This window comes from Rhinatrema bivittatum, chromosome 3 (genome assembly GCF_901001135.1).
Source record: "Rhinatrema bivittatum chromosome 3, aRhiBiv1.1, whole genome shotgun sequence".
NCBI classification, from domain to species: domain Eukaryota; kingdom Metazoa; phylum Chordata; class Amphibia; order Gymnophiona; family Rhinatrematidae; genus Rhinatrema; species Rhinatrema bivittatum.
In genome coordinates, this window is record NC_042617.1 from 303,099,742 (window position 1) to 303,153,359 (window position 53,618).

General features: G+C 44.0%; 1 protein-coding gene across 2 annotated transcripts; it reads left to right on the plus strand.

Moving 5' to 3' along the window:
• Positions 1 to 17,200: 17,200 nt before the first annotated feature.
• Positions 17,201 to 31,702, plus strand: LOC115087651 (leucine-rich repeat-containing protein 3-like). Of its 2 annotated transcripts, none has more exons than XM_029595081.1 (2): positions 17,201 to 17,422; positions 25,793 to 31,702. In XM_029595081.1, the coding sequence occupies exon 2, from the start codon at positions 25,872 to 25,874 to the stop codon at positions 26,646 to 26,648; it is 777 nt and encodes a 258-aa protein (XP_029450941.1). In that variant the 5' UTR covers positions 17,201 to 17,422; positions 25,793 to 25,871; the 3' UTR covers positions 26,649 to 31,702. The 2 variants fall into 2 exon arrangements, with proteins under 2 accessions (XP_029450941.1, XP_029450942.1); XM_029595082.1 differs by lacking the exon at positions 17,201 to 17,422 and adding an exon at positions 18,277 to 18,380.
• The last annotated feature ends 21,916 nt before the right edge of the window (positions 31,703 to 53,618 follow it).

Here is a 53,618-nt window from a genome sequence, read left to right on the forward strand (position 1 = left end):
GACAAAGCCCCAACAGCTAGTATATAGATATAGTATCTCTCTATATATATTTATAAAATCAGAAGTTGGTATCACCAGCCCAGCTTTTAAAGGCATAAGCAGTGTGGAATTTTGGGGGGCTTCTTCAATATCTTTGTTGAATGAATGAGGTGTATGGATCCAGGGATGGCTCAAACAATCTGCTGCCTGAGGCAAGGGATGACATGGCACCCCCCTCCCCTTCCAAAGACAGCACAGATCTAATTACTCTGGGATCTGGGGGTCCCCCTTGGAGTCTGGTCCTTTCAGTGATTTGAAATGCTGGGGAAGGAGGGGAAACGGGTGGTGCCATGGATTTGGAAAAGAGCAGTGATAGTCCTGCTTCACAAGAGTGGGAGCAGAGAGAAGGCTGGAAATTACAGGCTGGTTAGCCTCACCTTGGTGGTGGGAAAATTAATGGAGACTATGGAAGAAAAGGATAGTGAACCATCCACAATCCAGTGGGTTGCTGGACCAAAGGGAAAGGTCCTGTCAGACAAATCTGATTGATTTTGTCAAGGTCACGGGTGTGAGCCCTTAGACCATGGCGTGGTTGATGCAATCTAGTAGGAAAACCCACTAGGCCTACACAAACAGCTGGCGGATACACCTGTACCAGCTCTGTTCCCCGCAGGTTGAGCCTTTGGGTTCCAGAGGCCAGTAGGATTTAGGCGACAGTCTCTCAAAGAGTGGTCAGAAAGAGTCCAGGTATAAACTGTGGTCAGGGAAGGCAGCAAGCAGAGAATATCTGGGTTCTGTCCAAGAGTTGAGGCAGGCAACAAGTAGAGGATATGCGGGTCCAGTCCAAGGGTTAGAGAATAGCCTCTGCTACTCCTGGTATCAGTAGCATGGGATCTACTTAGTGTTTGGCTACTTGCCAGGTACTTGTAGTCTGGATTGGCCACTGTAGGAAACAAGATGCTGGGCTTGATGGACCCTTGGTCTGACCCAGTATGGCAATTTCTTATGTTCTTATGTTGAGGCAGGCAGCAAACCAAAGAAGAGCCAGAATCCAAGCAGGGGTCAGAACTGGGGAGTCAGGCCAAGATAGACAAGACAGATAGGGATAAGGCACAGAGGGACAAGACAAGGCAATGAGAACTGGGACAAGGAGGAAGGAAGGGAGCACTGCAAGGGAGGTGGACCTGTTGCTGAAGCATCAGTATGCCGTCCAGTGGGGATTCAAGTAGCCAGGAGTGAGGTCATCCATCGGCGCTGCAGAGAGGTTTCCCGCTGAGGGACTAATATCAGTGTGCTTCAGGCATGCATGAGCAACTATAGGAGGCCAGGAGGGTCAGCTGTGGTGGAGGCGGCATTGTGCCAAGGAGGAAAAGAGACGCTGACTGTGGAATGGCAGCCACTTCAGTGGCATGTTACAGATTTTTTTGATTGGACGACTAAAGAATTGGATCGTGGAAGAGCACTTGATGTGATCTACTTGGATTTCAGCAAAGCTTTTGATAGTCCTGCATAGGAGGCTTGTGAATAAAATGAAAAGCTTGGGAGTGAGCGCCAAGGTGGTGGCGTTGATAATAAACTGGTTGCTTGATAGCAGACAGCGTGTAGTGGTAAATGGAACCTACTCTTAAGTGGAGTGCCACAGGGATTGGTTTTGGGACCAGTTCTGTTCAATATCTTTGTGAGCGACCTGGCAGAAGGGATAGAAGGTAAAGTTTGTCTCTTTGTGGATGATACTAAGATCTGTAACAGAGTGGACACACCTGAAAAAACAGAGAGAATGAAAAGTGATTTAAGAAAGCTTGAAAAGTGGTTAAAGATTTGGTAGCTGGGATTCAGTGCCAAGAAGTGCAGAGTCATGCATCTGGGGTGCAGTAATCCAAAAGAGCTGTATGTGATGGGCAGTGAAAGACTAATGTGCAGGGACCAAAAGAGGAACCTTGGGGTAATAGTGTCATACTATCTGAAGACAGTGAAGCAATGTGACAAGACGATAGCTAAAGCCAGAAGAATGCTGGACTGCATAGAGAGAAGAATAATCAGTAAGAAAAAGGAGGAGATAATGCCCTTATACAGGTTCTTAGTGAGGTCTCACATACAAACATAAGATATGCTATACTGGGTCAGATCATGGGTCCATCAAGCCCAGTATCCTGTCTCCAACAGTGGCCAATCCAAGCCACAAGCTTTTGGCAAGTACCCAGAGTACTGTGTTCAACTCTGGAGACCATACATATCTCAAAAAGGATAGAGACAGGACAGAGTCAGTCCAGAGAAGGGCTGTATCGGAAGACCTATGAGGAGAGGCTGAAGGATCTGAATATGTGTACCCTGGAAGAAAAGAGGTGTAGCGGGGAGATATAATACAGACCTTCAGATATCTGAAAGGTTTTAATGATGCATGAAAAGAAAGAGTAGAACTAGAAGTCACGAAAAGAAACTCCGGGGGGGGGACAACTCAGAACCAATGTCAGGAAATATTTCTTCACAGAAAGGGTGGTGGATGCCTGGCATGTCCTTCCAGAGGTGTTGGTAAATACAAAAGCAGTCAAAGAATTCAAAGGAGCATGGGGTAAACACTGTGGATCCCTAAAGACAAGAGGGCAGAAATGAAGACAAGGGTGCAAGGGAGTAACCTGCTCAGTGTGGGACTTACTACCCTTAACAGAAGGCATGGAGATGACTACCCTTAACCAATAAACCTTGATGCTGTTGACACAATTGCAACATTGCTCTCCTCTTCAATGACAGGGGGGAAAAAGGGGAATTGGATTCAGACAACAACCGAGGGCCCCCAACTATTACAGTCTGGGGTACTGATAAGCTTAGGGGTAACCTGCACAGAGCGGCAGATGCTACCCTATGGCGATTAGTACCCTTAATCAATAAGCCTTGATGCTTTTCATGCAACTGCAACATCACTCTCCGCTGCGGGGAGGGGATGGGGGGGGAAGTATATTAGGATTCAGATGACAACCAACACGGGCCTTGACTTTTACGGTCTGGGGTACTGATGCGCAGACATAAGGGAAAAAACACAGGACTGTTTCTACGGCCAAGTCCATAAGCAAAGCACGTCCAGCAGCACTGCCTGAATTTTCCAAAAAAAAAAAAAAAAAAAGACTCCTCACCCAGTAAAAATGCTGCTAGCAGTAATTTTGTTACGGCTTTGACAGTTGCTTGGTTCTGCTTGTAAAGATTATTCCCCTTATCATAAAGCTCTGTTTTTTTCAGGTGTGTCCTCTCTGTTGCAGATCTTAGTATCATCCACAAAGAGACAAACTTTACCTTCCATCCCTTCTGCCAGGTCGCTCACAAAGATATTGAACAGAACCTTAGGCTAGAGTCTTGCACTGCAAAATTCAGATCCCTATTAAAGACCTGGCTCTTCAAACAAGCCTTCCCCCCCAAATACTTAATAGCCCCTGCCTAATCACCCCTCCTGTTACACCAGGTATTTTCTATCCTGTACATAGTTATATTATTATTACTATTTTTATCAGTATTATTATTTCTATTGCATTTGTACTTGCTCTGAGACCTTGCATGAACCTAGTTGCCCGTTGCGATTGTTCTCGCTCTTTCTTTGCTGTCCTTGGTTTAATGCACCCCCTCCCCACTCCCTGTTTATTGTAATTTCCATTCTGTTGTTCCGCTGTAAACCGATATGATGGTTTACAGCGGAATAGAAGACTCTTTAAACAAATAAACAGCACATAGTGGCAGTTACTACCCTTAAGAGAAACAGGGGCAACCTGCAGCTTAAGAAGCTTGCTGGAGAGACTACTAGATGGACTGTTTGGTCCTTTTCTGCTGTTATAACTATGTTACTGTATGGCTCCTAGAGCAGTGGCAGATAGAACGTCAGTGTTTATTATTTATATATACCAACATTTGATCTCAATTGAGAAATCACACCGGTTTACATTCAGGTACTGTAGGTATTTCCCTATCCCCAGAGGGCTTACAATCTAAGTTTTGTACCTGAGGCAATGGAGGGTAAAGTGACTTGCCCAAGGTCACAAGGAGCAACAGCAGGACTTGAACGCTGGTCTCTTGGTTCATAGAACACTGCTCTAACCACTGGGCTATTCCTCCTCCCCTATTAGTGTTAATATTTCTAGAGGCCTGGCAGCCCTGCCACTCTCTCAGAAACCCTAGCATCTTCCTCCCGCCCTTCCACTGCATCTGCCCCTGGGGATGTGGGAGCAGGTGAATGGTGAAGGTCTCTGTGTGGCTGACACTCAGGGCAAGTGCAAGGGTATTATTAGGCATCTTAGGCAAACCTTACAGCCTTGCCGTTCCCCCATAACACACACAATTACAAAATTTGTATTTATTTACATTTTTTTTTATTAACCGCTTCCCCAACTCAAAAAGGGAGATTTTACATGAAAAAAAAAAGGCATTCAAAGTACAGTCTTCTGAAGTAAAAACCTGGAGGTCCATATTCAAAAGCATTTGGCTGGTTAACTGAGAAATTAGCCAGCTAAATGAATATTTGGGCACATATCTAGCTAAACTCTAGCCAGCTAATAAATTAGCTGGCTAGAGTTTAGCTGGATAAGTTAGGGGCGTTCTGTGGGTTAACTGGGAGGAGCTGAATTAGCCAGTTAAGTTAACCTCCTAACTCCGATATTCAGAGTTAGCCGGATGACTTAGCCAGCTAAGACTGGTCAGGCCAAAGAACTGTCCTATAGTTAGCTGGCTAACTTTAAGATAGTCGGCTATTATTCAATAGTGCGGCTGCACTTTTGAATATACCTCCAAAGTTAGCCGGATAAATTTAACCAGCTAACTTTGAATATGGACTTCATTATTTACAATATGTATAATATGCCCTGCTATGGTGCCAACCAGAAAAACCTGCAAAAAAGACACATGAAACTCATATGGTATTAGACCTGTTGTAAAGCATGTTGGGTGTAGGCATGGTGCTCAGAAAGCCACAAGTAAACAGAATTGCAATATAATAAAACTTCAATACCAAAACAACACCAACTGCCAGCACTCAAACAGTAACAACCCTACCTATGAAAAGGTAACACAGCAAATATTACACCAGGCCTCAAAACCCCTTTTATTAGGAAAACAGGACAAACCAGGCTGCTATAGATGCCTACACAAGAAACCACATGCAAGCAGAATACTTTGCCTCCTTTACACCCTCACCAAATACAGCATAAAGAGATCATAAAATATAGATAGAAATGTGCAGACAAAAACTAAACTGGAGATCCCTACAAGCTAGACTGTATGCAATGCAACAATGTAAAAGCAGAAACATCACCATTACTCATAAAACAAAATCAAGAAATATAAAACTTCAATCATAATGGTAAACCATATTAATAAAAAGAATAAGTATTTCAAAACAGCAGATGAGAATAATATCAATAATTAAAACAAAAACAACTAAATTAAAATTTTAAAAGTTCCTAAAAACCAATAAAATATTTCAAAAACAGTAGATACATCAAATAACATCCAATATAAAGATAAAAAATGTCCCACACTTCATACTTGGGAACTTTTGATTTCCAGTCACCCTGAGATTGTTGTGAATTAGTGAAAGGCAGGGGAGGGTGCACAAACTTTCTTCCTCTCTCATATCATGCATGTCATTCACATCTGCTTACTCTTTCATGCATGCGCTCATACATATATGCCCCTCTACCCCCTTTTAATCTTTTCCTCCACCTCACCATCCCCACTGCTTCCAGTCCTCACCCCACTTTCACACTAACCTCCTTTTCTCTCCTCACCCTTCCTTTCCTCCCACTCTTTCCTCTCACTCATACCCTTCCCTCTCTCATCACTCCCACTCCCGTTATTGTCCCCTTATATACCCCTTCCTTCTGCACTCAACACCTCTTCCTCACTATCTTTCCCCTCCCCACCTCACTCTCCTTCCTTTTCCTTTCACAATTAAATCATCCCGTTTCTCACTCACCTCCCTTTCCCATCCATTCTCACTCAAACCCCCTTTCCCTCTCACATTACTCCCTTCCTTCATCATTCCCTCTCCCTCCCTTCCTTCTCACCGCCCGTTCCTCTCCTCCTCACTATCTCCTTCACTCTCCTCTCATTCACATCCTCTTTCTAGCACTTCCCAATCCTCTTCCCTTCCCTGTAAATCATTGAACTCCCTTCCCTTACCTCCCATTTGACCCATCCACCACTGCGTCATCTTTTTCTTGTTGGCCTGTGCGGGAACCGTGCTGTTGGGTCACCACTGCATGCTCTTCTTTGGCAACTCATCTTCAAGCGCCACCTAGCAGGTTCTCTTCTTGCTGGTGGGGAGCGGGAGCCCCGCAGACTTTTCATCTAATTCCTGCCACTGGTGTTTGAATGCAGGAACAATGGACAATGAGACAGCCACCATGGGGGGGTGTTTGGAGAGGTACTTGATGCCGCCCCAAAAGTTTGCTGCCTCACCCTGCCTTATTAAAGAACTGCCCCTGCCTGGTGCAGTCTCCAGTTGCCACATCTTGATGGTTTTTAATCACCCTGAATGTCATTTCTGCCATGGTTTCTGCTCATTGAAATGAAACTTGAGTTAAAAATGGGAGGAGAAGGGAAGAATTCAGCACTTTCGGGACAGAAAGGAGGCAAAATTAACAAGTATGTTGTGCCTTAATGGGAAGTATGAGGCTTGGAAAGCAAGATCTGAGGGCTTGAGCAAGATACCTAAGAAAAAAAAGGAAGAGACCAAAGAAAATAAGGGAAATACTGAGAAACCAAGGGCAACAGAGAGATAATATGAAAGAATAAGGCTGAAAAAGGATGACATGAAGATGGGAGACAGATGGATAAAAGTTTCTTGGGGGTTACAAATTGATGCGTTAGTTTGGGTTTGTGTTTGTGTTTTTTTTTTTTAGAATAAAAATTGCTCTACTACAATTACATAAAAAATTGATGATGATGGTGAAGAACACCACAATTACTGCCTAAAGGATTTTAGGGATAGGCGTCTATGGTCGATGGTTCTGGAGTTGAGTTGCAACTAAAGGGGCTCCACACGCTGCCCTCTTCCCAATTTAAAACCCAGTAGTGCCTCCTGGAGGTTGGGAGGGGAAGCAGGGAATAAGAAAAGATTTTATGTAAGAAGGCATCGGTTGAAAATAACGAAATCTTTATTTTTGTAACAAATATAAAAAAAATGTAACCAGCTGGCAATGATGTTAAAACCAGGTTCAACAGTTAGTGTTTACCAAGAGTAAATACAATCAATTGAGATATTAGAACGGTTATTAGAATAACCTTTACAGACTTAAGCCATAATTTTAAGAGGCTCACGCACATAAAAATTGGGGGTTATGCGAGTGGCTGGGCCCTGCGCGCACCGAGCGCATTTTGGAAAGGGCCCGGCCACACATTTAACCCCCCCCCGATATGCACAGAAGTGCTGGGCCTATAAAGAAAGGGGTAGGCCAGGGGGTGGGGCGGGCTGGGGCAGCGCCATTAGACGCTGTCCCGGGGAAGCGTGTGCCCGGCAGCCAGCCTGCATGCGGGATTTACTTCTGCTCCCAAGGAGCAGAAAGGATAAAAATAAAAAAATTGGGGCTAGGTAGCGTTAGTTTAGGGTTGGGGAGGAAGGATAGGGTTAGAGGTTGGGAAGTTCCCTCCCAGTCCGCTCCTTAATTGGAGCGGACTGGGAGGAAACGGGGGAAGGCCCAAATGTGTCATCGCGCAGAATTTGCATAAATTCTCCCCCCTCCCCTTGCGAGTGCCGCTCGCACATAACGCGCGTGGATTATAAAATCCGACGCGCACATGTGCGCGGCCCACGGATTTTATAACATGCACACGCCAGCGCATGCATGTTGTACTTTTGAGCTGGCTTTCTCAGAATGATTTACATTACTGGAGATCTGTGCTGAGATCACTTCCTTTCTCCCTTCCCTGCAAGACCCGGCTGATTAAAAAGGGACATTAACAGCCCAGATACAGCTAGGGTTGCCAACTTTTAACCGTCAAGTTTCCAAACATTTGGAAATGCTGTTTAATATCTTCACTAGGGCCGGTTTTTGGGGTGGGTGAGCCAGGCGATTGCCCAGGGTGCCTTCAGCTGAAGGGGTGCTCTGAACACCATGGGGACAGAGGAGGAGAGGCCCAGCGTGGTCACAGTAGATCCTATTCCACCGCGGTCAAAGAGAGGAATTGCAATGCCACGGTGGATCCCATCCCGCTGCGGCCGAACACACACCCAGCCTGGCTGTGGCGTATTCCACCCTGCTGCAGCTGAAGACAGGCCCGACCTGGCCGTGACTGAAGACTGAAATCACGTAGCTGCGTCAGATCCCATCCCACCACAGCTGAGGAGAAGACTGGAGGGGGGGGCGCCATCAGTTGAGGGGAGTGCTTTTCACTCATAATGCCATTTGCCTTAAATCCAGCTCTGATCTTCACTGATGGGTTTTAAGCACATGCGACTTTTATTACCACTCTTCACCATTACAAAAAAAACAAACCAGAAACCTATAGTTTGATAGCAGATAAGGTTAATCTAGTTTGCCCAGTTATTTCCTGCTACAGTGTCTTAGACCTCAGTCGACCTCACTTTTTTTTTTACAATTAATGATCCCGTGCTTTCTTTAATTGTTATTGGTTTTGCCTCTATCACCTCCACTGGGAGGTTTTTCCATGCATCTAACATCCTTTCTGTGAAAACATATTTTCCTATGTTATTCCTGACTCTACCCCTTCAGAGCCTCCTATCATGAGCACTAATTCTCAAACTTCTTTATTCGGAAAAAGGTTTCCTTTACCAGCCCAGGGACCAAATTACTGTTTTGTAACATTCTTTAGGCCTCTGATTAAATCATGGACTGAAGTCTATGAAAGTGACACAAAATAAATATATCCTGCACATTGAATATACAGAGGCTTCCAAAGCACACATTATATTTATTGAACTTCGTTTTCAGTTTTTATTGTATTTTTTTGTGGAAATTTATCAGTGTTTATTACAACCAACAAAAATGGGAGAAAATCAGTGGGAAAAAAAATTAGCCTGTTTTTTACACCGATTTTCTCAATTTTTGTTGGTTGTAATAAACACTGATAAATTCCCAGGAAAAATAAAATAAAAATTGAAAATGAAGGTCCCTAACTATATTTTATAATTGAAGGGGAGGATCAGACACATGAGGGCTAAAAATCAGGCCATTTCCGAACATCTCAGCCCACCTCCTTTTTTCAGGACAGTACCCCAAAATCTGTACAACCCAGAAAAATTCTGCACAGTTGGCAACCCTAGATACAGGTTCAAACTTTTTGCAGTGTTCTCTCTCCCTCTTTTTTTTCTTGAGTCTTGTTTCCTCTTTAATTAAAAGAGCTGTATTCCCTCTGCCCCGGATTCTGACAGAGGGCCACAGCCTGCTCTTGCTGTCCTTCAGAACCACAGGAGGGAATCAGGCAGAGGTGAGATAGGAACACAGGCTGCCTCTCTCAGCCTGTCTTTTTACCACGGCAGTGTTTCTGGGATTTCTTTCAGGCATACAGATGTAAGTATTTTTCACCTATTTACACGGGTTTGAATCTGAATCTCACTGATGATTTTTTCATCATAAGTTTATTTTGTTGTTTGGCTAACATTTAACTAAAGCAACATGTGAAGAAAAACTACTAAATCTAACAGGAGCAGATCTAGTCATTGAATACAAGTGTATATTTCAATACAACGTTATGGTAACTATACTTTGTTTTTTTAAATTTTATTAATTTATTATACAAGCACAAATACATGTGTGAACAAGTTTTAGTTTTGTTTATGTGATTCTCTATTTTATAGACACACTCTTGTTTGGCTTTGTGATTAAGTCGGGCAGTTTTTTCTCCCTGAGGAAGCCTTTCATGACGAAACAGAGGTCTGGGTTGGGGAGAGAAATCTGACAATTGTAAAATGGAGGAGGAGATTAATTGAATTTTGCAAGAAGTGGCATTATTGATCTGCAGAGCAAGTTTCACAAACTACGGGGGTCAATTTCTGTCCCTTTTTGTGTGCGATAGCTAGATAGGGGCGGAGTCGGGATGGCGGCGGGACCGGAAAAGGAGGAGTCGGGGCGGATGCCGCGGAAACTTCGATGGCGGAGAAAAGGTAAGACCTCCTTATCGCTGCCAGTAGCGCGCCCAATAGCACCATCTTTCACGGCGGCGCTATTGGGTGCGAAAGCCGGCAGCGATAACACCGCGGTGGTGCGATCGCTGCCGGCTTTCGCAGGCCCGCCCCCCCCGTTACCGTGCGATTCACAAACCGGTGCGCTCTTAGAAAATCCAGCCCTATATTTCCAGAACTTTTATTGAAACGATCTGAGTGTAAGCATTTCAGTGTCCAGCTCCTTGGTATACATTCTCTGTGTTTAAACTTCATTTCTTGAAGATGTTGGCGTAAATTGCATTATTTATGCATTTTCAAGCAAATTTTCAAACGGCCACTCGCATAAATAACGGAGGTTATGTGTGTGGCCGGGACTTGCGCGAGCTGCGCGCATTTTCGGAAGGGCCCGGCCATGCGTGTAACCCCCGTTACACGCAAAAGTGCCTGGCCATAAAAAAAGGGCAGGCTGGGGGGGGGGGGGGTGTGGTCTGGGTGGGGAGTGGCGGGGCAGGACAGAGGCTGGCCAGGACAGTGGCCATTAGCTGCTGTCCCGGGGAAGCTCACGCAGGCAGCCGGCCAGCGCACGGAAACTACTTGTGCTCCGGATGAGCAGTAAGTAGTAAAATAAAAAAATTGGTGATAGATTAGGTTTAGGGGCGGGGAGCAGGGGGGAAGAGGGAGGAAGGTTAAGTAGGGGGGGTTAGGAAAGTTCCCACCCAGTCCGCTACTTAATTGGAGCGGACAGGGAGGGAACTGGGGGATGCCCAATTGCGTCGCACGTGCACATGCGCTGCGGATTTTAAAATCCGGTGTGCATGTGCAAGCGGCCATTGGATTTTATAACATGCTCATACCAGTGCACACATGTTAAAAATCGACGTGTCCATGTGCGCGTGCCGGGAACTGCGTGCACATTGACAGCCGTGTGCTGCTTTTAAAATCGAAACCTTTATGTACTTTTTGTTGAAAATTTTGTTATCTTTTAAAATGTGCTAATTTTGAAATAAAAATTTTTACAATATTAATACTGGCATTAGTTCTTCATGTGGGATTTGTTTAGAATTTATATATACACACATAGTATATATACGGTATGTAACAGGTGTGTGTGTGTGTGTGTGTTTGGGTGGGTGCTGTTTTTCCACTCTGCTCGGATCTAAAGTGTGTAATAATGAGATACAGAAACCGCTCTGTCCTCTTGCTGCTGCCTCACATAGAATTTTCTGCTCTACTAAATAATTCCCTTGCCATGCTGCCCTTGGTCACTTGCTCCATGGTTTAATGAAAGCAGGCATCCCACATACACCGCCTGAATGAAAACCTAGTTGTGGAATGCAAAGAAAAGCCCGAGGGGCCAGGAATGAAATAAACTGCAGATTTTTCATAATGCATGAAGAAAAAAGCTCTGCAATGCACTGCAGCCTCAGCACAGCAAGTAGTAGGATGTTTGCCTGCACAAGACTGTTTGCATCTCTTGTCTACTGCACAGTGCAGGGATGGGATGTGGTGTTCTCCTTGGAACATTTTCCAACCTCAAATGTCATGTTAGATGAAATTCAATTAAAAGTTGCCCTCTTATCAGTTTAATCCCACCTACCTTAAATGTTCTCAGTCATGGCCTCTTTGTCTTACCTAAGGCTTCTTATTTTTCATTGTGTGTCCTCCCTGTCTGTCTGTCTGTCTTGACTCCATTATAATCTCCAAGATTTAAGGTTGTCCTGCTTTACAAAGCTATTGGAAAGCAACGCAAGGGTAGATTTGGGAGGTAACGGGAGTAACACTAGCTATGGAAGCAAGGGTTCTCTTATTTTGAAGATATGAAAGATTATTCTTTTCCATCTGGCTATGCCCAGTTATGGCACACGAAAGTATTGCTACTAGCTAGGAGATTTAGTCTTCAGAAGTGGGTAATGGAAGAGGCACCCAATCTAGGGCAACTTCAGAGCATGATTTTTCAGACACGACAATTAGAGAAATATGTTAAACAAATGGCAACAACTAAGAGACACCGGACCCTTTGGAAAAACCTGGGACTTGCACTTGCAGCTTTTGCCGCCCCTTGCCAGAAGCTTGATTGCTAGCTTCAGCTGGGTATACTGACACACGATACACTCTCCACAAGGAAAACTTGGACTTTGATGATAGTAGGGATGGGATGGGGGGGCTGAGGAGGTGAGAGGGCCGAGGGCACAGGCTAATTGCTTGTGATTAATAAATGTTGTGTTTCGCATGGGCTGGGAAGTGGACGCCAGCCCATGGCGTTTGATGTGTTAATAAAAAAAAAAAAACCCAAACAGATTTACACAAGGTCTCTAAGGAGTAGGGACTGTCCATTGCATGTGTCTGTACAGCGCTGTGGACACCTAATATACACCGTGACTATACAGATCATGATGATGATACTATGGGCTTCCATGGGTTCCAGAAAAGGGACTGGCATAAGTAGACCATAAACTGATAGGGCTGGCCCTGACTTCCACATTGTGCGCTGTGGCCTTTTGAATTAAAATCCCCCATGCCTTGGAGCTAGTCAGGACATGGTGGTGGTGGTATGCAGAAATCTGAGAGGAACAGAAGTGAAGGAAAATAAATCAATTGGGGGGTGGGGGTCTCTGGCACTGCAGATTGTAAATTGGGTGGAGGAGAGTAGCCTTAAATTCTTTATCTACCATCAGATCCCATCATCTTCTGTGTTTCTACATCTGCTGCTGCCTTGTTGGGCAATGAATGATACAAAGGATGTAGCTTGGAGGAGACGGCCTTAGGTCCAGTAAAAGTCCCCTGAGCTGCTCAGGCCAGGCACGCCATCTGGGAAATGGGAGATTTTGACGGCTACCTGCAGTTTTGGTTTCCTTTTTTGCATTGCGATCATATTAGTGAATTAAGCAACAAATTGCAGGATTAGAAGAAAATCGGATGAGTGTTTTTTGATTCTTTCTAAGTCATCTAGGTAAATCACTAGAAGAATAGCGGCATTGTGGTTCTGATAACTATTGCAATATAAGAACATATTCCTTAAAATCTATGCAGCATTTAAGAAAAAAAAAAAGGAAGATAAAAAAGGGAATAATAAAGAAAGAGAATATTTGCTAAAAATAAAAAATAAAAATGGAGGTTGGAGGTTTTTTGACCTATAATTGAAGTAATAATGCTTTTCTTGAACTGTCATAGCCGTAGCATGGGTATTTCCAGGTTTATTTCCCTCCATGCAAAACTTATATATGAATTTATTGGATGAAGGTTTATCTTTCATGGTTTACTGTTTCACTCCACCTGTCTGCTTTTCTGTTTGATTTGCCAATGTAATAAAACCCACACTTAAATTGGAGTTACATTTTAGCACAGGTTTTTCTTTACATCAGTGGTAAAAACCCAGCCACCCTATGGAATGCACAAAGTACATTAAAGGTAAAAAAAATGTGCTTTTTAAAAAAAATTTTTACTCACGGGCCATTTGTATGCCACTGAACTGCACAAATCCTTGGTCAAAAAAATGGCTAAGTACAAACAAGAAAGAAAAAATGCAGCAAAATAAAAGAATCCTACACCATATAAATCCTGATCAGATCACAAATTCCCAACCCCCCCCCCCCTGTTCCTCAAGTTAAAGTTCCTGTGATAAAGTGGCCTGAACTGGCGAACTCCCTCCCTCCCACGCTCCCAGTCAAATAAAAAAAAAAAAGGACACAAATTTCCAAGCTTCCCCTTCCCCAAGTTAAGCTTCCTGGTGGAGAGTGCGCTGATTGGTGGGCACCCTCCCTGCCACCCCTTCAAGTTTAAAAAAAATAAATACATGTTTTGTTCCTGGGATGTGCACCTCAGTTGTTGTTGTTGTTAAACTTGCTCATGCGTGTACATTTGTTTGAATAGGTACTTAATAAAATGCAAATTACAAAAATAAAATAAAGTAGTGGCCAGGGCAGCTAGGCTGCCAACCCCAGCTGGAGGAGACCTTCCCTCCTCCCATGGGGCTGCCAGGACTGCTCTCGGCTGTACCGGCATTAATATTAATTTATTCACTTCACTGGCCGGCCACTGACTGGTCCCCTTCGCTGACAGCTGGCGGTGAAGAGACACAAGTTAATATTAATGCGCTGTCCTGGCAATCCCACGGGAGCAGGTAAGGTCTCCTCCAGCTGGGGGTAGGGAACTTAGGTGCCCAGGCCATTACTTTTACTTACCCTTTTTTTTTTTTAACTTAGGTGGGGGAGGAGTTTTGCCTCTCAGTCCAATCTCTGGCTGGAAATTTCTTGGGGGAGGGGAGGTTTGCTCATTGATGCCCTCAGTCACTTTTTTTTTTTTTTTTTTTAACAGGTAGGAGAGGGTTTCACCCATTCAGCCCCACTCTACCATCCTGCTCGGACCCAGGAGTTATATTTCCCCGCAGTAAAACAATCCACCCAAAGGTGCCTGTGCTCTAGCACGCCTCCCTGCATGGCAGGATAATGGCTAACAAGCTCATTACCCGGCAGTTTGCATAGAGATGGGACTCCTGTTTTACCTTGTGTTTTTTTCCACTGTTAAAGCCCCTATTACATACCAGGGTTGTGTTAGTCATGAAAAAAACCAAATGCAAAAAATAACAAAAAACAGAAGTTACCAGCTGTGCTCTGGTCATACAGATGCTTTGCAGAGGCATTGGTCAAATGGGGGTAATACCTTAGAAATCCATCCCAGGTAAATGAAGTGTTTTCTGCAGGAGGTCGCTCCTCAGAAGGTGATTTCATTACATGTATAAAGCTAGCCAGGAATGTCAAATGAGACTGCAACCTCCACTCACTAGTATTGTGGCATAATAGAGGGCCTCTGGAGCTGTGTGAGGTCGCGCAAAGGCAGATTGCGGTCTGCAGCAGTGGATCTGTATTCATGGTTAAGCGCTTTCATTGGACATATAGATGTCCCTTCTTCTATACTAGATTTTCTCCCATTTCTTCTAAGCTGTGGTGGGGGTGGGTTATATGCACATATGGTGGACCTGCATAGGAGTAGCAGACTTCTGGAAGGGTGTGAGGCAGGTGGTTCGTTGTATAGTGGAGGAGAGAACTGAAGTTACATCCGATCTGCTCCTGCTTGGATGGGGTGGTGGGGGTGGAGGGAACTGGCCTTGGGTGTGACTAAGAGGCAGTTAGTTAACCAATTGATGCATGCCACATGAGTTTATCATTATGACGATGTGGACATCATCTCCTATGATGAAGCACTAGTATAGGCAAGTTCACGGGATAGGTTAGTTTTCCAATCAGGACTATTTGTTGAAAAATAATGAAGCTGCCTATGAATGGCTTTGGCTGTGTTAAAGAAGGATCACCTCATGATAAGCTTTGTTAAGAGGGCTGTAGTTATGACTGTTGTACCTGTATGTATGTATGATGCTCTGTACCTGGGGTGGCCAACTCCGGTCCTTGAGAGCCAAAAAAAAACAGGCCAGGTTTTCAGGATATCCACAATGAATATGCATGAAATCTTATTTGCATACAATGCATGCAAATCTATTTCATGCATATTCATTGTGGATATCCTAAAAACCTGGCCTGTTTGTGGCTCTCAAGGACCAGAGTTGGCCACCCCTGCTGTATACAAAATTTGTTCATGGAAACAGAGGTGACATATATTGACTTGGGAGAAGATATCTGCATACAAATGTTTCTGTATTGCTGTTCTGTTTTAAAGAAATAAAAAGTTAAAAAAAAAACAAAAACAAGAGTAGGGTGGTAGATGCTGGAAGTTAGAAGAAGAGTGAACAAAATGGCCTTGCATGCGCAATTGGTGCTGTACATCCAAGTCTGGGCACGATCTCACATGCAAGGCCATTTAGTCAAGGTAAGCCAAGTGAAATCAAAGGGTAAGCTCTCTCAGGAATGCCCAACTTGGGCACGAAAGAATGTGAACTGTTTGTTCAGCTGTAGGTGCCCACCCCAGAGAGCTTACCTTTACATTTCGCTTTCCTAAATGGCCTTGCATGCAAGACTGTGGCCATGCTGGGATACACAGTGCCAATGTGTACTGTACAGCTATAGGTGCCCACGCTAGAGAAATTACACTTTCATTTTATTTGCCACGCCTTGCCAAAATGGCCTTGGCTGCAAGAATAGGTCTCAAATGCAGAACCTCGTGGTGCCAGTCTTGCAGGTAAAACCATTTGGACTGGGAATGATAAGTAAAAACAAAAAAGTGAAAACTCTGGGGCAGGCATCTACAACTGAACAAAACAACACATTCAGGATGCTCAGCGCCAGTGTGTAATGTTCAGCTGTCTCAGAGTGTTTATTCTGGAAATGTTATTCCTGGGGCCGAGATGGAGTAAGCTCACATTTCCAGTGACCAAGCAGCTAGAAACTACCACAGGGGCACAGCAAAAGACTTAAAATGGCCCTGAGAAATGTGAGTAAAGGTTTACTCTACCTCTGACCCAGGAGAGAACATTTTAGCATGAATTAGCGCAAGAGCGCGCTCCACTGCATTGCAGGGGGCCATACCGAACTTCTTTATGAATATCGAACTGGCATGTTGCTGTGCTAATCCGAGCAGGGGGGTTTAACGCATTTTTTTAACGTGTGTGTTTTTTTTTTTTCCATGCTAAAATCCCATTACCCACTGAGGTTTTGTTAGCACAGAGAAACCTGGGCTAAAAAACATGCATTGAAACCCAGCATAATGTCAGCGCTGTTTATTTCATCAGTCCCAAAGGGTGTTCCCCTAGCAAATAATACATTTAAGAGCTTAAAAACACCCACCATATATTTTCGGAGGGTTTGGTCTTTTTCAGCGTTTGACACCATTTAGCATAACTCCCACGAGCTCCGCTAACCAAGGGCACATTTCACTATCCCCCCTTGGGCAGGGCTAGGAAGGGACTCAGCCACGATGTACTACGCTTCACCGTGGTTTTCGGGCATCTGGATCGTGTTCGAGATGAGCTGGGAGGCCAATACGTCACTTTTGCTCCAGCCTCACGGTCCCACTGCCAGGCGCGCTTTGGCCCAATGTCTCGCTTGCTATTCCCCTTCTGCCCCCCTGGGCGGACTGCGGCCGCTTTAAGCCGGGCTGCTGGGCGGGGAGAGGGAGGGATTCGGCACTTTAAAGCCGGGAGAGCCCAGGGGTGGGGAGGGGAGAGGGGGGGGGTCGAGATCGTCAGTCTGCGGGAGTCGGGCAGCTACTGGGGATCAGGAGCGGCTGCAGCTGCGGGCTCGGTGCCTGGCTCCTTTTCCCTCTACCTCCTCGCCATCCTCCTCGGGATCGGCTGCCTGAACCTGTTGCTTTCAGGAACTGCCGCAGCCCCGGAGACTGGAACCGGCTGCAGGACCAGCGAAGGAGATGCTGCTGCTGCTGCTGCTGCTAGAAACAGTAAGTGGGAAATACCAGCCTCTCCCTCCCTCCCCCAACAACCTACTTCCCCATCCCCCATGCATACCTACCCTGTCCCCAAATATAGCAGCCCTACCTCTCCGTCTCATCCATCCTTCAAATATAAACAAGCCGTTTCCCCAAAATAGCAACCTATCCCACCTCATTTCACAAATATACCAGTCTACCTCTTGCCACTCCAAAATGCTAGGTATTACCTCCTTTCCCATTCCCCAAATATACTCCCAAATTACTTGCCTATGCCAGACGCCAAATATTCAACTTCCTCACAGCCCCCCCCCCAAAAAAAAATCGACATCTACTTTATGCCTTAAAGATTTCAGCCTACTCCTAACTGAGCCTCTCCATCCTGCCCATTAAATATAACACCCCCTCTAAGTCTCATAATACCATCCCCATCCTATCGCCCCTCTTCCCTGAAATATCAGAACTCCACAAGCCTACCTCATTGTGCAAAATATCTGCCCTCAGTACCATTCCCTAAAATACTAGTCACAGTTTAGCCCATTCTATGCCACCCCCACTCCTCAACGCACAAACAACAGTCAACTCCAGTCTTTGCTCCGGATTTCTTGCTCCTCGCCCAAGCTCCCCCTTTTTCTGACTATTATGTCTGTGTTGTTGCAAACTGGAGTTTGGTTTATCTCCTATGATGATGCACGGAGATCTGCTGTCATATGCAAGCCGCCCCTGACGTGAGGTGTTAGGTGCCACGGGTGCCCCCCAGTGGCTGGGAGATGTCTTACAGGAGTACTCTTGGCAGAGTGATAGAGGAAGGCAGGTTTAAGAGCACTCCTTAAGATGCACCATAGGATGTGATTCAGGGGCTGTCTGATGCTTATTGTGAGTTATTCTGGCTGGGGGAGAATTTTTCTCCTGGAAATGGAAGAAACAGCAGCTCAGAACTGGAGTCTGACTGGAAACTTCTCACATGGGGGTAGGGAAGGTTTTGTAACTTACAGCTTGGAAAGCTTTTCTCACACAAGCTCTTCTCACTTAATTTCTCACTTTCTTTATCTGCATTTCACCATCTCTTCTCTCTACCCAAGCACCTGACTCTCTCTCTTTCCTGCACCTTTTCATTCTCTTTCATTCCCCTTTGGTTTTAGTCTGGGTTATTTTTCTGCAGCAATAAGCTGGTGGCTCTATTTTTCCAGTGACAGGTTAAAGCCTCCCAAGAGACTCTTCTTCCATCCCAAGCTGTCTGATGGAAACAGCATTTGACTGCACAGCAGGTTTTGGCATGCTGAGAGCTGAGAATATTTTTCTGCCTGCAGGAACCCCTGTACTTGGTAGGGTGCAGGGTGGACAATAACCACTGTCACTGCTGCTCCTCTCGCTCATGCCCTCTCCCCAAGCCTTTATTCCAGGCCTCAGTAACACTAACTCCTGATCTTCCTGTACCCAAAACCGGACCCTTGGAATATTTTAGATTAGTTTAGAACTTAGCACTGGAGGTGGCTGAGGCTCCTCACATTTTATCCCTTGTGACACACCTCAAATAGGAACATCTGAATCTTCTGGTTTTAAAACTAGATTCTCTGCCTTTCTTTAACTGAATTGGTATAAGAATTATCCAAAGGTGCTGGACACAGGCTTTCCAGCCCACAGAGGCTCACAGATTGCTGTACAGCCTTAGGAAGCAAAATCAAAGCTGATTTTCCATGACATTTGGTAGCATCTTGCAGTAGCCCAGCCCTGGGTACCTGTGCAGCTCCAAGAACACTGGTCCCTAATGAGTCTCTGAAATGTGAAAGCCAATCATTTTTTTATAGGATTTTTAACCTCTTAAGCATATATAATGCAACAAATAGTGAACCATGGGGAGGGGAAGGATGGGGTAGCATTTTTTTTAAATGTGCACGTTGTTTGTTTGGGTTTTTTTAGCCAGCTCTGGTGAAGGTACATGTGGATGTTTTATCAACCTGTTTTATCGACCTGTTGGAAGTGCACCTAGGGCGACAGAACCCACATCTTCCTGCTGTAAGAACAAGTCTGGTAGACGGGGGCAATGTTACAGGGCCCAATGACAGTCATATGCTGCTGCATGGGAGGCTCTTTTGCTAGCCCCAGTTCAGCTTTTGAGGGTGTGCTGCTAAGGCAGGGCTCAGAGGTGGCAGCAGATCTAGAACACCAGCTTGTGGCTGAAGATTCTACAAGCTTGGGTTCTATTATATGTCCCATTCACGCTTGCTTTAGCCAAGAACGAATTTATTTTTTGCTTCCTGGGCTGGCTGAGGATGGTATGACTGGTCACTAGTGAATAGTATGTTAGGAAGAGGTGTGCCTGAGGAGGCTGGATGGCCAGATGAAGGTTGAGTCAGGTCTAGCTTGGGAGGCATCTCTGCATGCATGGAAGACTGAGCATCCAAATGGCAGATTAAATTTAATGTGGACAAATACAAAGTGATGCACCTAGGGAAAAGTAACCCACATTACAGTTACACAATATTAAGTTTCATATTAGGAATTACTGCTCAGGAAAAGATCTGGGCATCATAGTGGACCATACTTTGAAATCCTCAGCTCAGTGCATGGCGGCTGTCAAAAAAAGCAAGCAGAATGTTAGGAATTATTAGGAAAGGAATGTAGAATAAAACAGAGAATATCTTAATGCCTCTGTATTGCTCCATGATGAGGCTGCACCTTGAGTACTGTATGAATTCTGGTCAACACATTTCAAAACAGATACAGATAAACTGGAAAAGGTACAGAGAAGGGCGACCAAAATGATAAAGGGGATGAAACGGCTCCCCTACGAGAAAAGGCTAAAGAGGTTAGGGCTGTTCAGCTTGGAGACAAGACGGCTGAGGGGAGATATGATAGATGTCTATAAAATCATGAGTGGAATAGAATGGGTAAATATAAATCAGTTATTTACTCATTTGAAAAATACATAGAAGAGGGGACACTCCTAAAGTTATTAAGTAGCATATTCAAAACAAATCAGAGAAAACTCTTTCACTCAATGCATAATTAAGCTCTGGAATTCATTGCCAGAGGATGTGGTTAAAGCAGTTAGCATAGCTGGGGTTAAAAAAGATTTGGACAACTTCCTGGAGGAGAAATCCATAAACTGTTATTAACCACATAGACTTGGGGAATAGCCACTACTTATCACTGTGCAATAGCAGAATGGGATCTTTTTACTGTTTGGCATTTTGCCAAATACTTGTGACCAGGATTGGCCACTGTTGGAAACATGAGACTGAGCTTGATGGACCATCATTCTGATGCAGTATGACAATTCTTATGTTCAACTATAACACTGGAGCAGGATCAGGAACCCAGGAGAGAGGTATGGACGTGGCACACTTGAGCAGAACTGCAGGGCTGAATGACGTACAGGAACAAAGTTAGATGAGCAGAGATTCCAGAAGACATATCTCAGAAGTCTGTTGTACCAGCAAAGATGTGCCTTTATTGCTTTCCTTATACTATCACCAATCAGATCATGCCCTCTACTGAACCAATGGGACCTTCTGAGAACATATTTAACTACCTGGCAACTGGAGGCTTAATGTTCCCTGGCCTTTCCCTGTCTTTCATGGCTCCTTTTCAGCTTCCTGGCTTCTGCGCTCTTGGGTCACTGATTAAAGCCCAGTTGACCTCAGGGCCTGGCTTCTCTGGATGTTTCTGGTAAAAGCATTTGAATAAGTTATCCATATGTACTGTATGTTCTGAACCAGCTTCTAATAGTGGTATTCTGGATTATCCCTTCCAATAATGCAGTTGTCCTTGAATGTGCCTTGAGTTCAGAATCTGCTTGACCTGGAATTTTTGTAATCTCTGGAGCTGGCCTCATCCTTCCTCCCTGAGGGGAAGTTTCTGAAGGGTCAGGAACTTGAGCTAGGTTGACTTGGATGGAGGCTCTGGCATTAATGAAGTTGGACTCTGACGTGGCAGTGCCTTTGCCATCAAGAATCCTTGTGGGCTCTTCCATGAATGCTGGTTCTTATGCATACTTCACATAGTGCTATTAACCTAATTCCAGACAAAGAGTAGATTCTTCCAAATGGAACCTCTGCACTGGTTGCAAGTCTATAGTGTAATCATGAACTCCGAGTGGCTAGTATGTCTGCAGCCACTCTCAAAATTCTCAGTGTTCTTTAGGTACTTGTCCTACCGCTGCATTGGTTGCCATATAGCACCTGAATACCTGCATGCACTGTTTTGGTTGCTTGTCCTTCTGTTCTAAATTGGAAAGACCATTCTTTTGGCAGAAGGTGTAAGCAAAAGTCAATTGGTGCATCTTTCACTGAAAAATGCAAATTATGATGTTCCAACTATGGTAATCCCAGGATGATTACAAAGTGTGGAGCATTAATAAGATCAAAACAAATTGGCTCCTGGTGGTCATGACTTGTCGTTGTTTTCAGTAGCTCAGTCTCTTGAGTCTGGACATAAGTGGAAACCATCAATAGTTTCTACTGCCATACTCCTCCCCTTGTCTTGTAATAAAGCCTTGTGCTGTCGGGCAAAAATGAAGTCCATGAAATACACAACTACTGAATTGATCATAGCAAGAGCTTGTAGTTCCTTCCCCTTCCAAAACAATGGATTTGGAATTGTGTGGGAGGTTAGAGTATCCAGTAATGTTTGATTCCCAAGAAGGTTTATTGATGCTTGTTCTACACTCCTCCCCTCTACAGGAGTTGATACTATCCATTCCCCCCCCACCCAGCCTCTGTCGGGTGCTCTGACGAGTTTCTGGCCTATTGAAACAGCTGACTCATTGATGCCCCATGAGCCTGCATAGATGTAGAGAACTTCTTAATGGCTTTTCTTTCCTTTTCTTCTGCTAACAGCTGAGGCCTCATGCCCTCAATCATAGGTTCGTCCAAAGGATGTTGCCTATAGGAAGGCAATGCACTTTTTTTTGTGGCCAGGTTCTTGCTTCTCCTGGTTCTATTCTGTCATCATCTGTCAATTTGGACACAAACAGTGATCAGAGACTCTAGACTTCCCTGAGGGCCTAGCTGTGTTAACTCATCCTTTATGTGGCTTGCAAGAACTTATCTAAAATGAGCCTGAAGTGCTGGTTTGTTCCAGTCCAGATCAGTGGCCCAGTGATAAATCTTTGTAGTTTACTCTACCACTATCCGACAACCTTGGAGGAGATGCATAAGACTATTCTTTGGTAGCTGAAGCAGTCTAGTTTCCAGAGACCTGAAAAATGGCAGCTGTGAATTGGTCCACATGGTCAAGAATCAGACTCTCTTGCTATAACAGTGGAGTGGCCCAGGCAAGGCTTCCATTTGAAAGTAGGCTGATAATGAAGGTCACTTTGAGATGCCATATTCTAAGTATGTAGATGTAGTCGGAATTAGAATGTACACTGATTGAGGAATAAATAGAAATCCTTACTTGTTCCATCAAATTTTTCTGGGAGTGACATTCAAAGCTCCACATTCAGGTGGACAGTTAGGGGTGACCATTCAGTTGGAATCAGGTTAGACCCCTGCAGGGTATTAATCTGCTGGAGGCAGTGGAGTTGGTTCTGCATTAGACATCCCAGCTTAATGTTCCAACTCCTACCTAGCCTCAGGTTTTGGGATGGGCCTACCTGAAGAGGCTGAGTGGCTGAATGAGACAAGACCAGTAAAACCAGGCCTAGCTTGAGATGATCTTGGCATGCAGTTGTAATGCTAGAGCAGGCTGAGGATTGTGAACCTATGACGGGAGCGTGCTGCAGGAACACCAAACCAGGACTGCGGGGCTTGATGTGGAGCAAACTATAGAAGTTGGATGCAGAGTAGGAAAATGGTCAGATGAGCAGAGGTTTCCTGAGGACACATCTCAGAGGTCTGTTGTTCCAGCAAAGGTGTGTCTCTTGATTTCCGTATAACTGTCACCCATCGGGGCACACCCAGTGCTGAACCAATGGAACCTTCCAAGGGCGTTTCTTATTGCCTGGCAACTGGAAGGTGAATATCCCTGGCCTTTCCTGGACTCTGTATCTGGGGGGAAAATGGCAGGGGAGGGGAGGGGGTGCTATAAAACAGGGAAACATCCCTGAGTAGTTGCTAATGAAGGATCATGGAACCAGGATCCCAACCTTGGCTCTGATTTGTTAAAAAAAAAAAAAGATCTATCTTGGATATGTAAATCCCATTATAGAAGATCAAATGTTGGAGAGGATTAGCCATGACACAGACAGATGCAGTGAGACTTGGCTGAGAGGAGAAGGTAGAAACCTCCTACCACGCCCAGTTGGATGAGAATGGAGAAAGGAAAAATGTACTGACCAGGTCTCTTGAACTTCCTTGAACTTTTAAAATGTTTTTTTTTGCCCCTGAATTCTCTCTCTCCCCAACACGCGCTTTCTCACATCTCATTGCACCTGGCATATTAATTCAAGGTCCTGCTGTTTGTTGGTCTTTTAAAGGTTTACATGGCTAGATGACCCCTCGTATCACCTTGGCTTTAATATTTTATTTCCCTTCCTGCCAGCTCCGTTCAAAGGGACGGAAGTTACTAGATTTCCCTTCCTTCTGACATTTGAGACTCAGACTCGAGCGAGAGCATTTTTTGCTGTTGTTACTCCAGCCGTCTGGAACTCTGTGCCTGAATGGTTAAAGGGCTTTCAGGCCCTTTAAACCTTGTTTGAGCAGGCAGTCAGAGAGCACTGACCCTTACTTGGATTGGGTCAGTCTATTTATGTACAGAATGCTAATTAGTGATTTATATTTTATCTCTGTTTCGCAAGTGCCATTCATCTTGATGTATGAGTTTAATTTGCCTATTGCTGTTTGATGTGATTATGTATTGTTTCCCTTATAACCCCCCTAGGATTATAGCTAGGCGGGATAGAAATAAAATAAACTCCCTGCTGCCTTCCTCTGACTTATTTAGCATTAGAAATTTCCACTTTGCGCACACTTGTCTAAGGAAGTTGAAGATTTGTGCCGGGCTTTAGAGCTGAATATTAAGATGTGAATGTCCTTAGTCCTGTCTAACAGACGAGGTACCATGTGATTGAAAATAAGATTTTGCCTCATATTGCAGTTGATTTGATGATACTGTGTTAAGGATGTCCCTGCTGGGGGACATCAGTTTGCTTAGCAAGGCTGTACATGCAGATAACCTAAACTGAACCTGTGGGTAGATTCAGTATCGCACAAAGGCGGGTGATAAAGAATTACGACTTATGTCCTAGAGGCAGTGAGACATGAGGTTAGGGGCCAAGTATCTGCAGTCCCCAGGAAGTGAGCACAAATATTTTGATTTCCACCCTGGAATATATTGTAAGTAGTTATGTTGCAAAAAATGTTGGGTTTTTTTGTTTACTTTTATTTAACAGGAGTTTTCATCCTCTTGCTTTGGCAATGATTGTTGCATCCTAGTGTCCACAGTGGGGTTGGTGGTTGGGTATTAACTCCTCTTCATTTCACTCTCCCACACTCTGCACTCTTTTGGTTTCAGCCAAAATGGAACTGTCCTCAGCTCACAGATCAGACCCTATGCTTGGATCCTAGCCAAAAAGGGACTGAAGCAAGCAGATATTCTGACTGTCCATTGCTTCACTCTATAAAAGTGCTTATCCAATCTCTCTGCTCCTTTCTGAGAACTTTAATAGCCTTCTTCGCAAAGCATTACTATTCCAAAATGCATGCTATTAGTGAATAGGACCCATTGAAAATAAGGGGGTCTGCAGTAAATAATGCACATTTTGGCATGTTAACGCTTATTTATTTACTTATTTTTTATTTTAAAATCTTTTCTATACCGTCATTAAGCTAGGTACCTTCACAACGGTTTACAACAAGACACAAATATTAATGTTGGTATATGTCTTGATTTATATCCACTAAACAGGTGCCATCAAGTTACGGTAACACAGTTTCATCATAAATACTAATTGGTGGGTGTGATACATCATGACCATTCTTATCTGTGACAGCTTTAAAATAGATTAATCATAATATCTTATCATTTGGTGTTGAACGAAAAAATATAAAAAAATTACAATACACACACGTATAGATTAGGGTAATGTGTGTGGGTGTTCTAGAGACCGCATCCTATACTCCTCGGGTTCTACACCTTCGAGACTAGGGGCATAAATAAGAGAAATGCATAAAAAAAAAGGGAAGGTGGATGGATTGTGTGATTTCTTTTTTCTATCATAATGCTGTCTTCAGAGAACTTCAGTTACCGGCATGCGTTCACTCTTTCTGCAAAGGCCAATATTACCAATCACAATGATGGGACGTTTGAGATCCCACATGATCCATGGATCGGAGGAACGAAGTGGTAGCTGTCTTCTCCCTTGATCATAATCTTCAGGAGTTCATTCCATTCTTGCTGTTCTTAGGTCTCTTCTGTTTTTTTTCCCCCTCTCTGTAGGATCCGACTAGGCCTTGCAAGGATTTATCCTCCCACAAGTCTCCTGCTGCTGCCATAATCAGGAGAGGACTATGCTGAGATGCCAGTGGTGGTGGTGCTCCTTGCACGGTTGGCTCTGTTGATGCCCTCACTGCATTTCCTTGTCCTGACACTCTGTCTGCAGAGCTCCCTCATGTGCCCAGAAGGCTGCAACTGTTCAGCTGAAAGCGGGGTGGTGAGGTGCTCCAATCGTGAGCTAAAGGAGATCCCCATGGACATTCCTGAAGATACCTCTGTGCTGTACCTGGACTCCAACCACATCACCACCATACCTGATGGGGCCTTTCGGGAGCTCTACAAACTGCAGGAGCTCTACCTATCCAACAACCTCATTGATAGCATCTCACCGGGGGCTTTCCGTGAACTGGGAGCGGGCTTGAAACTACTGGACCTGTCCAACAACCAGATCCGGCAGGTTGGTAGGGAGGCATTTGGAAAACTGCGGGCCAAGACACGTCTCTACAACAACCCATGGCATTGTGAGTGCTCATTACAGGAGCTGATCGAGACACTGAACCTGGACCCCGAGACGGCAAACAACATCATGTGTGATAGCTCGCTGGAGCAGCAGTATGCTGGCCAGCCCTTCATCCACCTGCTCAATTCTGGCATCAACTTCTGCAGCTTCCATCAGAAGACAACGGACGTGGCCATGCTAGTCACCATGTTCTGTTGGTTCACAATGGTGATCGCTTACGTAGTGTACTATGTACGGCAGAATCAAGAGGACACCCGCCGGCACCTGGAGTACCTCAAATCTCTACCCAGCAAGCAAAAGAAGCCTGGGGAGGGAGACACAGCCAGCACTGTTCTATGATGCTTCTCCCCCCCTCCCCCCTTCCTTTTCAGAGCTTGCCATCAGAGACAAGACATTGGGCTTTATTAAATAAAGATTCATTTACACAGGCATTGAATGGAGGGCAAAGTCGTCTCTGAATACGGCCTATTGGGGTTTAAAATAAACAAACAAGACTGTAGGGTTGTGCATGGCTGGCTCTGGTGTGATTCCTGTCCTGTAATTGCTAGGTTGACAACTTAAAATCACTTCCATATGATTGCATGGAGAAAATAAGGTAAGATTTAGGAGTATTCTTGCCTGGAGTGGTAGTAGCCATCATACTTTTATTTTTACTTCCTACAATGATTGTCCCAATTATATCATTGCTTCAGTTTTTCTATACCATACCCAAACTCAAAGCTCTTTGCAACGACTTACAGGTAGGTACAATGAAGGGCCTGGCCCCCAGCACTTACACTTTGAGGTATCTGAAGCTGTAGGAGACACTGATTTGCCAAAAAGAGCATCGGAGGCAGAAGCAGGCTTTGAAGCGCAGCCCATTACCCTGCCGATTAATAACTACTAGATCATCTGCTCCCATCCTGTTTTCTCAATCTGCTGAAGGAAGCAGTCATCTGGTCCTTGAGAAGCTGCAGTAGGTCTGGCTTTCAAAGTAACTAAGATGCAATGGAAGCTGGGATGGAGATGCAATATACAGTACATAGACGTCTCGTGGGTATTCTAGAACTCTGCCCAGGGTGGGAGCTGAATACTATTCTTTAGTCCCTTGTGAAGTGTTTGAGAGGTGTAAATGCCAAATAGTTTTATGCTCCTGCTGTCATCTGTCAATTTTATTTTTACTTTTTGAAAATGTTGTAATCTGTTGTCATGACATTTCTCTGAATGCCTAGGGGAACTGGGCACATGCCCATGTGTCAACAATTAAAGGCACTGCGGATGCAGCAATGGGAATGCAGGGAAGGAGCTATTATTATTGGGCGGAGGGTAAGTACTGACTGGCTACTATCGCCCTGTCTGCCACAGAGCCCCTTGGATATTTCAGTTTCATTAAAAGAGACAACTAGGCCCCTCCCCCCCAAACAAGCTTTCTTTGTAGGGATGGACATGCGGGAAGATGGGGGAACTAGCCTGGTTTCCCTTCCTGGTGGTGGCTCCAATGGCGACAATGTCCTCTTGTGAATGGTCTGTTTTATCCATGGAAAAGTGTATTATGGAGTGGCTCAGGGAACTTTCCTGGGCCCAGTGTAGTTTAACATGTTCATTAAACAGCTGGAAAAGGGAGCAACGAGTGAAGTGATCAAAGCCACTGATGCCCCAAAATAGTTTAGAGCAGTTAAAACAGGAGCAGACTGTGTGGAACTGCAGGAGGAGCAGAGTGGGGAATTGGGGCATCCAAATAGCAAATGAAATTTAATGTGGACAAAGGAAAAATAATCCAGATGATGGTGGGTACCACATAAGGAGTTACAGCTCGGGGATAGTATGTATGAGCAAAGCATGGTGGTTGCTATGTTGGATACATAGAAAGAGGGGTCAACAAATAAGTTGTTGGAATAACCCCTTCTTTGGAGACCTCCCAGAATGCAGGGGCACATGCTTGTCCCCGGAGCCACGTCTATCAGTTCATACCCAGACCATCAGGGGTCATTGCAGCAGGGAGGAGGAGAATAAGCCTCTGGGGCCCTCGGCTCATGGGGGTGGGGGGGAATATCCTCACACTCATTTCCTTTGATGTCTCTTGGGTCACTGTACTACATGTCCTTGCTTGAGGGCACCCTTACCAATGGACGCTCTGGTTGCAGTTCCACACACATTGACTGAAACTAAAAATATTTAAAAGTCCAATTCACAACAAGAATTCTCCAGATAATCTTCACGCAAAAAATAAACCATCCACGAGTGCCTTTTTCTCAGTTCTGTTAGCCGAGTCAGTGTCCCTATGGGCCACTTCTGAGTGGTAAAAAGTGGACTCCTAACGGGGAGGGAAGCTCCTATCTCTTTCTCTGATGGCAAAAACCTGGACTTCTGGTGGTAGCAAGCCCCAACAATGTATTCAAAATCCAAAAATGTCCTCCTTCTTTATGGGCAGGAACTGATGGCAAAAATTCCTCCTAAAACAACTGGATGAAAACTCTGCAAAAATACTTCTTCCTGCTTTTCTGTCAGGTCACTGTTGCCCCTTCTTTAACTAGGCTAAAGGAGTCTCATCACCTTCCTGACCTCCCAAGGCAGGGGTAACAGATCTCCTCAGGCAGGAGCAGGATCCCCCCCCCAAAAAAGAAAACTCTCAGGAAAAATGCAAGACAACTCTTCTCAAAACTCTTTTCAACTTATGGGCCTCCACTTTGCGCAGGCACCTCCTTCCAGACCATGGGAAGGGGGGGGGTACTGGACAAGGCTGGAGCCAGACTGGATGCCAAGAATTGAAAAAAACCCCCAAAAACCCTTCCTTTTCTGCTTCTTCACATTCCAAAACTCCAGTGCTACTGCCCCTGGTATCAGGCTGGAGGCCCAACAATGGGAAGCATTCCAAAACTCTGCCTGCGTCTCAAAAGACCATATACCAAATACCTCAAGCCACACCAACCCATGTGCAGAGCTGCCTTTTATAGGAAACTGCTGACCAAGCCAGTCAAGCCTCTGTGTGTGCAGGTGCCTGCAGGAATAGTCTGCAAACTCTCTCTCTCTCTCTAAATCCCAACTAGAGAATAAGCTAGGGACAATTTACCTCGTGTAGGGTCTCTACATAGGTGATATCTTTTTACGGAACTAAATAATACATCTGTGACTAGCTTTTGAGAGTTAGTCTCCCTTCATCAGTACTCTGAAATTCTCTGTTCAGTGTGCAGCAGTGACCAAATAAGTAAATACAAAGCTAGGCATCATTCAAAACAAATCAAAGAATATCATAATGCCTCTCTATGTATCTATTGTATGCAGTTCTAGTCGCCCCCATCTCAGACAGGATATAACGGAACTCGAAAAGGTGCAGAGAAGGGCGACAAAGTTCTTGTGCAGAAAGGCTAACCAGGTTAGGGCTCGTCAGCTTGGAAGAGATGGCTGAGAAGGGATATGCTAGAGAATTATAAAATCAAGAGTGGCATGGAACAGGTAAATAGGGAGCTCTTTCAGATAGTAGTGACCAGGGGACACGCCATTAAACTGAAGGGGGAAGCAGATTTAAAACAAGTTCCCAAAAGTATTTTGGAAATTAATGAATGCACAATTAAACTGCGGAATTTGCTGCCAGAGATGTGGTCAGGGTAAATGGTATAGCTGTGCTTTAAGAAGGTTTGGACAAGTTTCCGGAGGACAGGCCCACTAACAGTTATTAGCCAGGCAGAAAATGGGGAGCACCACCTCTTAGTTCTAGAAAAAAGCAACAAGGGGGAAAAAGATCTTCCCTTTAAAATTGGCTGGGAATTTCCAAATGATCCAGATTAGCCATTGTCCAAGTCCGGATGCTGGGCTAGTGTAACCTAGTATGGCACTTCTTATATCTTTCATTTCTTCAAGAGGGACTCTTCTGCGAAGAAAATGCTGCAAGAGACAGAGAGGGACTGGAGAGCAGCGGGAGCTGAGTGTTCATACTCCCGGTGCTGTTACCGTGGCTGGGTATGGTGCACAAACCCTCCTGCCACACTTCTCCCCCAACCCCTCATCCATACTAAGCAGTGCTGAACGCCATCAGCCAACCGAGAGACTACGCCTAAGCATATTATATAATTATGAAGATATTTATTGAATGGATGCGTCTACGTATCTTACACGGTGCCTTTCATGCATCCCCTCAAATGGTTCACAGTCACTGCGGGAAATGTAGAAAGTGATAAAAATCAAAGAGAGGGTGAAAGGAAAAAAGTGGTAGCGGCAAGCTCGGAGGGAACTCCTATTCCAGCTGATCCAGAAAGTCAATATTATTGGGTGGAAAAGAAAAATCCCAAATCCAGACATAAATAATATTTAGGGACCTTAGTTTTCAGTTTTTATTTTATTTTTCCTGGGAAATTTTCAGTATCCTAATAAACAAAAATGGGGGAAAACAAAGCAGTGGGATAAAGGCAATTCATTTTTCCCCCACAGATTTTCTCCCCATTTTCTTAATTATAATAAACACTGAGGAATTCCCAGTAAACAATTAAAAAAAACAAACCTGAAAACAAAGGTGCCTAATAATATTTTATGTCTCCATCATTTAAATCAATAAACAAAAAACAAACGCTGGCCAATCCCTCGAAAATGTCATGCATCAGTCATTAAAAAATGTGTGCAAGGAGACCGTCCTCTATGGATGTAGACCAATGTTGATCTGAATCTCTGGATGATGGTCTCCTACACACATATTTTTATTGCTTGATGGGTAACTTTTTGAGGGGTTGACAGGTAGGTGTTTGTTTTCTGTTTATTTATATTGTTCCTATGTTGGGTTTTTTGGGGTTTTTTTACATCCTTTGGAGTGTTACACCATCATTTTAATGCCAGGACTACTGAGTTATGGTTCTTGGGAGTTTTTTAAATGTTTTAATGTGTAGTAGTTTCCTCCTGGTCCTTTGTGCTTCCATAAGCCACACACCTGTTTGGTTCATCCCGCTCCAGACTCCCCGGTTTTTATTCATTTTGTTCTCCTGCTGTCCAGCTTGGCCACCCCATTGACAGTCTTCTTGCAGACATGGACCACAATTTCCTCCAGTACGTCACTCCAATTGCTCCTGGCAATGCTGATGTGCAGGGGGTGAGATTCCTTCTCTCCTAAGGGCTGTAATAACTGCCTTTACAGCATCCCCAGCTTCAGCCTAAGCCAAAAAACAGGACTTTGATCCAAGAATTAAAGCCAGGTCTACTACCTGTCAGCACACTAGTCCTCTGGCTCTAGCTTGTAAGGTGATTTCCTGGTCCCGTGGCCGGTCCTCAAGTCCTCCCTCTTTTTCATGAAAGCCATGCAGTGGGTGAAGTGAGCATTAGCTCCTCCATGCTAAGTGAAGTTATTCATCCATTTGTCATGACTATGTAGTGATGTCTAAGAAAATAAACAATTTCATGCGTTATTTCTCTATGACCAAAACAACAACAATAAAACCTAGCTAAAAGGAATTCCTCATGATGTTTGGTACATTTTACTCACCAGTTAGATATGAGTTATTCGTATCACAACAATCTCTGTGAAAACAGCACTCATCTTCCTATTACTTCTGGAAACTGTTCACATGTGTATATATTATGAGAAGATGCAAAAAAGCATGTTCTGCCTGGGGGAGCAAATAGAAAAGGGGTGGCTAGCTCCAATCCTCAAGAACTACAAACAGACCAGGTTTTCAGGACATCCTTCATGAATAGGCATGCATGCATGCAAATCTATCTCGTGCATATTCACTGTGCATATTCTGAAAACCAAGACTGTTTGTGGCTCTTGAGGGCCAGAGTTAGTCACCCTTGACTTAGAAGAACACACGATGGTAACGCATCTGGCTCGGTCAAAAAAGTTAGAAGAAAAAGTAATTAGAAAAGAGGAACAGCAGGAGTAGCTGTGCCATTAATACTATATATATATATGAACTACATACAAGCAAAAATCTATTTTACATACATTTATTTATTATTTTTTACTTTTTAATTGTTTATTGCACTTATTCCTATCAGCATAATACATATTTAATAGTACACAACTTTATCAAAAAGGTACAAAAACATCTTCAATCAGACAAAAGGGAAAATGTCAATATAATCAAATTCATTATATGACTCAAATGTGTAATATCATACGGACATATCCTAACCCTTTACCGCAATAATACCACATATCTCACATTCACACATCCATTCCTTTACTCCAACGATGTTCACCCCTTTACTCCAACTATGTTCACCCCAACAAGGTGCCTTGTTTCACCCTACTAGGGCTTCTTCAGGGGAAATCTTTAACCAACTTTGTCTTTTGAAAGGGAAGTTCCCATTCACAGCCAAGCACCTAAAACATATGTATATGTGATTAGCATACCCTTTAATAAATCCCTACCCATTACTTAAACCACCCCTCACACAATATACACCTTTAGCATAAAGATACTTACTAAATTCAAAACTATCCAGTGCGTGTATGTCCGAAAACTCCCATTAAGTCAATCTTCCCTTATTTACTAAAAACACAAACACAACATATTGACACCTCCATATAATATTATAAAAATATAGCAATTCTCTATTATCTCAAACTATCATCAATCACAGATCTATATAACCAGTAAGTGTACTACACACCTCTTCGACAAACTCCACTCCACCCCCGACTACCATAGTGTTTTAAACAGTTCTTGTCCTGAAATGCAAACCAATCATAATGCTTAATATACTAGCTGTAGCACAATAAACAACATATTCTATATGACCAGCAAATATACCCTTTCCCCTTCCAGGAAGGCCAACTCAAGCAGTACCTTACAATGGAAACCTATAACTCAAAAGTGGTAAAAACCTGCTTTATGTACCTGTACTACCAACTTTGCAATTTTTTCAGTAAACACCACTGTGATACACGCTCTAATCATTAGCCAGGCCAACTCAACTACTAACTTATAATGAAAACCTATAACTCAAAAGTGGTAAAGAGCTGCCTTTACCTGTACAAGCAACCTTTTGGAGAAGAGATGGCTGAGGGGGCTATGATAGAGGTCTTTAAAATAATGAGAGGTCTTGAACGAGTAGATGTGAATCGGTTATTTACACTTTTGGATAATAGAAGAACTAGGAAGCACTCCATGAAGATAGCAAGTAGCACATTTAAGACTAATCAGAGAAAATTCTTTTTCACTCAATGCACAATTAAGCTCTGAAATTTAGTTCTAGAGGACATGGTTAGTGCAGTTAGTGTAGCTGGGTTTAAAAAAGGTTTGGATAAGTTCTTGGAGGAGAAGTCCATTAACTGTTATTAATCAAGTTGATTTAGAAAATAGTCAATATTACTAGCATCAGTAGCATGGGATAAACATAGTTTTTGGGTACTTGTCAGGTACTTATAGCCTGGATTGGCCACTGTTGGAAACAGGATGCTGGGCTTGATGGACCCTTGGTCTGACCCAGTATGGCATGTTCTTATTTTCTTAATCCAACCATTGTGATACATGCTCTAATCATTAGCCAGATCAATTACTGTAATGCTCTACTCCACAGAATCTCACAACACAATCTCAACAGCTACAAAGTACACTGCTAGAATTCTGGTAGGAGCCAAGGCATCTGACCACAGAAGATCTGTCCTAAGGCAATTATACTGGCTTCCAGTCGAAGACAGGATTTAATTCAAAACTCTTTGCTTTGTCTTCAGGTGTGTAAACAATATGGGGTGGATTTTAAGAGCCCTGCTCGCCTAAATCCGCCCAAAACCGGGCGGATTTAGGCGAGCAGGGCCCTGCGCGCCGGGAAGCCTATTTTACATAGGCCTACCGGCACGCGCAGAGCCCCGGGACTCGCGTAAGTCCCGGGGTTCTCGGAGGGGGGCGTGTCGGGGGCGGTCCCGGTCGTCGCGGCGTTTTCGGGGCGTGTCGGCAGCGTTTTGGGGGCGGGTACGGGGGCGTGGCTACGGCCCGGGGCGGTCCGGGGGCGTGGCCGTGCCCTCCGTACCCGCCCCCAGGTCGCGGCCCGGCGCGCAGGAGGCCCGCTGGTGCGCGGGGATTTACGCCTCCCTCTGGGAGGCGTAAATCCCCCAACAAAGGTAACGGGGGGGCTTAGACAGGGCCAGGCGGGTGGGTTAGGTAGAGGAAGGGAGGGGAAGGTGAGGGGAGGGTGTTAGAGGATTCCCTCCGAGGCCGCTCCGATTTCGGAGCGGCCTCGGAGGGAACGGGGGTAGGCTGCGCGGCTCGGCGCGCGCCGGCTATACAAAATGGATAGCTTTGCGTGCGCCGATCCAGGTTTTTTAGTAGATACGCGCGGCTCCACGCATATCTACTAAAATCCAGCGTACTTTTGTTTGCGCCTGGAGCGCAAACAAAAGTAGGCTATTCGCGCTCCTTTTAAAATCCGCCCCTATGGCTACTGACTATCTCTCACAGCTTCTGTTCTCTTAGCACACCCCTATCCCCTAAGAGATCTTCAATCCTCCCAAATGACTCTTCTTTCCATTCCCCACTGGCTTCTGCCAGACTAACCTGCCCTAGACCCTGTGCATTCAGTTACTTTGCACCCAAACTATGGAACAAGATACCACTATCCTTACAACAAACAATTTCCTACCTCATTTTCAGGAAAAGAGCCAAAGCCTGGTTATTCAAGCAGGCCTTTCCCTAAAATTCATTAATAACTGGGTTAACTATAACAAGGCCAGTGAAAAGGAAAACCTCCCTCCATTATGGAACTTGGTTGCAAGACCTTTTTTTCATCCACAGCCGAACTTTATCCAGAGCCTTTCTTCCACTGCACACACACATACCCTCCCCCATTGTTACTGCACAACAAACTTTCATTACCCTGACTTAGTCCATCTAATAGATTTGCCTTCTTTCCTCCCTCTACTTCCTCATTGAAACAAATAGAGTGTCCATAAATATAAACAAAAATTTTAATTTTATTCAATTATGTTTCCCATTCAAAATCATGGCCCATGTAAAAGTGCTGCAGTAAGAATAGTAACTATAGCAACTAAGCAATGCCTGTAAGGTAGTAGTCTGGCCTTGAGGCAGGAAAAGTAGGCAAGTAGAAAGGATGGAGGACCAATCAAGATGAAGCTTTTTTGATTTTTTTAACTAGTCTATAAATGGCATCTGGATCACATAACATTGACATCCTTCCACTGAAATGTCTGAGCATGTGCAAAGAAAATCCATTTTCTCTGCTGGATTTCACAGGGACAGGTGGTCTTTTTGGAAGCACAGTTGGTGTGAAAAAAGTTTTAAAAAGGAGAGAGAAGAATTTTAGAATTGGTAAAGGGCCTTTTATCTTCACTGCTGTGGTTATAGTGCTCTCACTGGAGCTGATGTAATAAAACCTGTACAAAAATAGGAGTTAAATTGTAGTGTGAGTTTTGGTTAATACACATGGTAGATATCAGGAGTATCACTGGATGCAAATTAAGCAGGAGTTAAAAAAAAGAAGTGCGCAAAATGAAAAAATATGATAAAATGCAAGTTAACCTGTAAAATCCACAATAATGCAGAAAAGTGCTTTATAACAGGAGTAGAAAGGTAAGTGTTTGAAGTTGGAAGCAAGGCAACCAAAATGGCCTTGCCTGCCACATTGACACTGGACATCTCAACTTGAGTACAATCTTGCAGGCAAGGCCATTTGGGCAAGGCAAGCCAGGTAAAATCAAAGGGCAAGCTTTCTTAGGCAGACATCTTCAGCCAAACAGTATGCACATTGGTACTCTGCATCCAGTCTAGGGCACAAAAGAGTTCAAGGGCACACATCCCTCGTCCCGCTCTGGGGAGCACCCCCTAGCGCTCCCTTCCACCGCAGCGCAACAGATTTGCCAAGGCCTCCGAGCATTCCGATGCTCAAGGCCTCCTCCGCAGAGCAACATAAATCTCTAAAAGAATCCAAAGAGCTTGAGGTAAAATGACGTAGTTGTAAATAAGCAAAGAATTCTTTGTGGGATAATGCAAATTTCTCTTGTAGTTCCCTAAAACTGTGGATGATTATGGTAGTCCCCAAAGGTAATTGTTGAATGCTTTTAAATCCCTTCCCATACCAATTCTGGAAGATAGGATTGTCTACTCTGGGGGAAAGAGAGGGTTATCGCAGGAAAGCATAAGAGACAACACTCTCCCCTTATGATGTAACAGCTTGCAAACAACTACCCAAGCTTTTCTGCATTAGTTGACTAATAACCGATATGATATGTACTATTCGCACATGAATGTCGGTATATAAAAGTTAAAAACAAAAGTTCAAAATAAATAAATAAATAAATAATAGATGTGCTTTCAGATCTTTCGGAACTAGACTGTCACCTATTTGGGGTAAAACATTTAGAGAAATAGGCCCAAATCACCTTTGTAAATGCTCCTGAGGGGAGAAAAATCCCCTCAGGACGTGGCCTCAACATTCATGCCAAATTATATTGTCTTAAATTAGGATAGTTTAATCCCCCTTGAGTAATTGGCCTGGACAATATTCGCAGGAAATTCTGGCCTTTCTCCCATTCCAGAAAGAATTTCTGAGATCTTTCCTAATTATCCAAACGGGTAGCATCTGCAGGACATAAAGTCATTTAGGTATTTCCATCATTTGAAGTAAATGTATCTTGTCTGTGAATGATAGAGGTAGTGTGCCACAATAGGCTAGTGCTTTAGCCATACCCTGAAGTAGAGGCTTCACATTGTCCTTAAATAAGGTTAATATTGGATAGCATTTTAATTCCTAGGTATCTCATTTTCCCTTTGATCCATCTTAATGGAAATCTGCCTGTCCAATTATCTTTCATATTCCCATAAACATCCAGAGCTTCAGATTTATCTTGATTAATTTTTAAATCTGCAAACTGACAAATAGATTCTGAAGCTCCAGTAGCTTCCCTAAAGATTCCCTTGGTTTAGAAAGGAAAATGAGCACATCGTCGGTAAATGCCACTACTTTAAAGGTCTGATTCCCTCTGCTGAAATCAACAATATTCTCAGCAGTATCCGAAGCAGGGAGTCAAAGGTTAGAATACATAATAGAGGGCATCCTTGTCGAACTCTCCATTGGATCAAAATATCTGCTGACTTAGAGCAACAATATTTGAAATTGTTTCTTTGTATAATAAGGTGATATATTTTGCTATTTCCCCTTGAAAGCCAAATCTTTGGAGTACAGAAGACATATAAGGCCAAGAGATCCGATGAAAGGCTTTTTCAGAATTGAACCCTATAGCTATAGTGGGAACTTGGTGCGATTTACAAAGAGTTAAGGCAGTTATTAATTTGATTATGAGGGAACCCACCATCCTGCCCTTCACAAAACCCACTTGGCTCCAGGAAATGATTGAAGAGGGGGAGCAAAGGGTTCTTCTCTTGTTTGGCCAATACTGTAATATAAGCATTGTTGAACCCTTTTGGGAAGGAATTCCTTTGCAGTGCATCTTTATAAAATGTACTTAGTTGACTGAGACTTCAGTATTTTAAAGTAGTCATAAGGGAGCCCATCTGGACCAGATGTCTTATGCAGTTTGATAAGGTTGATTACATTAAGGATTTCATGCGCCTGTATCGGTCTATTCAAGATTTCTAAGTGTGACTCTGTAATTTTGGGTAATGGCAATCCTTCAAAGAATTAATTTTCTTCCTTCTATCTCCCAAAAGACATTATGTGTATACAAAGATTCATAAAAGGATCCAAGAACTTCACAAACCTCAGAGGTTTTAGATACCATGGAACCTTGTTTGGATCTCAGTTTTTCAATAAAGGTCCTTCCTCGCCATGTTCTGACTGTATTAAGAATATAAGAACATAAGAAATTGCCATGCTGGGTCAGACCAAGGGTCCATGAAGCCCAGCATCCTGTTTCCAACAGAGGCCAAACCAGGCCACAAGAACCTGGCAATTACCCAAACACTAAGAAGATCCCATACTACTGATGCAATTAATAGCAGTGACTATTCCCTAAGTAAACTTGATTAATACCAGTTAATGGACTTCTCCAAGAACTTATCCAATCCTTTTTTGAACCCAGCTACACTAACTGCACTAATCACATCCTCTGGCAACAAATTCCAGAGCTTTATTAGTCAAGAACCTCCTGGTGTTCTTCCCAAATCTAAAGAAATTATGTTCTGACATTTGTAGAGATCTTTGTGCCCTCTGATGTAAACATGCATTCAGGCTCTCTAAAATGGCATGATATTCTGCCCTGTTCTCAGTAGTTAATCTCATAACTAGTTTCTCTTTGGCAAGCTTTAATTTAGTCTCAAGTTGTAAAATGGTCTTATTAATGCCCTTATTTCTTCCAATCACATATGCTATTATTTCCTCTCTTAGCACTGCTTTGCTGGTTTCGCAGAATAGATGAGGGGTATTCGAATGCTGGGTGTTGTGGAGCTTAAATGCCCTCCAGTTTTCCTGGAAAAGAAGATTGGAAATCCAAATCTGTTCTCAAATAATTTGGGAATTTCCATAATTTCTCCCCTTTGTCTTGAACCGAAAGTCTCATGTCTACCCAAATTTGAGCATGGTCTGAAACTGCCGGAGATCCGATCTCCGCTGAAAGCACTCTAGAAAAACTCTCTTGAGTCACCAAAATATCATCTTTTCTAGAAACATGGGTATAATCCTTCTTCTCTGGGTGGAGAACCTCCATATATCCAGTAGTTTTTGTTTTTGGCATAAAAAGGCTGCCTCTTTCTCTTTACTAATTCCCCGACCTAAAGCACCAGGGGATTTATCCAGAAGCAGGTCATGTGGATAGTTAAAGTCCCCGGCCGCTATTAGGTGATTGCTCATTATTTTCTCACTATTGCTCATTAAAGATCAATAATCTCAGTATCTGAGTAAAAAAAATCCTGATTATAATCATTGGGGGCATAAAGATTACATATCGAAACCTCCTTCCCATTTAACTTGCCGTGAATGAAGATAAATCTACCTTCTGGATCTTGCAGGGTTTTATCTACTTGTAAGTTTGTGAATTTATCAACAAGTATAGCAACCCCTCCTTTTTTACCTTTGGCTGCAGAAAAATAACAGGAATTCTTTTTTCAACTTTGAGCTTTCCACATCGGACAAATGTGTTTCCTGTATACAGGCAATAGATGCCTTATGCCTACTACAGAAAACCTTTTTCCTCTTTATGGGAGAACAAGGCCATTAACATTCCAGGATATTATCCTCGTGATCTCATTCATTACAGCATAAGAAAAAAAAAACCTAATAGTATAAAGATAAGTTGCCAAGCTAGCAGGCGAGGCACCCAGCCTTGCCTAACATTCCTAATAATAAAAATTAAAAACGAACTCCAGTCTACATGTCAAGTTGTAGAAACCCAGATCGGAATTACTTCACTCTCGGCCTTAACCCCATAACCCAATGTCCCCCTCCCTCCCAGACCACCCAATCCCCACCCTACACCTCCTTCCCCTCCCCCTCCCTCCTTTTCCTATCCTTAATTTTCCCCAGTTTTCTCCAGCTTCATATAAGAGCTGGAGACATGTTACCTGCCATCCAGTGCCATCTCTCCTTTCACATCCAAAAAGAAACATATCATCTCTCACAAATCAACTTTAGAAGATAATTGAAACTGAAGATTCTTAAAACTGAAGATTATGCCGAACAGTCACCCATACAATACACCGTCTGAACTGGCAACAATTGGTAACTGCCTTTCTTGTTGTGCAGTCTTTCTCTGTCCTGATTGCCTACTGAGATTTCCATTCAACGACGATGCTCGGGAAAGTTGCTAGATATTACTTGTTATCAACCCCCAAGCAGGTTGTAATGAGGAAATGGCGCAGGAAATGATTCCAGGGTCAACTGCCATAAGGAAAAATTGTTACTTTTGCAGGACCTGAATGTATCTTATCCAGAATGCTCCCGTCAGAGATGCCCCGCTGTATAACTAGAAACTGCAATTGTATGATCTTTCGAGACAATCCTCGTTTATATCTGGTCCCCAGATCTGTGTCTGTAAACTGGGAAGGCCACATAAGATTCACGCACGGACAGACCAGAATAAGTAAATAAGGTTGTTAACTCCTTTAGGAGCAAACTCTGGCCTCAATGAAAAATTTAGAGGCAGCCATTAGATTAAGGATAAAGTCGTATACAGAACTGTAAACCAGTATTGGGATTAGGCTGTTTGCTCAAAGACTCAACTGTTTTCACAGTAAGCTTCCTTTGTAGACTCCCTATTGCATTTAAGGATGCATTAATTGCTTTCTGCCAGTAATTATATTTCCTTTAATTAGCAAACAAAGTGTCAACATATTTCTGAGTATCACACTTACTGATTCAACATTTGCATCCACCAGTCTTTCCAGACCCGCAATTTGGCCGGGAATTGTAGTGAGAATCAGATTTGTTTCGCTATCAGCCGTGCGCAGATGAGCCCGAATTCTCTCTGCTTGGTAGTCACTTGAGAGGAAAAATCTTGAAAAAACTTTATTGAATGGTTATTGTACTTCCATTCCAGTTGTTTCCTTGAAGCTCGCCAAATCAGCTGCCTATGTTCCCAGTTTAGAAATCTGGCGATGAATATGTGGGGCCTCTGATCTCCCATTCTTTTCTGCCCCATCCTGTGCGCCCGTTCAATAATTAGCATCTCCGTCAGTTGAGAACGCCAGGAAGCTATTTAGTAAGTATATCTGCCAGTTTGTGCTCCTTCAGGTCCTCCAGGAAGCCCAGAGAGCATAGGTTGTTCCTCCGTGATCTATTTTCCAATTCGTCAAGCTTCCCTTCTTGCACTGCTACTAGTTTTTCTAATTTATTTATTTATTTATAACTTTTATATACCGAGGTTCAATTAACAGAATTAATTATCACTTCGGTTTACATTACAACCAGCAAACAACAAATGACAGAGTCTTGTCTTACATTGAACAAGGTAGAGAAACATGGATAAAACAAAATTTGGGGGAAAGTAGAGCCAGAGTCTTGACTTACTTTGAACAGGGTGGAGAAAACTTGTCTAACCATCATTTGAGTGAGAGCAAAGAATAACCATGGTGAGATGAACTAGAAGAGTGAAAAAACCGGTAGGGCGGGGTAGGTTAAAAAGGGGGGAAGAAAAATAGCGGTTTTGTTACAAAAAGATAGGAAACTTAAGGGAAAGGCTGGTCAGGACAGATAGGTAAGGCTGAGGAGGAAACTGAGTGGTTATGGGAAAGCTTGGCCAAACAGCAAAGTCTTAAGTCTCTTCTCTTATTATTATTATTTTATTATTTTATTATTATTATTATTATTATTTTTATTATTATTATTAGTCTCTTCTAATTTGTGTGCTTTATTGCTCAGCACTACTGAAACATCCTCCACGAGTGTGACTCGATTTTCCAGTGTTTCTAACCTGGGCCCATATTCCAGTAGTGAAGTTTTTATTTCTGAGATTTGGCTCGATATTTCTTCTAATTTATCTTCAATTACTTCTGTTACCGCTGTTTTAATAGCACTCACCATCGCCTCGTCGACAGTGGCCTTCACTGGGCCTTCCGTTGTAGACGCCATTTTACCTTCGCTCGGTCTAACTTTTTCTCTTTCTTTTTTAGCAGCTTTTGCTGGCATACCCAAAGGAGATTTTGTCATATACTTATGAATACTCATACAGGCAACGTCCCCTTATGGTTTAAACAAGTTTCAGAAGATGGATGCAAGAGATATTGAAATAGTAGGGAGGATGGCACTCGGGTTCACCGCATCACGTGATCTGGGCTGCTTTTTGGATCTTTTATTGTAATCTTCCTTGAGATTAGTTTGGAAAATGCAGAATATCAAATGTTTCAAAAATAAATAAGTAAAACCCAACCCACCCAATTTATGCACAAAACATTATTTGGGGACTTTATTTATTTATTTATTTAACAGTTTTTCTATACTGACATTAAAATACACATCATATCGGTTTACATTAAAACAAAAAGTAATGGAAATGGAAGTTACAATGAACAGGGGATGGGGAAAACAGGGCAAACAAAAAAGAGAAATAGAGAAGGTAGGGAAGAAAACAGGATTAACAGTGCAAAACCATTAGAGAGATAAATAATGGAACAAATAGTAATTACAAAAAGGAGCAGGGTAGTATATGTACAAAATTACAGTAAATCATTTTCTGTGCACATAAAACCTGTTTTGTGTGTATAAGTCATGTTTTATGTGCACAAAAAATGATTTATGCATTTCCTGTGCAGAAAACATGGTTTGCATGTATAAATTAGGGAATTGCATTCATTTGAAATGAATAGGCAAAATGCAACTAGTGAGACAATTTTCATTTCATTTGTGCCCCACTCATGGTGCTTTGGGGTCTTCCTGCCATTCTGTCTGCTGCTTTGACACTCTGTCAGTACCTTTGGGCTCTTTCTGACACTTTTGGGGCTTGGTTGCTCCTGCATGGGGTCTTGAACTGTTCATGCCACATTCGGTGCCGCTTTGCCTCTCTTGTGCTGTCATGGGGGAGGGGGAATTCATGCCCATTGTTGGTTCCCTCTGCCTCTCTTTTGGTGCCTTGGGTTGTTCTGGCCACTGGTGCTGCTGCTTTGCTCCTCTCACGGTGCTTTGAAGACCTCTTGCCACTGCTGGTTTGCCCCATTATGATGCCTTGAGCTATTCATGCATGCTTGATGCCACGTTGACCCAGAGTGTCGGAGTGTCCTTCACCCTTCTGATGCTACCTACCCACAAGTTTCACTAGAAATAATTAGAAAAGCCAAATTTGGTAGCCCAAAGTGGGCTGTATTGCTTCCCTCATTGACTTTAATGAGAAATGAATGAACAAATAGAATGAACACAATTTTTCTTTTTATCTGAAATAAACCAAACAAGTAAACAAACCAAACTGAAATTTTTGCCGCTGCATAACCCTAGCATAAATCATGTTTTATGCTTACTAAGCAAGCAGACTAGGCAGTGGCCCTCAGTGCCATGGTTCTGGGGAAGGCAGTAGGGACTGCTGGCCTCGCTTGACCCTACAGCTCAAGAAGAGAGGCAGATAGGTAGCATGCCCTGGAATGTGACCTGAGAGGGCTGGGATCCTATCTTTGCCCCATCCACAAATGTCACACCTGTGGTCCTCAGTGTTTGGATGCAGCAAAATACATGCCTCAGAGAAGTGTGTGCTACCTTCTGCATGCACACTGGGCATCGGAACATAAGAATTTGCCATACTGGGTCAGACCGAGGGTCCATCAAGCCCAATATGCTTTTTTCAGGAATGGCAAATCCAGGACACAAGTAGCTGGCAAGATCCCAACCATAGAACTGTGGTCCTCTTTCCTGTACCACCCCCTACTCTTCCTGTCTCCCAAGCAGGAGACAGCAAGAGCAGAGGTTCACAGGAAGGAGAACTGACCCAGGTGACTTTTCATTCGAAATCTGCTGTTCGTTGTCTGATTCCCCAGTCCTGGGCCATCTGTTGGAGGCTGGAGGCAGAGTACTGCAGTGTGGATTGCAGTCCTGGCTGTACCTTCCTTTGCGGCCTGTGTGTGGCTCTGCCAATGTCGAGGAGCAGGACTCAGTGCCAAGCTGCAGATAAGCCATCCTGGCACTTCCATTCTCTTCCTGCTGCTATTACTGCTGCTGCTGCAAAAAAAAATAAAAAAAAAATCAATACTCTTCCCAGGAGCTGGTTTCACTGTAGGACAGAGTGCTCAGCAGCTGCTAAGTCCTATGGTGGCAGAGTGTGTGGAGTTGGGGTAAGTACAGTCCCAGCCTCCGGGTCCCACATGCTGTATTCTGGGACATCAGGAGTAGAGGGGAGAGAAGAAAAAGGTGGGTATGCTGCTTGGCAGAGGAAGAAAGAGATGGTGATGCTGGGAAGAGAGTGGGATGCTGTGCCAGAGTTGCCAGCGTTGATAGAAGGGTGCTGGAGCTGCTGCTAATACATAAGGTGGGGGAGGGGAAAGGGGGCACCCAGTATACTTGCACCAGCCCCAGTGCTCAGCATTATCTTTGTGTCCACATTTTCAGGTTAAAAGTGCTTTTTCTTTTTAACTTCCAATACATTAGCATGCCATTACCTTACAGCATTGGTAGTTAGTTAACTTTTTTTTTTTTAGTGCTTGAATAAAGAAAATATATGAGGCTGTTCAGTGCACATAATTTACTCGCATTGGGCCTCTGTCGGCATGTGCCTGTCTCCATCTTCCACGGCTGCATCACAATTCTACTTTGAATAGGGATGGCTGAATTTTTTTGAAATACAAATCCAATACTTAAAATCATTCAAATAATTTTTTTTTTTTTTACATTTTGCATCTGATATTTGATTAATTGATGGTGCCAGTGCAGAACCTTCAGCTTGATGTTTTGTGACAAATACAGAAAAGAAAAAAGGGAGGCAGAAGGTGAGTCAGATCTGGATACTGGAGATAAATGGTAGAAACGTGGAACTGGAGACATGAGTGCTACTGAGCAAACAAGTCCTGCTGAGTCACTATTAAGGGGCATCTCAACCTCCTGAGTCAGCAAGAGCCATCCCAAGTCCCAGCCTGCTGAGTCACTAATTACCAACATCCCAAACAGATCATCCTACCAAGTCAGAAAGCAGAGAAGATTGAGGATTTGGATTTCTAATGCTACTTAGCTAGCACCTTTTTATATCTGTGAAGAAATTGAAAGAAAAAGGTCAGTATATACTCATGTTCTGGCTTTACCAACCAGCTGGTTACCACTGTTCACCTGAAGCATAACACTAGCTATTTGTTTCATCTTGGCTTTGTTCTCCTCCTCTCTTCTGTTCCTGTTGCCAGTATTGGAACAATTTTCTCCTCAGCACCAGTAACTTTTTCATGCCAGGTCTGTAGCATCTCATCCTCCTGGGGAGGAAGTAGACAGTTATCAAGTCACACATAGGGATGCGCATTTGTTTGAAACAAAAATGAAAAACATAACCAAAGAGCCTGTTCTCATTTCATTTCAAAGAAACTGAATTTTATTTTTTTCATGAAAAAGAAACATTTGTGAATTTTTGGTTTTCGGGAAATAGCATGCCCTATCAGCAAATAGGGTGCACTATTACTAAGATGATCCTCTGGTAGGACCAGACCAAGGCCTAGTCCCATTGCCAAGACCCAGGCTTGATGATGAGGCCTGGCTGAGACCAATGCCCAGTGTCCAGGCCCAGTGCTGTACCCCAGTGCCCAGCCAAGGCTAGGTCCTGTCACCAAAGCCCAGGCCCTGAGGCCAGATCCCATCGCCAAGTCCCAGGACCAGGTCTTTTGCCATCTTCTTTCTTCTGCTGTCAATGAAAAATGACACCATCTGCAGGAAAGACACATCTCAGTGATGTCCCTGCAGCGTCTTCCTCCTGAGTGGACAGCATCATATTGTCGCATGGTTATTGAAATGTATGACCACACATCAATCTGATGCCATCTGCTCAGGAGGATGGTGCTGCAGAGACATCACTGAGGCACGAACTTCCAGCAGACGGCGTTATTTTTTTATCGATAGAAGAAGAAAGAAGAAGGCGGAAGGTCCAATCATGAGCTTCTGGACCTGGGCCTCAGCGACTGGCCCCAGCATCAGGCATAGGCCTAGATAGCACCTTGCCTCAGTTGGGCCTAGGGCCAGTGCAAGGGTATTAGGCACCCTAGGCGAACCTTCTGCCTTCCGCCTTTCACTCTCCCCCCTTCCCCCAGTCCAGGCCCCAGCTCTGGCCTGATATTCATACAGACAGGCCCCCTCTCTTACACACACTTAGGTTCCTTGTCTCGTTCACACACGCACCCTTATACAGGCTCACTCCCTTTCTTTCACTAACACCATTCTCTCTTGTACACACAGAATCCCTCTCACTCACACACACACACACACACACAAACTCTTCACTCATGGCCTTCTGAGTCTCTACTCCTCTCGGTCGTGAGTGGGATGGGCTCTGCTCGCAGCACCATATGGCTGCTTTTTGCCACCCCCTAATGGCTGGTGCCCTAGGTGACCGCCTAGTTCGCCTATTGGGACACGCCAGCCCTGATTGGGCCCCTACATCAAACTTTTCTTAGGCCCATTGGGGCCCATTGATGGGACCTGGCCTTGGCCATACTCTGGCATCAGGCCTGAATATGGTCCTAGGCCTCGGGCCCAGGGCTCAGCCTGGCACCGAGCCTGGTCCTGGGCTCAGCAATGGGACCTGGCCTTGGACCAGGCTTCAGCATAGGCCCTGGGCTTAGGCCTTGGTGATAGAACCTAGCCTTAGGCTTAGACCTAGGCCTGGGCCACAGCAGTGGGAATCTGGCCTTGGGCTGAGCCCTGGCATTTGGCCTGGGCTGGTCTTGGTGATGGGACATGGCCTTTGGCTTAGGCCTAGATGACAGGACCCAGCCTTGGGCCAGGCCCAGCAACAGGCCTAAGCCTAGGTCTTGGTGATGGGACCTGGTGTTAGGCTGGGCCCCAACATTGGGCTTAGGCCTAGTCCCGTTTTTATGGAAAAGTCAATGAGGCTAGGTCTTGTTTCCCCCATTGATTTCAATGTAGAACAAAAAAACAAATGAGATGAACAAAAAAGTGTTTTTATTTGAGACGAACTTGATGAATGACTGTGACCTACAAAACAAATGAACTAACTGAAACAAATGTTTTGACTCTGCACATCCCTAGATTCTCAGGGAGAAGGTAGTTGGATCAAAAAAATAAAGAATGCAATAAAGCTGCCTGTAAATGAATATATTAATGGACCAGAAAATTGCAGAAAAATACAGAAATGAAGTAATAAATCTGAATGTGGGAAAATATCAATGGGAAACCAGACAATAAAGATACAGCTAAACCAGGTGCAGAGTATAAATTTTCTGTCTCTCCCTCTTAATTTCTCACATGTAAAGATGACAGCTGTGCAGTCTGGAAAGCCTACTATTATCATCTTTGTAAAGGATCCAACTAAAATCTTCTGTTACACTGATGGCCAACCTTGGGGGTGTACAACCTGTGTAGTTGCCCAGGATGCCATGCACTAGAAGGTAACGCCACCACCTCCTTTTGGTGATTACTGGGCCAAAGAAGAGCTACTGTCCCTCCTCCTGACACAACCCATTGGGACGAAGAGCTGCAACGCCAACTTTGCACTTCACTACCTTCCAATCTAATCCCCAGACACCTATGTTACCAAAGAGCTACTACTGCCCACCTTTTGACACGGCCCCTGAGGGCCAAAGAACAGTTGTTGCACCCCTGTCACTAACCAACTGTCAGGAGAACAAAGGTAGAGCCTCTAACCTCCTCCTGCCAAGACTCCTCTCCCTCAGGCACAGCTCAAACAGCTGATCTCTCACAGGAGAGAAAGAAGCCCATGCAGGAGGAAGAGGAGGTTAGAAGTGCTGTGCCCCCCCAGCACTGCTCTCCTGCTGCTGGAGCTATGGGTGAGGGGAAAGTGAGGGAAGAGAGGAGGAGGAGGAGGATGGAACGGGAGGAAGGGAAGAGCAGGGGAGGATGGAAGGTGAGAGGGGTTGGAAGGGGAGAAAGGGGAGGGGAGGATGCAAGGGGAGGGAGAAAAGGAGAAAGAGGAATTGAAGAGGTGGAAGGGGAGGGAGAGGAGGAAGGGAAGGTGGAAGGTGAAAGAATGGAAGGTGAGGGAGAGAGAGTCCTTAGGAGGCAGGAGAAGCAACTTTGAAACTTTGATGGGAGGAAAGAGTGGGGACAGGAATAGGATCCAGTTTAGGGAGGAATGGGGGTAGGAGAACAGGGCCTGGACTGGAGGATTGTGTGAAGGCTTGGGAGGGGAATGGGGAGAGAATTGGGACTGGGGAATTTTGTGAAGACTGGGGGGGAGGGGGGGGGGAGCCTGAAGACAGAGAGATGTGCACAGGGGCGAGAGGCAGTGGAAAGGGACTGGGAGCCCTGGGGGAGGTGAAAGAGGATCAAAATGATGGGAAGGTTTGGGGTAGGATCAGATATGGATCAGCAGGAAGTGGGGTAGGGGTAGGAGAGATCTCTAAAGAGGCTGGGGGAGGGGAGGGATGGTGCAAGAAAAGCCAGTATTTTTCATGCAGTGGGGGACCAATTAATCCACAGCCAGCCCTGAATTCATTTTTCTTTCCTGCTGAAAATCTACATTAGTGCCTTGAAGTGGATGAAATGCATTTGCTGCCTGCCTTTTTAATTTTAATTTGTTAAATCCCCCTCAGTAATTCATGGACACATCATCTCTTCTGCTGCAGTATCTCTGAGCTACAAAAGGTGCTTTGTTCATTGTAATGAAATTAAAAGATGGTTTGCTTTTTTTTTTTTTTTGGAAGCGCTGAAATAAAACCTAACGTTCTCCCAGGCCAGATTCTACCTGCAGTGAGAAATGAGGTTGGATTAGCCCCCAATATTATTCTTGCTTAAAACACCAGTACTTGCTCATGACAGGAGCATCTTTGCCTATTTTTTGGCTTCTAATGTTTGGAAGTCAAAAGCAAGCGAACAGTCAGACATTCCTAGGAAGCATTATTTTTATTTTTTTTTATCACTGGAGCACAACTAAAGGCTGCTCCTAGGAGCCAGCTTTTCAAAATGATTGGGCCGGAGGGGGGGCAAACAACACACATTACTCCTCCCTGGGCACAGTGAAGGAGCTTTCTCAATACTGGGGGTAATCAAGCACCCACAGAGCTTATGGGCTGTTTCCAATTCCCTTTCTTTCCTGAAGCATATCTCTTTTTTCATGCATACTAAATCTCCCTAAAATGTCAGAGCTGGAGGCAAATAATGCAATATTTACCAGGTGAGAGGATTTTCTGCTTTGGAAAGAAGAGCTTGCTTTGTAAAACCCAGTGCACCTTGCTCATACTGTGTTGTTTTTGTTTTTTGTTTGTTTGTTTCTGTTCTGAAGAAAATGTAGATAAGGATAGAGTTTCTGAAAACTCCTCCAGCGTCAGCAGACCAGATCCAGGATTTACAGAGCTAGGAAAACAGAGATGTTCGACCAGGGCGGTGCTAGATTCAGTGACAGCACATGGGCACCTCTGTGCCAGTCTCTCCTGGTGACAGACCCATCTGCCGGGCTGCAAATAACAGCAGTGGCAATACAGGATCGGAAACAGAAAGGGCATGTTAATCTTAGGAACGAATAACGCAACATCTGCCAATGCTTTGCTCAGACTGCACTGCTCAAATGGTCCTTTAATTCCCAGTTACCAGGCCCATGAAATACCCAGCAAAAGAGATTTACATCTAATCTGCCCCATTTTTAACTATTAAACAAGTCCATGGGTATGCATTATGGATCAATTTTCAATTTCCTCAGAGCAAACAAAGGGGATTAAAATCTTTTGGCACAGAAAGCTGCACAGATGAGATTGGATTAAAGATAAACTTGGGTCTCCCTCCAGCACCCTCTGAATTCCTGGCAGCAAACGCTCTCTCTTCTCCTCCTTAGTTGATTCTAAGAGACGTCGTGAGTTCCCAGATCTGTCTGGCAGGCTACGCCAGGCACCTGGGAGGCTCACTTGAAGGGCTAGCTATCTAGGTCATACTGTAATAACAGAATCAAACTAGGGTCTCTGTGGCAAGCTGCAGCTTCTGTGATTAAATAGAAATCCTAATGGAAATGCAGGCACTCATGTAGCTGCATTTGTCTGGCAGGCTATGTAAGGGACCTAGGAGGCTGGATGCTTGGACATTGGCGACGCTAGTGCTGCTAGTTAGTACAGAGCCTTGCGCTTAGAAATGGGACTGGAAGGGTCCTGGGCGGAACTAAAAATAGGGATCTAAATACAACAGAAGAAGTCAAAAAAAAAGAGAAAGCTTGGAGGTGGTCTCACACTGTAGCTGGAACTAAACCTTTTTTGGGTTTGGAGTTCGGTAACAGAGTTCCAGCAGCCAAAAGAAACCCTGAATACCTTGCAGACTGTGATACCTTTCATTGGACTAATGTAAGAGTTCTCCAAAAATATTTTACTTGAGCTTTCCAGACCCTACTGAAGGAGGAACCTGCATAGGCTTCAATGCTCAGGCATCATCTTTGACTACTGCTTATACTGGACCACTAAAACGTTCAAAAATACAGATTTGGAAACAAATTAAACAGTTTAATATTTTACTATTTTACATAAGTCTTGTTTTGCTCAGTAGCTGGCGCTGATGAAAGAAAACATAATTCACTCTCTCCTCTGCTTCCAGCCACATCCTCTAGCACATTCAATCTCGGATCCACACCCTGTGAGTTATGGTAGGTCACTCAGCGGTGATTTTGTGCCAAGTCAAACCCAGGTTACCAGCCCAGAACCTTTTTGTACCAGCAGGCCATGCAGACCAGGAGGAAGGAGCTGGCATCTGTTGCTCAGGGCTTCCGAGGGAGGAGGGAGCCATGTCAGCAGTCCGCGTGGGCATGTGGGTCAAAGAGAAGGAGGAGGCAGGCAAAGAGAAGAGGAAGTGGCATTAGCAGTCCACACAAGCAGAAAACGAGGCACACAAGCAGCCCACATGAGTCAAGGGAGAGGGGAGCCATCTTAGCAGCCTGCAAAGGCCAGAGAAGGACACAGTAAGAGAGACGAGCTTGTCTGTGCATGTGCATCAGGCCTGCACCCCTGAATGGGGAGGGTAAGTGGAATGTTAGGAATTATTAGGAAGGGAATGGTTAATAAAACAGAAAATGTCATAATGCCTCTATATCGCTCCATGGTGAGACTGCACCTGGAATACTGTGTACAATTCTGGTCGCCGCATCTCAAAAAAGATATAGTTGCGATGGAGAAGGTACAGAGAAGGGCAACCAAAATGATAAAGGGGATGTAACAGCTCCCCTATGAGGAAAGACTAAAGAGGTTAGGGCTGTTCAGCTTGGAGAAGAGACGGCTGAGGGGGGATATATGATAGAGGTCTTTAAGATCATGAGAGGTCTTGAACGAGTAGATGTGACTTGGTTATTTATACTTTCGAATAATAGAAGGACTAGGGGGCATTCCATGAAGTTAGCAAGTAGCACATTTAAGACTAATCGGAGAAAATTCTTTTTCACTCAATGCACAATAAAGCTCTGGAATTTGTTGCCAGAGGATGTGGTTAGTGCAGTTAGTGTAGCTGGGTTCAAAAAAGGTTTGGATAAGTTTTTGGAGGAGAAGTCCATTAACTGCTTTTAATCAAGTTTACTTAGGGAATAGCCAAGCTATAGTATTAATTGCATCAGTAGCATGGGATCTTCTTAGTGTTTGGATAATTGCCAGGTTCTTGTGACCTGGTTTGGCCTCTGTTGGAAACAGGATGCTGGGCTTGATGGACCCTTGGTCTGACCCAGCATGGCAATTTCTTATTTTCTTATGAAGTTTGGCATCGGTGCACCCCCCCTCAAACCCATTACACTCCCCTCTGCCACACCCAACTCTTTTTTTTTAAATTCAAAAGTTTCACACACACACACATTCACCTCATCCAAAACATCTAGAATTTTATAAAAGTTCCTGGAGGTTTCACAAAATCTAAAATATCTCTGGGTTCTCCTAGCAGCAACTACCAGCACATTAAGTACTGTAAGGTCTATCGTGCCTGCCTAATTTTATTCCTTTTGCAGTGCCTTACATCCCAGTTGGTCTTCCTGGCTTAGTATCCTCTGTGCTTGTCCCAGACTTTCAATTCTGTTGCTGGTTTTGTGTCCACCACCTAATGGGAGAAGACATATTTTCTATTATTACTCCTGAGTAATATTAAACAACAACCACCACAAGATTAAACAAAGCATTTTCAGTGATGCACTACCAATTTATTATCAAGGGGCTCTTATGGTTGTCTTTTTTTGTTTGTTTGTATTAAATGAAGGGAATTCATCAGCTCTACTCCAGAAATTAACAAGAGGCTCCCAAGAGCTGTCAGGAGCCCTCTCAGCACATCACTGGGCATTCCTTCCCTCTCACAGGTGGCGGCTGGCATCGATCCAAGCACCGGCAGTGTGTTGACATTGCCCTTTCTCGGACGTGCATGCACATATGCTGTTGAAATTCCAGAGTTCTAACAGTTATTAGCAGCCCACTTCAAGAGCAAATCTCAAATTATTAGTCTTCTTATGGCACATAGGCTTATAGCGAGGCCCAGCGGAAAGTTGAGCCTTCTATTACGTAAAAAGGGCTTTGGTACAATCACAGGGATAATTTAGGTGCGTGGGAGAGAGAGATGGCAGGTTGTCTAGTCAGCTTACTTCGCTACACTCCTCAGCTAATAGGGAAGGATAAAAAGTGCCTCTGCCTGTGGCTGGTCAGTCTCCTACCCCCAACAGCTGGGAGATCTCCTTTGCACTGCAGGCAGCGGCAAGGGCGATGATCAGAGTTAAAGTAGTGTAGCCAGGGAGCAACTGGGAAGACTGGGTAGAAAACTCATTTTCTGGAAAAAGTAGCAGGTCCCAGGGCCAAAATCCATTAGGCACAAAATCTTCTATTATCCAACAACTGATTGGCTTCATACAACTGATAAACCATAAAAAACAAACAAACAAACAAAAAAACCCCACTCCCATTATCTGAAAAGTTTTTTTTTTTTAATTATAAAACTCTCATTGTCTGGAAAAATCTATTGCTTGGAATGGCCTCACTCTCAGCTGCTCCGGATAAACAGTGCTCAGCTGTGAAATATGATAAAAATGACATGTTTGCAAACAGCACATCTATGAAGCACAACGCTATAGACTTAGACAGTTGGGTTGGTTTGTGTTGTGTTTGTTGGTTTCAGTGCAGTAGTCGGCATTTGCATGGGTGAACTGTGCATTGCCCTATGCTGTTCACTAGTCGAGGATAAAGTCACACTGGGGAAACTGAGTGGTATTAATGGACCAGATTGGCGCCGAGGCACAGGGCCGGCTCTGGCCGGGATCCCAGGCCTAACCAGCTGGAGACAGAAGAAGTATGCAAACTGATAGTGGTGGAGATGAGCTGGGAAGGAAGCGAGGACCAGGGAGGAAGGTAAGGGTTGGAGAGTGGATGGAGGAAGCTAGGCAAGGTAGGGAAGAGAGAGAGAGAGGAATGAATGGGAAACAGTTTACACCGAGTTACATTTAATGACAGGCTTTCCTACGAGTTTGTGTCTATATTTTCCAGCTTGGACTCACAATCTCAAACAATTTAAAGCAGAATGAAGAATGGCACCTTCTCTCCGGCTGCACAGAGAATCTGCTGATGGGAACCCAACAAAGGAAATGCCAGACACCAATCCTTCAGTTCAAGCTTAATTAACTTGGCACTAATTAAATGCAGATTTATAGTTAGCGAGGCTGTTCTGTCACTCTCACACATGCACACCTGCTTTTCATGAATGATAATTAGACTCTGGGCCTTGTTCTTCCAATTGCTTCATCTCAGGCAAAAAAAAAAAAATCAGTTATTTACCAGATGCAAGAGTAAAAGACGTGTCTGTTCTGCTCCATCTGTAACTCTAAGGCTGCCATTTTTATCTTCTTCATTAAAAGAGGCACTCAAG

Coding starts and splice junctions, on each gene's coding strand:
- LOC115087651 (XM_029595081.1), top strand. CDS start 25,872: ATGCCAGTGGTGGTGGTGCTCCTTGCACGGTTGGCTCTGTTGATGCCC.